Source organism: Homo sapiens, chromosome 14 (genome assembly GCF_000001405.40).
Source record: "Homo sapiens chromosome 14, GRCh38.p14 Primary Assembly".
Lineage (NCBI taxonomy): Eukaryota > Metazoa > Chordata > Mammalia > Primates > Hominidae > Homo > Homo sapiens.
Window position 1 is genome coordinate 38,162,605 of NC_000014.9, and position 62,003 is coordinate 38,224,607.

At 40.1% G+C, this 62,003-nt stretch overlaps 1 protein-coding gene and 1 long non-coding RNA gene across 3 annotated transcripts, besides 10 other annotated features; one reads left to right on the forward strand and one right to left on the reverse strand.

The window, feature by feature from the left end:
- Window positions 27,122-28,111: an enhancer, noted in NCBI's record as "OCT4-NANOG-H3K27ac hESC enhancer chr14:38658931-38659920 (GRCh37/hg19 assembly coordinates)". NCBI's record gives its function as "activates a minimal SCP1, AML or CMV promoter by ChIP-STARR-seq in naive and primed H9 embryonic stem cells {active_cell/tissue: H9 hESC(naive and primed)}" and the evidence as "EXISTENCE:reporter gene assay evidence [ECO:0000049][PMID:30033119]".
- Window positions 28,112-29,101: an enhancer, noted in NCBI's record as "OCT4-NANOG-H3K27ac-H3K4me1 hESC enhancer chr14:38659921-38660910 (GRCh37/hg19 assembly coordinates)". NCBI's record gives its function as "activates a minimal SCP1, AML or CMV promoter by ChIP-STARR-seq in naive and primed H9 embryonic stem cells {active_cell/tissue: H9 hESC(naive and primed)}" and the evidence as "EXISTENCE:reporter gene assay evidence [ECO:0000049][PMID:30033119]".
- Window positions 33,060-34,048: an enhancer, noted in NCBI's record as "OCT4-NANOG-H3K27ac hESC enhancer chr14:38664869-38665857 (GRCh37/hg19 assembly coordinates)". NCBI's record gives its function as "activates a minimal SCP1, AML or CMV promoter by ChIP-STARR-seq in naive and primed H9 embryonic stem cells {active_cell/tissue: H9 hESC(naive and primed)}" and the evidence as "EXISTENCE:reporter gene assay evidence [ECO:0000049][PMID:30033119]".
- Window positions 36,223-36,723: an enhancer, noted in NCBI's record as "H3K4me1 hESC enhancer chr14:38668032-38668532 (GRCh37/hg19 assembly coordinates)". NCBI's record gives its function as "activates a minimal SCP1, AML or CMV promoter by ChIP-STARR-seq in naive and primed H9 embryonic stem cells {active_cell/tissue: H9 hESC(naive and primed)}" and the evidence as "EXISTENCE:reporter gene assay evidence [ECO:0000049][PMID:30033119]".
- Window positions 36,724-37,224: an enhancer, noted in NCBI's record as "H3K4me1 hESC enhancer chr14:38668533-38669033 (GRCh37/hg19 assembly coordinates)". NCBI's record gives its function as "activates a minimal SCP1, AML or CMV promoter by ChIP-STARR-seq in naive and primed H9 embryonic stem cells {active_cell/tissue: H9 hESC(naive and primed)}" and the evidence as "EXISTENCE:reporter gene assay evidence [ECO:0000049][PMID:30033119]".
- Window positions 40,700-40,994: a silencer, noted in NCBI's record as "tiled region #1824; K562 Repressive non-DNase unmatched - State 24:Quies". NCBI's record gives its function as "represses a minimal TATA promoter and a strong SV40 promoter by Sharpr-MPRA in K562 cells {active_cell/tissue: K562}" and the evidence as "EXISTENCE:reporter gene assay evidence [ECO:0000049][PMID:27701403]".
- On the reverse strand, window positions 44,611-46,683 carry LOC124903303 (uncharacterized). The gene is made up of 2 exons (XR_007064117.1): window positions 46,478-46,683; window positions 44,611-45,672 (listed from the first exon to the last, which is right to left on the reverse strand). It is a non-coding gene; the product is annotated as an uncharacterized LOC124903303 (long non-coding RNA).
- Window positions 45,102-45,763: an enhancer, noted in NCBI's record as "H3K4me1 hESC enhancer chr14:38676911-38677572 (GRCh37/hg19 assembly coordinates)". NCBI's record gives its function as "activates a minimal SCP1, AML or CMV promoter by ChIP-STARR-seq in naive H9 embryonic stem cells {active_cell/tissue: H9 hESC(naive)}" and the evidence as "EXISTENCE:reporter gene assay evidence [ECO:0000049][PMID:30033119]".
- SSTR1 (somatostatin receptor 1) lies at window positions 45,300-50,463 on the forward strand. 2 transcript variants are annotated; one of them, NM_001049.3, is made up of 3 exons: window positions 45,300-45,500; window positions 45,839-46,005; window positions 46,442-50,463. In NM_001049.3, exon 3 carries the CDS (start codon window positions 46,786-46,788, stop codon window positions 47,959-47,961), a length of 1,176 nt encoding a protein of 391 aa, NP_001040.1. In that variant the 5' UTR covers window positions 45,300-45,500; window positions 45,839-46,005; window positions 46,442-46,785; the 3' UTR covers window positions 47,962-50,463. The 2 variants fall into 2 exon arrangements, with proteins under 2 accessions (NP_001040.1, XP_047287684.1); XM_047431728.1 differs by lacking the exon at window positions 45,300-45,500 and having other exon boundaries at window positions 46,442-46,626; window positions 46,830-50,463.
- Window positions 46,747-47,450: an enhancer, noted in NCBI's record as "H3K27ac-H3K4me1 hESC enhancer chr14:38678556-38679259 (GRCh37/hg19 assembly coordinates)". NCBI's record gives its function as "activates a minimal SCP1, AML or CMV promoter by ChIP-STARR-seq in primed H9 embryonic stem cells {active_cell/tissue: H9 hESC(primed)}" and the evidence as "EXISTENCE:reporter gene assay evidence [ECO:0000049][PMID:30033119]".
- Window positions 47,451-48,153: an enhancer, noted in NCBI's record as "H3K27ac-H3K4me1 hESC enhancer chr14:38679260-38679962 (GRCh37/hg19 assembly coordinates)". NCBI's record gives its function as "activates a minimal SCP1, AML or CMV promoter by ChIP-STARR-seq in naive and primed H9 embryonic stem cells {active_cell/tissue: H9 hESC(naive and primed)}" and the evidence as "EXISTENCE:reporter gene assay evidence [ECO:0000049][PMID:30033119]".
- Window positions 59,386-59,910: an enhancer, noted in NCBI's record as "OCT4-NANOG hESC enhancer chr14:38691195-38691719 (GRCh37/hg19 assembly coordinates)". NCBI's record gives its function as "activates a minimal SCP1, AML or CMV promoter by ChIP-STARR-seq in primed H9 embryonic stem cells {active_cell/tissue: H9 hESC(primed)}" and the evidence as "EXISTENCE:reporter gene assay evidence [ECO:0000049][PMID:30033119]".

The window sequence follows — 62,003 nt, forward strand, 5'->3', positions numbered from 1 at the left end:
TTTAATTTTCTTGTTTTTTAAAAAGATGAGATGACCTTTCAGATTTTTCCTAGCCTTACTAATAGTGATAGTAACAATAATTTCTAATAGCAGCTATTATTTATTGAGAACCTACTATATTATCTGAAATAATTCTCTCAAGCAGTAGTCATCATCCTAACAGAAGAAAAGATGGCTCAGAGCTGTCCAGTGCTTATACACAGTCCTACGTTTTACCTACAGAATATTTTCATGAGATGCAAAAAGTTAAGAGAAATGGATAACAACTATTAATTAACAATACATGAATAATTTCCACATTTACAATGTATTGCCTAATCTTATAATAAATGTTTATTTATGGGCCTATTGTATAGCAAACGATAAAGTAGTATACCATAAAGCACTAGGCTGGGAACAAGGGACCTGTCCGGGGATGCGGAGCTGGTCATTACACCCCGTGGGTCGTTTTCACCATCTCTGAACTAGACCTGTGTTTCTGAATACAGATGAAAAGTTTGGGGGTCTGTGAAACTCCTGATATTGTATATAAAATTATAAGATTTGTATACTTATGTGGATATATCCAACATTGTGGGGATAGGGCCCCAAACTTTCACTAATGTCTAGAACAATGGTTTTTAATCACTAAAATTTTAGCATCGTGATTCTGGATGATATTGAAGTAATCTTCAAGCTCTGGCTTGCATGGCTAGATATACAAAGTGAGTGTCTCCTTGCTTTGCGCTTTGCTTTCTATTTGTGAGGTTCATTCTGAGAGGCATATCTCTTTCACCACTCTTTCCATGAGTGGTCCACCTGAGCACCTAAATCCTTCCATAGAAACTCTTTAAAACGCCCCCTGAACTCTCTTAAAAGGACCTCAGATCAAAAATGTAAACAAACCAACAAACAAATTAAAATATGCATTCTACAAGGAAGAGTACATCAAAATAAAACAGCCTAGCTCTTGCTTTATAATGAGAAAATGAACCAGAAACACAGTTTTAAGAAACTGGTTATACGAATCATAATGAACCATAGTACGTACTTAACATTTTCTATTCTTTTTCTTTTTCTTTATTATTATTATTATTTTTTTTTGAGACGGAGTCTCGCTCTGTTGCCCAGGCTGGAGTGCAGTGGCCCAATCTTAGCTCACTATAGCCTCCATCTCCCGGGTTCAAAAGATTCTTGTACTCCAGCCTCCTGAGAAGCTGGTATTACAGGCGAGCACCAACACATCCAGCTAATTTTTTATATTTTTAGTAGAGATGGGGATCTTACCACGTTGCCCAGGTTGGTCGTGAACTCCTGAACTCAGGCAATCTGCCCACCTCAGCCTCCCAAAGTGCTAGGATTACAGGCATGAGCCACGGTACCTGGCCCTACTTCCATTTTCTAAAAAGACTTACTGGCTGGGTGCGGTGGCTCATGCCTGTAACCCCAGCAATTTGGGAGGCTGAGGCGGCCAGATCATCTGAGGTCAGGAGTTCAAGACAAGCCTGGCCAACATCGCGAAACCCCGTCTCTACTAAAACTACCAAAAGTAGCTGGGCTTGGTGGTGGGGGCCTGTAATCCTAGCTACTTGGGAGGCTGAGGCAGGAGAATCGCTTGAACCCAGGAGGCAGAGGTTACAGTGAGCTGAGATGGCACCACTGTACTCTAGGCTGGGCAACAGAGCGAGACTCTGCCTCAAAAAAAAAAAAAAAAAAAAAAAAAAAAGAGACTTATTGATGAGTGCAACCTCCAAAATGCAAAAGTAGCGTATCTGGCATATTTGAAAACCACAGTGAATCATTTTCAAACAAACCCTGCTCTGTATGGCAAAGTGATTTCAGTAAGAATTATGAAACAAATATTAACAATAATGGCCAGAAAAAAGTTATCTATAACAGCAAAAAGTAATTAAATATTAAGTCCTAAAAACAAAAAGGTGTTGGATTAACACTGCTTTATTATGTTAATGTCTTTTTTGAAAGAAAAGAGGGAGGCACAAAAAAAAATACTTCCAAAGGAGTGAAATCCTCAAGGATCAGATAATAATTTGCATGTAAAATGACAGAACTGAAGAAAGGCACATTCTGTTGTTTCAGCTTTATAATCCCTGTGATATTATTGATCATTTCCAATCTACTGTTTAAATGCAGAAATAAGTAGCAGCACAGGGGTTGGAAACATGAACTAAATCTGAAGCAAGTTTGAGTAATTAGATCCCTGTCAAACTTACTCTTGAATTAGAGATGTAGCTGAGTCTTGGAGGAATAGTGTATTAACTAGGAGTCTTCTAAACTAACTACTATGTAGAATACAGTTTTTGTTAAATGATAAGAAATAAAGTGTGCTCATTTGAACTTTGCAGATATATTAGTATACTTAATTTTAACTATAACAATTGTTTGAACATAAACCAAAAAATTATTTTTCCACTGCAGTTATTTTATCACTGACAATGCTTAGCATTGATGATACATGGTGAACATTAAAAAACAGACCCATTTTTAGTTGGCTTTATTATTGTTTTAAAATTCACTAGAGTCAACGCCTATCCTCTGTTAGTGTCTATACCAAGTATGGACCACTATCTGACCTTGATATGCCATTGGGGTAGGAGGAATAAATCACTTTTAATTCTTCAAAATAAATTACATTTTCCCTTAAAAAAAAAAAAAAAAAAAAAAAAGAACATATGATCAATTCTGTTACCAGACCACCTTTTTGCTGTCCAGGATGCTGGCTTTAGGAAGACTTTTCCAAAAGCATGATCTATGAAAAGCATTTTACTTGTTTCCAATGACTATATGGTGAATAACCTCTAAGATGTTAAACTGGATGATTTTTGTAGCAGATAAAAACTTCTTTCTGTTTGGGAAGGTATCAGATGTAAGTCAAGCTATGCCAATCACTATCCCTGCAGTTTCTCTAAGCTACAATATCTCTAGCGGTAGAAAGTAAATTATGCTTCTTGTCATTACCTTTTGGGAGTAAAGTTAAAGTAAAAAATGTGTCCGGTGCTGAACACTCTCTTCTGTTCCACTGAGTTGGCTCAGTACAGAAGATTAGGTGAGAAGATGAGGGAGAGGAAACAATCCAGGCAGTAGAGTTTAGAGGCAGCAGAGAACAGCTTCTTTAATGGAAACTGTACAACCTGACATTAGTTATGTTTTCATTAAGTTTGTGTTTAGTAATTTAGTATTGCTCCAGCACTTAAATCAAAATATATTACCATGATTTGTGCTAAGATAGTTTTGCCTCTGCCCACACCAATCTCTCTTACAAAACTAGAATTTCTACCATGGCATTAGACACTGGAACATAGCTCTTATTCTGATACTTTGAAAAAAGATCTTTTCAAGCTTTTCTTTGAAGTAGGTTCATAACTGAAGAAATTTGTAGGTTTGGAAAGTCTGCGATATTCAGCTGCTTACTCATTTTTGTAATGGTCACCTAGCAAAAACATACCCTAAAATATTTGGAATGTTTTAATAGTTTCAATTAATTAGACTCTGTATAATCAAGAGGGGAGTAATGCAAACAATTGACATGTGTGAATTTAAAACATAGAATGCCCCAAGCTTTCTTTGTGTGAGAAATTTTACTTTAAGATGGTCTATTTTGTCTGCAGAAAATATGAGTTACATGCAGAAAGTTTTCCAAGAGCAAAGAGTTTAGGGATTATTGAGTTTTTTAAGGCTAGCAGATTTTTCTTCCCCATCTAGTGCTACTCAAAGCCTTCAATATGCTAATCACAGCCAGGAGGGGGATATGGTATGGTGACATGTTTCCAAATTTACTACAGAATTCTTTTTTTCAGGGGGTGTCTTCTGGAACTTAGCATTCCATAGAACCTACTTAAGAAACTTTTCTATGTCTTTACTATGTCTCAGATGGAACCCATGGGAAAACTGCATGTTTCCGCCCCTAAGATCTCTGTTTCCCTTCACTGAATTCCGCATCTTGTGCTTAGAAACTTGTGTCCCACATTTTCCTGCTACCAGCAAAGGAAACAACCATAATCTTCCCAGTTGCGATGAATTGGAGAGTCTCTAAAGTGTTCCCTAAGGAAATGTGATGCTATGGGAAGTACATGAACCTGAAATAACGTTTAAATGCCTAAAATGGTGCTTACCACATTGTAGATACACAGTAAATGTCAATTTGTTCCCTTCTCCAATTATCTTTGAAAAATGAAGATTTCTTGTTAAATTTGTTTCAGAGTAGATATTGAGTACAAGCCTACAATCTCACTAAATGCTATTTGTTATTTAGTGACTGTGATATAGTGAGCATGTGATATGGAGTCCACCTTAGATGAAAAACTGTTAAAATAATTTAGTAATAAGACACTCTTATCTACAAGACAAAAATAATCAGTGGACATATGTTAGCCAGTGAGACCCATGGGATCTGTCAGCCCTAGCTAAAGAGAGTGACTTACAAGAGAGACTTTGAAATAATAATAACATTTGATTTAGATGTCAATCTCTTGCATTATATAATTATACAAAGTCATTTGGAAGCTAAGACATTATGAGAAAATCATGTTATTTAAAAATTATGAGTGACTTACCTGATTTGGTGCAAGAGCATTGTGTCTCTAGCTTCTACTCACAATCTAAGCTAAGTAGTTTGATGCACGTGGCCTTTGAATTTGTTCCAAATTTTAAGATGTATGCCATTTAATTTTAGGATAGGACAGAAGTGGGAACTGTTGGGAGGGAAGGAAGTTACATTCATTTCCTATATATGAAGAGTAGATGTGCTCTCTTGTTTAATCCTAACATCAATGCTATGGAGGGCTTATTAATATCTCACTTATACAAATAAATCTGGGTGCACGGATCAGAAGTAAAATGCCCAGGGTTACGTAGTTATTAAGTCTGGACAGAGTCGGGATTGTGAACCCAGATTATTGGGTTCCAAAGTTTACATCTTTTCCATCACTAGTGGTGTTGCAGCAACATTAGGATTTTGTTTAATATTTTTAATATTATTTTTAATAATATTTTAAAAATTTAATAGTAAGTTTTCAAGTGAATTTAAAACAAATCAGTTAGCAAAAATGTAATTTTCCATGTGATCCTGAAGTAACACTATTGATACTAGACAAGAGACTCATGCATCCTTCTTACTTGTGATGGTTATTTTATGTGTCAACTTGACTAGGCCACTGGGTGCCCAGACATTTGATCAAACATTATCTTGAGTGTGTCTGTGAGCACGTTTCTGGATGTGAGTTAACCCTTGAATCAGTAGATTGAGTAAAGCCGATTGTTCTTCCTAATGTTGGTGGCCCTCACCCAATTAACCAAAGACTTGACAGAACAAAAGCCTTAAGTAAGAAAAAATTCCTCCTGCCTCTGACCACTATGAGCTGAGGCATCCGTCTTTTGTTGCCTTTGAACTCAAACGAAAATACTGGCTCTTTTGAGTCTTGAGCCTGCCTGCTTTTGAACTGGAACATATACCATTGTCTCTTCTGGTTCTCATGTCTCTGGACTTAGACAGGAACTACAATATCAGCTTTCCTGGTCTCCAGCTTGCCAGCTGCAGATCTTGGAACTTCTCTGCCTCCATAATCACATGAGCCAATTCCTTGTCATACATCCCTTCATATATACATATATATATATATATATATATATATATATATATACACACACACACACACACACACACACACATATATAAAGTATATACACATACACATCTGACTATATATATATGTATAGACACATATATTTATATATCCTACCGGATCTGTTTCTTTGGAGAACTCTGGATAATCTGGAGAATACATTAAGTAAGGTAATTTCTGTGGGAAATAAAAATAAAAAGTATTATTTATTGTTGCCAGCAGCTTAGTATTATCACTGTGTGACTATTTAAATTATTTCCATTATAATCTGTCTTATAGAGAAGTTTCGTATTTTGTGATTTTTATTTGCTTTCCTGTCAGGGAAAATGCTTGTTTCTGGAGTGTATCCAAGCCCTGTCACTTTTTCAGATATATGGGAGCACAGAGTTCACTAAAATTTGCTTTCCCTGAAAAGGCACATCTGTCCTGTACTGGGAACTTGAAGTATCTTTAGAGTAATGGTTCTAAACTTGGGAAATCTCAGTCCTTGTTGGCACCTCTGGAACCTCTTACCACGAACACACACACACACAGACACACACACACCACACATACACACACACAGATGCACATGTGTACACTCACATAAGTTTGTATCAACTTTAGTTTTAAAACCCTTTTTCTGCTATCCCTATCAAAGTCTCTAATGTTTTCTCTGGGAAACAACTGAAAAGAATTACAGGAGTCAGAGAAAAGTGGACTCAGAAATGAGTGCTTATGGATGACAGATTAGAAAACAAAAGAGAAAAGAATGAAGACCAAGGGAAGACCTGAGATCTGCTGGGGGGCGAACATTTTCTATTAGGCACTTATTTCATTCAACACACTTATGAAACACCAAATATGTATAAGACACTTTGGAATGCATGGAGATACATCAAACATAAAATTTGCCCTCATGATTTTACAATCAACAAGAGAAAACATTACTTGTACATATGAATCTAAAAACTGGTAGGTGTTATAACAGAGGTTTGAGTACAATGATATAGGGCTGAGAGAGGATATTATCATCTGGGGTGATCCGGAAAGGCTTCCTGGAAGTGGTAGCATTGGAAGATGATGTTGAAGGATGAGCAGACCTTGGCAATTGGAGATGTGCATTATGCTCCAGGCAGAAAGAATAGGATAAACAAAGTCATGGAGGAAAGACATGTAGGGCTATGTGTGACAGCATGGCTGGACTAGAGATCAGACATGGGGTCATTGTAGGTATTGTGGGAAGCTTTGGTGAAAATAAGAAGGGTTTTTCCCTTTCATTAGTCATCTTGAACCTTAGAAAGATTTAGAGCAAAGTTACCTGAAGAGACATGTCCTTTTGCAAGAGTGATCTGACAGTGGTGTAGTCTGGATTGAAGCAATGACAGACTGGAATAGTGAAAAACCTGCAGGGAAGTTAACTTGATAACTCAAATGGAATAAAAGAGAAACAAAAGGAATGCATTGCAAAGGTTTATTTTTTCCATAATACTCTTCTAAGGCTGTTTTGAAATGAACTTGGGCTAACATTTTGATGGCAAAACCACCACTGAGGCATGTTTGCAACAGCATTGCCAGTTCATTGGGCGGATAGGGATTACGGGGACTTCTCAGTCACTAATGCCTGAAGGTGTGAAAACACACAAGATGTCCAAGTAGAAATAATGAAGTTTAGAGACATAAAACAAATTTGGACACAGAAACCCTGTCAATACTCTTTAATCAGAGGAGCTCTGGATCAGAGACTTGTAGTCTTGGGGTTAAAGGAAGTAAGTATCAACTAACCATCAGAAGTGAGATATACACACTGTATATTGTGTGGCCAGAGGTTTTAGATAATAGAATTGGGCCGCCTGTGTTCTTGTTGATTCCCTCACATTTTGAGAATGAACACACATTTTGAAAAACCAATCCACAAACACTGCCCACAGTGACTTTATTTAAGTATCCTTCCCTCTGGCTGATGTATGATTTCATTATCTCACATATTTTATGTTTTCTGATTGAAGGTGAGCGAAGTACAAGCTATTTTGTAGCTTGTTATATAAAATGCTTGTTAATGAAAAAGCACAGCAGATTTAAATTTACTTAATGTTCATTCTCACTTTTTTTTGCCTTCACATAGCATTACCCTTCCTTTTATCATATTTTTGAATCTCAGAAAAATATTTTTCTCTGAATTTAAGAACCTATTTCCAGTGATCTGAAAGTTTTATTATACAAAATAAAAAGGAGAGACAAAAATTATGTGCAAGATCCAAAAAGAATGTTTGTTTAGTGAATCAGAAACTAATTGAGGTAAATAGAAAGCATGTAAAATAAAATCAGCAGTATTTTATAGCATGTACAATGGTGTACATATTTCTGTCACTTTGAAAAATGGCTTTTAAAATTTGCTAATAGTGTTTCCAAATTGCTAAATTGATTGTAATTTAATAGGCAGATTTTAAAAAAACATTTTGTTTGCTCATTTTGCAATGCTTACTTGAAAAAGAAGTGAAAAGTTATGCAGATTAAAGCCTTCCCAGCATTAGGGGAATGGCCAAGAAAAGAACATATCATGTCTACTCTACCAGCCTGACTTGAAAAAAAAATTGGTTTACAATTTATTTGAGTAAAAACTAAAGCATGTACTCTCTTATTTATATAGAAATGCTAAGTTAAACATTTATATGTGAAGTCAGGAAATTATATAATTTTAGAGAAGAAAATATACTGTATGATTGAATTAAAATGGGAATACAATTCTAATATATATCCTTTATTCTAGCTATAAGTTTTCCATATTTAAGCATGTCTGCAGTCAAGGTTAAATATCAAAAATGTCTGAAAATGTCAGATATTGGGCTAATTTTTTACTTTTCTATGGTACTAAGGGACTAAAATTGGACAAATACATAACCTAGGCAAATAATGCAGATTCTTCATTTCAGTCAAGATTTTCAGCTCTCTCCTGCAAAATATTTCACCACAGCTAGTCAGTGGTAGCAAATTTAAGAGATGTCAGTTCTATTTTCTGCACATGTGCTTCTTCTCTGGTGAAGGTACCATTGTTTTTGAAGCTTTTCATTCCTGAAATTGTTTGTCTTCACTCTCTTGACCCACCCAAGGATCAGCTTAGACAGGATTACATCTTCAAGATCCAACTCAAGGGCTTACATAACCACTCATCTGTGACCATTAAGGACTTGGGCATTCGGCCAAGTCTTCCTCTTTGCCCCACTCACCTACACTTTTAGTGACCACGTGGATGAATCACTCTATAACCTTGCCAATGATTTTTGCTCATACTCAGCTCCAGTCACCCAAAACCATGCTGTAGATATTCCTGTTTCTAAGTCTTTTCCACTTTTCAAGAGACACCTATATTCCTAAGCACCAACATTCTTCTCTGTCGATATCCTTGAACCCTTCCATTTCTTTCATGTTCTTACTCACACTGAACCTATTTTTTTACTTCATTGACACTTCCTGCCTTTTCACTACTTCTTTTCCTCCCAGTTAATCATTTCCCTACCAGCTTCACTTATTGATTTTAAATAAAAAGACTTCACCATCCATAAACTTAGTATTTTATTTACTGCATTCTCAAATACCTTATTCCTTGTTCTTTCATTTGGTCATACTATAACCCTGGTTCAACTCAACTTTCTACTTTTTCTACTCTGATACCCAGATAGATGACTCGTAGAAAACAAGTTATACAAGAAGGTGGATTGATTTCATTAAAAATCTATAGGTTCCAACCTTAGACTGATACATAAACCTTCTTCATAACTGTGCCCCCAACCTGACTGGTTGGACTTGCAACAGCTGTGCTTAGCCTCTGACTCTCTCCTTGTGCTTGTGTCCCACCACTTCTCTTTTGATTTCAGCAGAACCTATTGTTTCCAGTTTCACATACGAAATAGTAGGCATCAATAAGCCACTGAGAGTTTGGCATTCCACTGACGAATATATACCTCCCTTCTTCTGATCTACAGATCTATATATCAACCCATCTACTAGACAGCTCTTTTGGAATGTCCTGAAAGTACTTCTTTGCTCAAAATGAAACATGCAACCATCTCTATATTGATTATTTTAATATTTCCTATAACCAGGTAACTAGCTACCTGATTGACTGGATTAATGAAATCCTGTTTCTTATAGGAAATCTAGTTTACTAGAAAACTAGAGCCTACATTTCTCTCCAGTCTTTAAACTCTTTTCATACTTAGTGTCAAAATTCTTCAATTTACAGTGACTACCATTCGATCCAAGTTTAATCATTTATTGCCCCATGTTTTCCAAATGCTTTAGATATTTAAATTCCAACTCTCCATTAAAGCACCCACCTCCTCAAATTTAGTAACAATATCTGAAATTAATTTTATTTTCTGTAGAAACCGCTGTTTAGTAAGTGCTTAATAAGCGCTTTCTTGTAAGATATAAAATGATGTAGTCATGACTCAAAGAAGACAAACAATAAACTAGGATGAAGCTAATAAATCTGTTCCTTGAACTAAAAGTCTGCCATTGAGATACCGTTTTGTAGTATATGAACCAAAGTTCACTTATTCCTTCGTTAATTTTTGTTTATTAAATAAAACAAAACAACATAACTTCAGAGCTCCGTAAGTAAGTTTTTTGAAGATGTAAAGACAAGCTCCAAAAGATTTTGGTTTACCAGAGTCCCCTCAGTGAGTGGTCATGACAAGCCAAGCCTCTTCCCTCTGGTCACATATTCTTTCCACAATACCATAAAACCAAGACAAAAGAATGTTGGTCTCGACTGCAATATACATGGATGACAAGAGAAAGAGGGAGTCAATCAATTGCTAATTTCTTATATTTGGGGTTTTAAAAAAAATGTGTACCAGCTACTTTTCCCACTATGTTCAGGAGAGAAGTTCTGTTTCCTACATCCATTTTCTTCCAGACGTTACTACAAAACTATTGTTTGATAATTTGGTAGTAAAAGAATGTAACCTACTGTGAAACACTTAAACAACAAAACTGTGGCTTCAATTTACCTTGACTGGGATGAGTATAAGGAAGATATTAGGAATATTTAATCCAACTATTAATGGGGTTGGATATAAACAACTATCTCTCCTATAATTTAAAAACTTGATATTCTTTATTATGCTCTCTTTTAATTGTGGCAAAATCTTTATTAATTTAGATATTGCTCCAAATATTTTTCCATTAGAAATTGTCTTGTTGCACTAACTTTTTGGTATTGTTTTTATTTCATAACAATTACACTTCAGCCTTTTTAGCTGCACTGATTCATTCCTTAAAGCACAAAAGTAGCATTTTCAAGACCTCAGGGTAATGAGTAGAATTTGGAGAAATGGTTTGAAAGAAATAATAAATTAAGATCTAAATAATTAAGGTCTAAAATAGTTATGACAGTCATAGATTATGATTTATCACAACACCACAATCATCCTTACAAGATGCCTTATTATTTTATTGGTAATAAAAAATCTTAATGATTTACTCTAAATGTTACATATTTGTAGTAGCAATAAGCGCTTAATCATAATCACTTGTAGATTATAAACTCATTGAAGATAAAGGTTGCTTTATTTACATTTATTTTTACTATAGTACCTACTCTCAATTCTGTACTCCTCCAGCATTGAGTGTTTGGCTCTTAGATCACTTATTATAATCTTCCTTTTGATGGCTAATTGGTTAATGGTCAATCTTTTCTAGATTATAAGCAGGAATTGGTCAGTCACTTCCAGCTAAGCAGAAAGAGCTGAGCTGACAAAGAAAACAACACAGCCATGAAAAAATTGTGTAGCCAGAGTAGTGAGGCACTTTGGAGAAAATGATCAATATCTAGATAGGACTTCTGTAAATGAGACCCTTTAGCATACTGTGTAAACTTCCTGGGTATAAGAATAGCTAATAGAAAGACACATTCTGATTCGGAGCTTCTGCAGTACAATATATCTATGGAGACCCAAGACTAATGAAGGCTCTGTATACTTGCCTGTTTACATGCCTGTATTTCCTCCAGACTGTAAGCTCCTTCTAGGTAGTAACTGTGTCTTTTCATCTATACATCCTCCATACCTACTCCAAGTTTCTGGCACCCTGTGCCTTTTCTTTTTTTTTTTTTTTTTTTTGAGACGGAGTCTCGCTCTGTCGCCCAGGCTGGAGTGCAGTGGCGCGATCTCGGCTCATTGCAAGCTCCGCCTCCCGGGTTCACGCCATTCTCCTGCCTCAGCCTCCCAAGTAGCTGGGACTACAGGCGCCCACCACTACGCCCGGCTAATTTTTTGTATTTTAGTAGAGACGGGGTTTCACCGTTTTTAGCCGGGATGGTCTCGATCTCCTGACCTCGTGATCCGCCCGCCTCGGCCTCCCAAAGTGCCGGGATTACAGGCGTGAGCCACCGCGCCCGGCCCACCCTGTGCCTTTTCAAAAGTGTTATTTGAGACTGAGTAAATTCTTAGAATGCCTGGCCATTTACATGGAATATTTCTCCATAAAAGCCAGGTCATATATTCATAGCTATGCTGATATGAGCATGTTCATGTGTGAGCAAGTACAACAATCTGAAAACTTCTACTGAAATGCCAAAAATGTAGACAAGCCTCTAAACTTACTAGAAACTACAGTCCCTTGATTCTCCTACCTGCTCACTCTCCTTCACCCTCTTCATGGCCTTTGTCCCTCCTTTCCCCGATTCCATGGTCAATCATTAAAATCGCATTCTTTCAAACCTCCTGAATTCCATTGCCTCCTCTTTGTTTTACTTGCTTGACTAAACCACAAGTCTGGTTAAATTCATCTCCCTGCCCACTCCATGTCTCTGCCTATACCATTAAATATAATTGGAGTAAAACACAGAATTACAAAAATTAATTTATTTTAAAATTCCTAGTTGTTCATTTAATGGGGTCATTCACAGTCCCAGGCATCCATATTCTACTTGCCCATGGCATTCACTTTCACCACTCTCCTTTTCTTCTTTCCTCTAAAACTTCAAACAACTCCCCCCAGTCCTTGCTCACAACTGAAGGCTATATTATCAACTCCCTGAAAGAAACTAAAGCATTCAAGAAAGAACTTTCACAAACTCCTACACATTTATCCTCATTCACCATCTGTGACCATTTACTCTTCCTCCTTTTACAATGGATAAACTATTAATTCCCCTTGCTAAAACCCAGATTTTGCTCATTCCTTTATCACTTATTCAAAAATTTTCTGTATCCTTTATTCTCTCATTTCCTTCTTAAAGATCATTCACATCAGCATGCAAATAAGCTGTTATTTTTCTCATTTAAAAAACAACCCTCTTGATTCTACTTCCTCCAGCTATTCCCCATTTCTCTGCTCTATTTTACAAAGAAAACGTCTAGAAATATTAGTGTAAACTTGATGCCTCCAATTTAACTCTTTTCCTAGTCTCCTCAACCACACCAATCAGGTTTTTGCCTTTAACACTCCACTGCAAATAATCTTGTCAATGTCCTAGCTGACCTCCATGATATGGGTGAATTCTTAGTTTCTGTTTTTATTTGATTAATTAGCAGCATTAGACTTGAAACACATTTTTCACTTGGCTTCCAAGAACCCACACTTTCTTGGTTTTCTTCCTATGACACTAGCTACTCCTTTTGTCTCACCTTTTCTGGTTCTGCCTCATTTCTGACTCTTAACATTACTCAGTACCTTGGTGATCTTATCCAGTCTCATGGCTTTAAATATGCTGCTGACACCCAAATTCGTATCTCCAGCTCCTGCCTCTCTCCTCTGAACACCAAATGCCTATACCGATGCTCTTCAATTTATGATAGGGTTATGTCCCAATAAGCCCATCATAATTTAAAATATTCTAAGTGGAAAAAGCATTGAAACTATCTTAAGTTGTTACATCTAGCCCATGGAACATCATAGCTTAGCCTAGCCTACCTTAAACATGCTCAGAACACTTACATTTGCCCACAGTTGGGAAAAAAAAATCTACTGAATTCAGTGTCTATCTTATAATAAAGCACTGAATATCTCAAATAATTTCTTGAGTACTGTACTGAAAGCGAAAAACAAAATGATTATATGAGTACTTGAAGTATGGTCCCTACTGAATGTGTAGCACTTTCACACTGTTGTTGAGTTGAAAAATTCTAAGTTGAACCATAAGTAAGTCAGGGACCATCTGTGTACAATTCCTACTGACATCTAAATTTGTCTAATAAACATCACAAAACAACCTGTCCAACATAATTTATGATTCTCCCTCTAACCAAAACTACACAACCTGCAGCCTTTTCCATGTCATGCAACAGAGACCGTTTTTTCCAATTTCTCTGGCACAAGATGTTGAAATAATTCCAACTCTTCTCTTTTTGTCATATTGTGTTTCCAATTTGTCAGCAAATTCTGTCAACTATGCCTTCAAAACATATCCAGAAAATGACCACTTTTTGCTATCTCCCCTCCTACCACTGTGGTCCAAAGAGCCATAATGATGGATTGCTTGGATTATGGAAATAGCCTCCTAACTATTCTTTCTGCTGCCATTCATTCTCTTCTTCAGAAAATTTTCAGCACAGCAGCCAAAATGATTCTTTAAAATGTTGTGGCTTCCGATGTCCCGGAATGAACGCCACAGCTGTTATAATGGCCTACAGGGCTCTATACCATCTACTCCATTTCTTACCCCTAATAGACCTCATATGCTACCTTCTTTCATGTTCACATCACTCCAGCCACAGTAACCTCCGTGCTCTTCCTAGGACACAACAGACTTTTCTGTCTCAGGACCTACACTCGTGGAGTTCCTACTTCTAAGAATTTTCTTCTCCATGTAGCTCTGCACAGCTTAGTCTTTCATTCCTTTCAGGTCTTCTTCTCATTGAGATCTTACCTGGCTTCCTTAGATGAATTGCAATCTCCATTCTCTCTACTCCTCTTCCCTGTATATTATTTATCACCATCTAGTAAATATTTCACATAATTTTCTTATTCATTTTGTTTTTGTCTCTTCTATCCTAAAATATAAGCTTCATGAGGGCAAGAGATTGTGTGTCTTTAACAGTGACAGGCTTCTAGTAGGTGATTAGCAGATATCTGTTGCAAAAAAATGAAAAAGATGGCAAGCAACAGCAATGACAGAGAAAAACTGACTGATTTTCTAAATACTGAAAAATATAATAACAGGGTGAAAAGGAAAAAAAACTTGCAGATAATTAATTTTAACCAGCAGGAAGTTCATTCTGGTTGGAGAAGTAAAAAGCACGCAGTGTATAATTTTGCCCCTTAGAGGAAAAGTTTCAGTAAATGTCGTTAATATAAGAGAACCTAGAACTGTCCCCATAGGGCAGATCCTCATCTCTTTTACCAGTCTTTATAACTGACTTAAAGAAAGCAAAGTGACCCATATCTAGCTCATTTAGTAGATCCTCAATAGATGTTCACAGACTGAGCAAAAAGTAATGACTTATCAGTGAAAGAGTTTATTTGATATTACTTCCTGGATTCAGGGAGAAATACAGTGAGTAACTAAGATACATGTTTTACACACTGGCAAACTTCATTTTGTTTGTTTGTTTGTTTGTTTGTTTTTGAGACAGAGTCTTGCTCTGTTGCCCAGGCTGGAGGACAGTGGCGTGATCTGAGCTCACTCCAGCCTCTGCCTCCGGGGTTCAGGCAATTCTCCTGTCTCAGCCTCCCGAGTAGCTGGGATTGTAGGCATGTGCCACCACACCTGGCTAATTTTTGTATTTTTAGTAGAGATGGGATTTCACCACATTCGTCAGGCTGGTCTCGAACTCCTGACCTCATCTGCCTTGGCCTCCCAAAGTGCTGGGATTACAGGCATGAGACATTGCACCCAGCCTACACTGGCAAACTTCTAAGCACAACTCTACATTCTTTGATTTTTAGATTTCCTTTTAAAAACAATAAAAACACAATCACAAATGGCAGATTTTAGGGGTGTCCTCTTCTCTCCCATAGTCCTACCCTCAGACTTCATAAGAGAAATCTTTCTTTTATTCGTATTTCAACTCTCAGCCTGGAACAAAGCTATGACAAAAACAAAAACGTATTCTGAAAGCATCCATTATAAGGTTTATAAAAGTAAAATTTCAACAAAACTCAAATATTCACTGTAATGTTTCACACTAGATCAATGGACATGTTATCAAGGCCTCAATATCCTCTGATTACATAAAAGCAGAATGACTTCACAACTCATCTCAGTTCAACAACTAATATGTATGTATTAGTGAAAGATTTTCCCCTGGGTCTCCTCCTTTATGAACAAAACTTTCCCTTTAAGCATGATCTATTCATCGAAGTATTCTAGCTTTAGCAATTTTCATGAGGCCTGTGTAAAATTGTTGCTATATATGAATAAAAGGTGATATATTAGATATTGGGTATTTGGGGCATTGGGCAGACTTTTATTTAAACAATTAAATTTTTATGTTTTATCCATAAATGGTGATAATATAAAAACTTAGCCTAAGAACTCTTGAAATGGTGGTGAGGTTTCACTTTTAATTGAATCCTATATGATATTTATTCTCTTGAGATCAATGCATGTTAACCCCGATATCATACTCTATATCTAGCAAGGGAGAATAGAGGTTTTTAGAGAGCTTAGCAATAGAAAATTCAGTCCTATCAAAGAACTTCAGTTCAATTTAATATAATATATTCTATTTATATTCACTGAGCAATGATCATATGTTGAATATGTTACCAACACTCTATGGCATGGTCTCCAATGTTTTGGAACTTACAGTCTTTCTTGACCTATGTCTGCATGCATAAAAGAAAATCAGAATTCTGCCTCAGATCATGATAAGTGAATGGTACCAAATTTGCCTCCTGCCGAAAGAAACTGTAAAACTGGACATAAATATATGAGACAACTGTTTTCTGGTATTAGGCACAGACAGCTCAGAACCGCAATCATTGAGGGGAAAAAAAAAGCACAAGGTGGTCACCATTTTTGACTAGCTTCCTGTTTGGGGGCATTTTTCAGACTACTTCTAAGGGAAGTGAAGCCCAAGGAGAGGCCAGTGGTATCACTAAGCAAAGGAGAGAAATACAAGAGTTTGGAACTACAAAAGCAGCAAGAAATTCTGGGATAGAGAACTGGAGATGAGGAAGATGTGCAGAAATGGAGCCCAAAAACTCTACCCAGGAGGTTCTTGGCTGAAAGATTGGCAGCAGATATGTAGAAAGAGATACCACAAGGCCTAACAGAGGGTGGAGTTTGCGGGGCTCAGAGCTGTCCCACAAGAGAGACGCAATGGGTCTTCCAATGCTGAGAGATGTTTGGCCACTCTTCCACCCTCACTGTGTACTTCAGTCATTTAGTTTGGACTCCAGAAAGGACATGTCTAAGGAATAAGAACCACTTTAAAGTAGGAATATGCCGTAAGACTAAGGAAAAAATAGAGCAGCTCTAAAATAACAACAACAACAACAACAAAACCAAGCGTGAAATAAAAGGATTTACTACTAACAACCTAACAAAACAAAATTAAATATCTTTTTTAGTAAAAAATAGACAACATAATGAAGACAAAATAATTACCACAATGTCCAGCATAAGATTTGAAAAAATACTAAATTTGCGAGCCGCAGGAAAATGTGTACTAAAATTGAGAAAAATGCTGCCAATAGAAACAGAATTCCAAATGATTTGCAGTTTGGAATTAGCAGACAAGAACTTTGAAGGGCTATAAAAATGTACAAAGACACATAAAAAAATGTGGGCCTCAAGAACAAACAGATAAGAAATGTCTCCAGAGAAATGGAAACTCTAAAGTATTCAATTTCTAGAACGTGTTAAGCATATATCTCTGATATGGTTTGCCTGTGTCCCCACCCAAATCTCAACTTCAATTATATCTCCCAGAATTCCCATGTGTTGTGGGAGGGACCCAGGGGGAGGTAATTGAATCATAGAGGCTGGTCTTTCCCGTGCTATTCTCATGATAGTGAATAAGTCTCATGAGATTTGATGGGTTTATCAGGGGTTTCCGCTTTTGTTTCTTCCCCATTTTTCTCTTGCCACCACCATGTAAGAAGTGCCTTTTGCCTCTCGCCATGATTCTGAGGCCTCCCCAGCCATGTGGAACTATAAGTCCAATTAAACCTCTTTTATTCCCAGTTTCAGGTATGTCTTTATCAACAGCAAGAAAATGAACTAATACAATCTCAAATAAAAAATGTATTGATTGGCTTAATAGCAGATTGGAGACTGTAACAAATAGGCCAATGAACTTGATGACAGATCAATAAAAAATTATCCAGTCTGAAAAACAGCAAAAGATAATAATAATAAATAAAATAAAAATCTTACTAGAGTCTTAGGGACTTGTAGGAGCAATAGCAAGCTATCTGACCAATTTGCAACAGGAGGTCCATAAGAAAAGGATAAAGTTAATGAAGCAGAAAAAAAAAAAGAACAACAACCATCTGTTTCTAAAATCTAGTGAAAACATTAAGCTATAGATCCAAAAAATACAGGAAACTTCAAGCAGGATAAACACAAGGCTAACTACACCTAGGAACAACATAATCAAATTGCAGATAACCAAAGATAAAGAGAAAACATACATAAGTAGTCATTAAAAATACACATTATACACAAAGATACAAGTAACGGCTGAATTCTCATCAGAAAAATGCAGGCCAATATAGTTAGATAGAAAGCATAAGTTCTAGTGTTTGGCAGTATAGTAGAGAAATTATAGTTAACAATGATTTATTGTATATTTCAAAATAACTAGAAGAGAAAAATTATAATGTTCCCAACAAAAAGAAAAGATAAATGTTTGAGGTGATGGATATCCCAATTACCCTGATTTAATCATTGCACAATGTATACAGGTATTGGAATATCACGTGTACCCCAAAATATGTATAGCATATATACCAATTAAAAAATCTAAAAAATAAATTCAGAATCTAATTCAAAAATAGAAGAAAAATGCAGGCCCGAAGAATATGAAATGATGTCTTCAAAGAGCTAAAAGGAAAGAGAAAGCATTTTCCAAAATTTTATACACAGTGAAAAATATCCTCCACAATGAAGGTAAATTAAAGACATCTGCAGATTAGAGAAAACAGAAAATCCATCTCCAGCACACCTGCACAACAAGAAATACTAAGGCTAATGGAAATGATTCCATGTGGAACCATGAATCAACAAGAAGAAATGAAAAGCACCAAAAATGGTAAATATGTGGATGAATATAAATGATTATCTCTTTCCTCTTAATTTAAAAGATTACTAACTGCTTAAACTAAAAATGAAATCTTTTATTTGGTCAGATTTATAATGTATGAAGTAGCAAAACCAATGGTAACAACTGCATTAGGAATCGTGGAGTAAATAGAATTGCACCCTTGTAAGAGTCTCACATATTACACCAGGTGGGACAATAGTAGTTCTAGGAACACAATAATGAATTAAGAATGCATAGCTCCTAGAGAAATGACTAAAAGTCAATAATACTAGTGCTTCAGTAAGGATCACATCTCAGACCTAACAAAACCACCTCAAGATTGTCTTGAAGACACACTCTGGCAGGTTAAGTGAGATGGCTTCACTGAATGATCAAGTTGAAACAAGTGCCATCATTGTAGTACTTTTTCAAGAAATAGTTGATGTGGGTTTCTGGCCACAAATTGTGTGGCCTACTCCCATTAAAAAAAAAGAATGTTGCAGTATTCTTAATTATCTCCACTAATTGCCCTTCTATTTGCTTCCTGAGAGTTAAAACCATGTCCAAAACAAGTTAGAATGAGAGCCAAATGAGCCTTTTCTTTGGAGAAAAAAAAAAACATTGACAAACTATTTGTTTAATCTTTATACCAAGGTCTCAGGGACGAAGACTAAAACAATGACTTTATATAGACTGAGTAATAGACTGAATAGTATGTTGTAGGTGGCCATATAGATTTAACACTATTTTTAGAGGAATTAGGGTAATGGTGAGCATTTCTCCTTCAATAATGTTTTTTTCTAAAAGCTTGAAATATTGCATACTTTGATTGCATAATGGTTATATTCTTTAGTTATTTTTTTTCTTTTTTTTTTTGAGTCAGAGTCTTGCTCTGTTGCTCAGGCTGGAGTGCAGTGGCACAATCTCAGCTCACTGCAACCTCCGCCTCCTGGGTTCAAGCAATTCTCCTGCCTCAGCCTCCTGAGTAGCTGGGATTACAGGCACATGCCACTATGCCTGGATAATTTTTTGTATTTTTAGTAAAGACGAGGATTCACCATGCTAGCCAGGATGGTCTCGATCTCCTGACCTCGTGATCTGCTTGCCTCAGCCTCCCGAAGTGCTGTGATTACAGACGTGAGCCACCACGCCTGGCCCTATTCTTTAGCTATTTTTAATAACAGCAAGATTCACCTTCTGAAGTGCTGTGCTTATTGACATAATTCAAGCCTGGGGACTTGTAACATCAAAAGAAGTTCTGATATTTCTATTTAATTCTGGCCTTTTATTCACATTCTTTCATTTTTCCATTTTCAGCTAGTCTCTCATTTTTGCAGTGGTAATGAGAGAGATGAGTAGTTAGAATAAGTCTGTTCGTCAGACAAATAAGATGGCATTTGTCTTTGAGAGCACTTTTAATTTTCCTTTGTGCTGAGGTAAATCAGAAGCCTGTTAAGCCATGAAATGTTTTACAGTTCAATATATATAACAATATACATTGTTTTAGGCAAGAAGCCCTAGCTTTAGAGACCTGTGTCTTTCTGCAGTCTAATAAACCCTCAAATGCATTTGTCACCTGTGTGAGTCCATTTTGCATTGCTATAAAGGAATGCCCGAGACTGGGTAATTTATAAAGAAATGAAGTTTATTTGGCTTGCAGTTCTGCAGGCTGTACAAGCACAGCAGCAACATCTGCTCAGCTTTTGGAGATGCCTCAGGAAGCTTACAGTCGTTGTAGAAGGTGATGGCAGAGCAGGCATGTCACATGTTGAGAAAGGAAGCAAGAGAGAGAGGAGGAGGTGCCAGGCTGCTCTAAACAACCAGCTCTTTCATAAATTAACAGAGCAAGAGCTCACTCATTACCATTGGGAAGACATCAAGCCATTCTTGAGGGATCTGCCCCCATGACCCAAACACATCCCACCAACCTGCACCTCCAACACTGAGCATCACATTTCAACATGAGATTTGGAGGGGACAAAACATCCAAACTATATCATTACAGAAGGCATCGAAGAGGAATTCTTCAGAGCAATATTTTTCTAGTAACTTTCCCACTGATAAAATAAAAACCTTTGCTTATTGTAGAAACAATAGAAGTTGAGAGACTCGTTTATGTTCCTCAAGAAAGAACAAGTAAAACCCCATTTCCCAGACCAAGGCTTTTGAAGCTACTATATTGTGCAAAACCACACCAAGCAGATTCATTTACCATTTTGCCCATCCAGTATGCAGACATTGCATGTTGCATGGACTCTGACCTCAAGGATCTCACCATCACTGTAGGAGATGCACACATGAACAGATACTTACAATGCAATGTGAAAAGTCAATCATCATTACAATCCCCTATGTACTAAAAAATGTAGCCTTGCCTAAGGAAAGAGAGAGCTGGCTTCTGCCCTTGGCTTCTGGAGGCAGTCTGTAAACCCTTGGAATGTCATGCCTGATAGGGTTGTCTTTGTTTGCCTGCTGGCCTTGGATAAGACAGATAAATAACCATGTGATTTAGAGAGGGGGTTTTGGGTCACATAGTGTAAGCTAGATCTCTTGAGGGGCTGGAAATGGAGATCTAACATGTGGGCAATCAATTGTGCTTACGTGATGGAACTCCAACGAAAACTCTGAACACCAAGACACCTATGAGTTTCCTGGCTGGCAATACTCAGCATATCACCAGACATCAATCCTGGGAAAGTAATGCCATTCATGATTCAATAGGTGAAGGACAACTAGAAGCTCTGGGTTTGGCACTTTCCTAGACTTTGCCCTGGGTACTTCTTTTCTTGGCTAATTTTAATCTGTATTCTTTTGCTAGAATACAAACTAGAGTAACAAACAATGACTGTGATTATACAGCTTTTAGTAAGTTCTATGTACACTTCTAGTGAATTATTGAAACTGAGTGTGTTTGGGGGAACTCCCCAAACTTGCATTTGGTTTCAGAAGTGAGAATGGTCTTGTGGACTGTGCTCCCTCATACATCACATCACCTGTATCTTCAATGTCTTCTAACTATGACTTAATCCTGGCTTTTTCCTAAAAACACTTCTTCCCTGGGAGCCCTCTCAAATAGTGACTGTTTCTTTCCCACATTCCTCAGGCCTCTGGATGCAGAGGTGGGTTAAGTGTTCTCCATTTTCCTCATTTCCATTCTGGACCATTCTCTTAGCTGTTTTAAGAAAATCTTCCATTTCTAATCTCATGCTATCACTTTCCACCACCCACTACCTTTCATTGTTGCAATCATCTGCGTCCCCAAGCTTTAGATCACCTTCACTCCTCAAAGTTACCACCTGGCCTGGTAACTAATTGCCTTACCTGTCTCATGGATATGTAACTTTTGTTAGAAAAGTGCCATCCTGAAGAAAAGCCCAGAACTCAATCTGTACCAATCTAGACCCCTATCCAATCCAGGATCCCTCTGTCCTGAGCTGATCCTTCTATAGCCCTAAAGCCTATTTTCTCTAATAATATTTTTATGGAATTCTTTAAGGTTACTTGACTGCATAACACACCAAAGTTTCAGTTTTATTCCCTGCATTATTTTTGGCTTCTTAATCAGTTTGTGGGATATACCAGGGTCATAGGACCTCTCCTGGGAAAACTTTTGTGATCCATTCATTTTGATGGTTATATTTTAACATAGTTTCAAATTAAACCCTGCTATGTGCACAGAGAGGTGCTTGTTGCTTGGAATTCAAAGATAGAAAGACATCATTCCTATCCTCAGTTAGATCACTGTCCAATTGGGGGGATGGAACAGAAACTTAAGTATGTGTTGGAGCACAATATGATACAAACTAGACGAAGGCTTTGAAGGCACAAAGGACGAAGTATTGATGGAACCTTTCATTGATGTCTGGCAGTGGAACAGACAAAATCCTGCAAGAAGTCACTAAGAAAAATGGAGGAAAGATAAGTGTGTGACCTTCAGCTTTAACACAATATTTAGTCCCACTAATTGGAGCACAGCCAGAGGAGAGGAACCTGAAAGTGAAGGAAATAAATGAAATCATGTTAGCCAAAGGAAATGGAGCCTTAAGTCTGAGAAGAAGAAGACATGGATGGACATGATAGCTGGATTCAAGTGTGAGAATTGGTATCATTCAAGAAGACAAATGTAGTTCTTAGTAGCCTCAGATTGCAGCATTCAGAAGTTATCAAAAGTACTGGATTCAAGTCAGCTGTAGAATTTTCCTCTCAAGTAGAGTACCTAAAATGCAATGTCTGCTTCAGGAGGTAATGAGTCCTTTGTCACTAGAGAGGCTCAGGGAGAGTTTGGACACATATTTCCAGGGATGTTGTAGAGAAGATAAAATAATCATTTGGTGACAGGACTAAATGGTTTAAAACAGCTCTCTTTCTAAGGTTCTATACTTCTGTGCCTCTCCTGGTTCCCTGTCATCTGGCAAAGCCTAGAAAATAAATGAGCGTGAGAAATACTGCCTTTCCAGAGGTGACACACTTGGTTTGTTTGGCCTTTCCTGTTTATCTTTCCTCTGTGACATTTCTTCTCTAATCTACACAGAGCATATGCAATCAGTGAATTTAAGATGTAGAGTTATTTTAGTACAGTGGAAGAAAATGTCAGCATAAGTAAGATAGAGTAGGTAGATTTTAAGCTCATAGTCTAACATTATTTAATTAGCATGGCAAGAATTTAAAGAATTAAACAGCCTCTTGCAGACTCTCCCTTCTCACCCTCCCCTATTCACTTGGTACATTTTCTGTATTGCCAGTTCTGAGTGTGGACAACAGAATACACTCTGGCTAGTCTAAGGAGAAAGTGGATTTTTAAAAAATGGCATAAGCAGGTATTTTATATAAAATAGAGAAAAATGCAATTTTTTTAAAAAACAAACAAAACAAAAAACCTCACCCTCATCACAAGGATGCAATATGTTTCCATAATGTTCTTACTTGTATTAGTTTTCTATGACTGCTATAAAAAAAAAAATACCACAAGCAACATGGTTAAAAACCACAGAAATTTCTTCGTTCACAGTCTGGAAGCCAGAAGTCTGAGCTCAAGGTGTTTCAGGGCCATTCTCTTTCTGAAGGCTTCTTTGCCTCTTCCAGCCTCTGCTGGGTGGCTCCTGGTAGCCCTTGATTTGTGACAGTGTAATTCCAATCTCTGCCCCTATCTTCACATGGTCTTCTGGGCTGCATGTCTCCCTGTGTCCTCTCCTTTTCCTCTGAGTATACTAGTCATTGGACTTAGAGTCCTCCCTAAATTCTGGTGGATTTTGTCTTGAGATCCTTAGCTAATTAAATCTCCAACGACCATATTTTCAAATAAGGTCACATTCTGAGGTTCTGGATATACATGAATTTCTGGGGGACAGTGTTCATCCCATTCCCCTTGTCATAACTGAAATGTGGCTCCATGCTGAGGACCCTGCATCTCTCTCAAGCACATCTCATTCTTTCAGGGCTCCTCCAGCTGCTACTCTTACCTCTTTATTCCTCCATCTTTATGGGAAAACACATCCTCTTTTAAGATTTTTATCCTCGATATCTCATCTTCTCCTCTTCCTCATATGATAAAAGACAAAGACTTCCAGACTAGATTTAAAATACCAATGACAAAATTCACTACATGTTATTTATGACAGGGTGGTGGTTTCATACTGTGTCAATTTAATAAGCCGGGACACTTTCTGTATGTTCTCAGGCTAAAGTGTGTGGAAGTGAAGTAGCAGCCATTATTTTCTGAAGATTCTGGAGGCTAGACACAGGGAGAAATGAGGCAAGAGCTGTCCCTACACATTTCTACCAGCTCCCCTTACATTCCCACTCTGGCAGCTGGATAGGCTATTTTAGGAGGCCTGCTTTTTAACTTTTCTCTGAACCTCCAGCTTCCTCTTTCTGACCTGGATATTCTCAGCTTCTCCCACAATTGTGTAAGGTATTATTCCTGCAATAAATTTTTTGTCCATTGTATTTATAAAGGTTCTATTTCTCTAACTAAACCCTGACTAATAGAAATAGACAACATTTCCCACTAGAATGTAAATTCCATAAGGCAGATTTTTTTTTTTGGGTCTTTTTCATTCACTGCTTTGATCCTAGAACACTGTCTGATATATACTAAATAATCAATATTAATTGAATAAATTAATAGTTAATAAGAAGCAGATTTGAGAAGAATATGGTGATGCCGTCTTCAAAATGTTGAACTGGGGTTAATTTACATCATCTAAGTGTAGGCATCCTGTATGCAGCTGGTACTCAGGAGAGGCCTGGGACAGGAACATGAGTCATCAGCCTAAAGGTAGAGCCGCACCTATGATAATGCATGAGATTTCACCTGGAGAGGGGCCAAAGTGAGGGTTGACCTCTGGGGCATTAACACTGAGGGGTAAGAGGAAAATTAGGTAAGAGAATGTCAAGGAAACAACAGTAGATAAGATCATTAAGAAGGAGAGAGAGAGTGTATCAACATTTAAAATGATAATTAAAAGTAGATAATATAAGTTCTGAAATGCTTTCACTGTATGTGGCAACAAAGGGAACAGAATGCCCTTAGCAGGAGTAGTTTTATGATTAAAAACTGAGATAGTAAGTGTTAACCGATCTTTCCAGACAATTGGCCCTGAATGGCAAGAAGGAAATATGGTGGTAAATAAAGAACACATAGGATCAATAAAGAGTTTTTTAAAAAGATGAAAAGGAAAACATTGAAAAAGTCATACACACACACACACTTGTGTGTGTTAGTATGTAATTGTACATTGCACCTAATGAAACCTAGACAAGTGAACTGAAATCTGGCATTTACTAGCTGTGAGATCTTGGTCAAGTTAACAACAACAACAACAACAATAAATCTTTCTATAATCGTTTCTTTGTCTGCCAAATGGGTATAGTAGTGGTTCTGCATCATATTCTTTTAAAAAGTAAAGAAGATGATATAAAGTTCTCACTATTGTGCCAAATAGATAAGATCAGTAACTGAAAACTCATGAGTTACTTGCTGTTGCTAAGAAGAGAGAATGAGTGGAAAGGGAAAGTCAGGCCATCGCAGCAGCTCACGCCTGTATTCCTAGCACTTTGGGAGGCTGAGGCAGGCAGATCACTAGAGGTCAGGAGTTTGACACCAGCCTGGCAAACATGGTGAAACACTGTTTCTACTAAAAATTAAAAAATTTAGCTGGGCATAGTGGCGCACACCTGTAATCCCAGCTACTTGGGAGGCTGAGGTAGGAGAATCACTTGTACCCAGGAGGCAGAGTTTGCATTGAGCCAAGATGGTGCCACTGCACTCCAGCCTGGGTGACAGAGTGAGAGTCTGTCTTAAAAAAAAAAAAAAAAAAATAGAAAATAGGAAAAAAAAAAAAAAAAAAGGAAAGGGAAAGTCAATTGCAGAGAAAGTAAAAGGAAGGGCCTTTGGGAACAAAGTCCCCTGAGAAGTTTGGAAGTTAACAGATTCAAGGCAAAGTATGAGACAATTCACCTTAAAAAGGAATAGTTTTCTATAAAGATGAGAGGGAAGATGGGAAAGAGTTAGGATCCTAAAAAATTTAAGGAGTACAGGGAATCAAAATGAGGAAATTTCTGCTTCATCAATGAACTCTATTTTTTCTGCGAAGCAAGATCAGATGCCTGACCACTGTGAGTTAAGGAAAGAGCTGGAATGAAGTAGGGTACTTGAAAAGAGTAGCACTCATTTGAAGGAGCAGTTGTGGGGAATAAAGATAACTGTGTAGGGACAGATCAAAGGCTGGTCAGACAAGGTCGTGGACCCAATTTAAGATGAGGAACAATGACTTGCAGGAGCAGCAATCCCATGCAGTTGTGGACTTTCTCTAGCTGCCATTCAGCAGCTTGGGTTTACAAATGGAGAATGTGGTGGTGGATTGGTTTGTTATGGGGATTTTGCTGCACAAGGAAGTGAGGAAGCTGAGGGCACTAGCAAGAAAGTATCCGAAGCCATGAATCCTAGGCATAGTCAGCAGAGGGAATGCTGAAGTCATGAAGGGGCTGAGGTTTGAGAATCCTGGGGCCAGAAGAACAAGTGTGGTAGAATATGGAGCTATTTGGAAGAACTGATGCTTGCATTGAAGGTATGAATTTTCTGAAGTTAGGGAGAAATTCTCTCCTAGGGCTCCATTTTCTCCAGAGTTGTTTTCTCCAATCTTCAAGGGTATTTATTTCTTGCCCAGTACTAAAGTGTCTAGAGACTCTTCTGGACATTGGTTATTTGTCTGCATTTATTACAGCTGTATCATCTATATGACAGCTGTCATGGACCGCCTCTCTGCTGGTTTCCACCAAGAGACTGGGTACTCTCAGCCTAAAATCAAGGCTACCTGGCCATTAATTTCAATATTCTTCCATATTCTAAGAGTTCTGGCAGGGAAAAAATGCACAGATGCCCTCTCTCCTTGGGACCCCCAACTTCTCCCTTGCCCCAATCCCATAATATCTCCAGGGATTTCTTTTCATTCTGAGTTAAATATTTCTTTTCAAACCATACTCTCTCAGTGGGCTTAGGCTTATAACCCAAAAATAAAATTCTAAGGTCCCCCAATCATCTGAATGGACCCCTTCTCTCAGCCAAGAGCATTCCAAAGTTAACCTGAAAAACTAGTTCAGGACATAATGGGAAGTGGAGAGTTGAACATGCCTCATTATACCTTTCTCCCTTTTGGAATTCTGGAAAAACCAACCAGCATTAACATAAATACAGGCCTTAAGTCTGATAAGAAACATTTACAATCCATTCTCTTGGAAGCCTGCTACCTGGGGGTTTCATCTACATAATAAAACCATGGTATCAACAGCCCCTTTATTGTAACTCAGACATTCCTTTCTATTGATAACAACCCTTTCAACCAATTGCCAATCAGAAATTTTTTAAATCTACCTATGACCTGGGAGCCCCCTGCTTCAAATTGTCCCACTCTTCCAGATTGAACCAATGTAAATGTTACATGTATTGATTGATGTATTATGTCTTCCTAAAATGTATAAAAGAAAGCTGTACCCTGACTACAACCTTGGACATATGTTGCCAGGACCTCCTGAGGCTGTCTTGGGCAAAATAAACTTTGTAAGTTAACTGAGATCTGTCTCAGATACTTTTGGGTTCACAGCCTATACACAAAAAAAGCCAGGAAGTCAACCGCACACCTCACAGAGGCAAGGAATAATCAGTTGTCTACATGAGCAAGGGAGGAAGAAAGGGGAAAACAAAAGAAGGAAAAATTAGTTTGAATCTCAAAAAAAAACTGTCAGGCCTCTGAGCCCAAGCCAAGCCATCGCATCCCCTGTGACTTGCACGTATACGCCCAGATGGCCTGAAGTAACTGAAGAATCACAAAAGAAGTGAATATGCCCTGCCCCACCTTAACTGATGACATTCCACCACAAAAGAAGTGTAAATGGCCGGTCCTTGCCTTAACTGATGACATTACCTTGTGAAAGTCCTTTTCCTGGCCCATCCTGGCTCAAAAAGCACCCCCACTGAGCACCTTGCGACCCCCACTCCTGCCTGCCAGAGAACAAACCCCTTTGACTGTAATTTTCCTTTACCTACCCAAATCCTATAAAACGGCCCCACCCTTATCTCCCTTCACTGACACTTTTCGGACTCAGCCTGCCTGCACCCAGGTGATTAAAAGCTTTATTGCTCACACAAAGCCTGTTTGGTGGTCTCTTCACATGGATGCGCATGAAATTTGGTGCGGTGACTCGGATCGGGGGACCTCCCTTGGGAGATCAATCCCCTGTCCTCCTGTTCTTTGCTCCGTGAGAAAGAGCCACCTACGACCTCAGGTCCTCAGACCAACCAGGCCAAGAAACATCTCACCAATTTCAAATCCGGTAAGCGGCCTCTTTTTACTCTCTTCTCCAACCTCCCTCACTATCCCTCAACCTCTTTCTCCTTTCAATCTTGGCGCCACACTTCAATCTCTCCCTTCTCTTAATTTCAATTCCTTTCATCTTCTGGTAGAGACAAAGGAGACATGTTTTATCCGTGGACCCAAAACTCCCACGCCCGTCATGGACTGGGAAGGCAGCCTTCCCTTGGTGTTTAATCCTTGCAGGGATGCCTTTCTGATTATTCACCCATGTTTCAAAGGTGTCAGACCACGCAGGGACGCCTGCCTTTGTCCTTCACCCTTAGCGGCAAGTCCCACTTTTCTGGGGAAGGCGCAAGTACCCCAACCCCTTCTCTCCCTGTCTCTACCCCTTCTCTGCTTTTCTGGGGAAGGGGCAAGTACCCCTCAACCCCTTCTCTTTCACCCTGAGTGGCAAGTCCCGCTTTTCTACGGGGCAAGAACCCCCAATCCCTTATTTCCACGCCCCAACCTCTTATCTCTGTGCCCCAATCCCTTATTTCCGTGTCCCAACCTCTTATCTCTGCACCCCAATCCCTTATTTCCACGCCCCAACCTTGTATCTCTGTGCCCCAATCCCTTATTTCCACGCCCCAACCTCTTATATCTCTGCACCCCAATCCCTTATTTCCATGCCCTGACCTCTTATTTCTGCGCCCCATCCCTTATTTCTGCACCCTGACCTCTTATCTCTGCGCCCCAACCCCTTTCCCACTTTTCTGGAAGGTAAGAACCCCTGAACCCCTTCCCTCCATTTCTCTACTCTTTCTTTTCTCTAGGCTTGCTTCCTTCACTATGGGCAATCTTCCACCCTCCATTCCTCCTTCTACTCCCTTGGCCTGTGTTCTCAAAAACTTAAAACCTCTTCAATTCACACCTGACCTAAAACCTAAATGCCTTATTTTCTTCTGCAATGCCGCTTGACCCCAATACAAACTCGACAGTAGTTCCAAATAGCCAGAAAATGGCACTTTGAATTTTTCCATCCTGCAAGATCTAAATAATTCTTGTCGTAAAATAGGCAAACAGTCTTAGGTGCCTGACGTCCAGGCATTCTTTTACATATCAGTCCCTTCCTAGTCTCTGTGCCCAGTGCAACTCGTCCCAAATCTTCCTTCTTTCCCTCCCACCTGTCCCCTCAGTACCAACGCCAAGCGTTGCTGAGTCTTTCTAATCTTCCTTTTCTATAGACCCATATGACCTCTCCCTTCCTCCCCAGGCTGCTCCTCGCCAGGCCGAGCTAGTTCCCAATTCTTCCTCAGCCTCTCCTCCTCCACCCTATAATCTTTTTATCACCTCCCCTCCTCACACCTGGTCCGGCTTACAGTTTCGTTCCGTGACTAGCCCTCCCCCTCCTGCCCAGCAACTTACTCTTAAAAATGTGGCTGGAGCCAAAGGCATAGTCAAGGTTAATGCTCCTTTTTCTTTATCCCAAATCGGATAGCGTTTAGGCTCTTTTTCATCAAATATAAAAATCCAGCCCAGTTCATGACTTGTTTGGCAGCAACCCTGAGACGCTTTACAGCCCTAGACCCTAAAAGGTCAAAAGGCCGTCTTATTCTCAAAATACATTTTATTACCCAATCTGCTCCCGATATTAAATAAAACTCCAAAAATTAAATTCCGGCCCTCAAACCCTACAACAGGATTTAATTAACCTCGCCTTCAAGGTGTACAATAATAGAAAAAAGTTGCAATTCCTTGCCTTCACTGTGAGACAAACCCCAGCCATGTCTCCAGCACACAAGAACTTCCAAACGCCTGAACCGCAGCGGCCAGGCGTTCCTCCAGAACCTCCTCCCCCAGGAGCTTGCTACACTTGCCGGAAATCTGGCCACTGGGCCAAGGAATGCCCGCAGCCCGGGATTCCTCCTAAGCCACGTCCTATCTGTGTGGGACCCCACTGAAAATCAGACTGTTCAACTCACCTGGCAGCCACTCCCAGAGCCCCTGGAACTCTGGCCCAAGGCTCTCTGACTGACTCCTTCCCAGATCTTCTCGGCTTAGCGGCTGAAGACTGACACTGCTCAATCACCTTGGAAGCCCCCTAGACCATCACGGACGCCGAGCTTCAGGTAACTCTCACAGTGGAAAGTAAGCCCATCCCCTTCTTAATCAATACAGAGGCTCCCCACTCCACATTACCTTCTTTTCAAGGGCCTGTTTCCCTTGCCTCCATAACTGTTGTAGGTATTGACGACCAGGCTTCTAAACCTCTTAAAACTCCCCAACTCTGGTGCCAACTTAGACAATACTCTTTTAAGCACTCCTTTTTAGTTATCCCCACCTGCCCAGTTCCCTTATTAGGCTGAGACACTTTAACTAAATTATCTGCTTCCCTGATTATTCCTGGACTACAGCTATATCTCATTGCCGCCCTTCTTCCCAATCCAAAGCCTCCTTTGCGTCCTCCTCTTGTATCCCCCCACCTTAACCCACAAGTATAAGATACCTCTACTCCCTCCTTGGCGACCCATCATGCACCCCTTACCATCTCATTAAAACCTAATCACCCTTACCCCACTCAATGCCAATATCCCATCCCACAGCACACTTTAAAAAGATTAAAGCCTGTTATCACTCACCTGCTACAGCATGGCCTTTTAAAGCCTATAAACTCTCCTTACAATTCCCCCATTTTACCTGTCCTAAAACCAGACAAGCCTTACAAGTTAGTTCAGGATCTGCGCCTTATCAACCAAATTGTTTTGCCTATCCACCCCGTGGTGCCAAACCCATATACTCTCCTATCCTCAATACCTGCCTCTACAACCCATTATTCTGTTCTAGATCTCAAACATGCTTTCTTTACTATTCCTTTGCACCCTTAATCCCAGCCTCTCTTCACTTTCACTTGGCCTGACCCTGACACCCATCAAGCTCAGCAAATTACCTAGGCTGTACTGCCGCAAAGCTTCACAGACAGCCCCCATTACTTCAATCAAGCCCAAATTTCTTCCTCATCTGTTACCTATCTCGGCATAATTCTCATAAAAAAACACGTGCTCTCCCTGCCAATCGTGTCCGACTGATCTCTCAAACCCCAACACCTTCTACAAAACAACTCCTTTCCTTCCTAGGCATGGTTAGTGCGGTCAGAATTCTTACAGAAGAGCCAGGACCGCACCCTGTAGCCTTTCTGTCCAAACAACTTGACCTTACTGTTTTAGCCTAGCCCTCATGTCTGCGTGCAGCAGCTGCCGCTGCTTTAATACTTTTAGAGGCCCTCAAAATCACAAAGTATGCTCAACTCACTCTCTACAGTTCTCATAACTTCCAAAATCTATCTTCTTCCTCATACCTGACGCATATACTTTCTGCTTCCCGGCTCCTTCAGCTATACTCACTCTTTATTGAGTCTCCCACAATTACCGTTGTTCCTGGCCTGGACTTCAATCCGGCCTCCCACATTATTCCTGATACCACACCTGACCCCCATGACTGTATCTCTCTGATCCACCTGACATTCACACCATTTCCCCAAATTTCCTTCTTTCCTGTTCCTCACCCTGATCACGCTGGATTTATTGATGGCCTAATCGCCACAAACCAGCAAAGGCAGGTTATGCTATAGTACAAGCCACTAGCCCGCCTCTTAGAACCTCTCATTTCCTTTCCATCGTGGAATTCTATCCTCAAGGAAATAACTTCTCAGTGTTCCATCTGCTATTCTACTCCTCAGGGATTATTCAGGCCCCCTCCCTTCCCTACACATCAAGCTTGAGGATTTGCCCCACCCAGGACTGGCAAATTAGCTTTACTCAACATGCCCTGAGTCAGATAACTAAAATACCTCTTAGTCTAGGTAGATACTTTCACTGGATAGGTAGAGGCCTTTCCTACAGGGTCTGAGAAGGCCACCGCAGTCATTTCTTCCCTTCTGTCAGACATAATTCCTCAGTTTAGCCTTCCCACCTCAATACAGTCTGATAACAGACGAGCCTTTATTAGTCAAATGAGCCAAGCAGTTTTTCAGGCTCTTGGTATTCAGTGAAACCTTTATATCCCTTACGGTCCTCCGTCTTCAAGAAAAGTAGAATGGACTAAAGGTCTTTTAAAAACACACCTCACCAAGCTCAGCCACCAACTTAAAAAGGACTGGACAATACTTTTACCACTTTCCCTTCTCAGAATCCAGGCCTGTCCTCGGAATGCTACAGGGTACAGCCCATTTAAGCTCCTGTATAGACACTCCTTTTTATTAGGCCCCAGTCTCATTCCAGACACCAGACCAACTTAGACTGTGCCCCCAAAAAACTTGTCATCCCTGCTATCTTCTGTCTAGTCATACTCCTATTCACCGTTCTCAACTACTCATACATGCCCTGCTCTTGTTTACACTGCCGGTTTACACTGTTTTTCCAAGCCATCACAGCTGATATCTCCTGGTGTTATCCCCAAACTGCCACTCTTAACTCTTGAAATAAATAAATAATCTTTGCTGGCAGGACTATGCCGAATCTCCTTAGGCACTCTCTAATCAGATATCCTGAGTCGTCCCAATTCTTAGACCTTTTATACCTGTTTTTCTCCTTCTGTTATTCCATTTAGTTTCCCAATTCATCCAAAACCGTATCCAGGCCATCACCAATCATTCTATATGACAAATGTTTCTTATAACATCCCCACAATATCACCCCTTACCACAATACCTCCCTTCACCTTAATCTCTCCCACTCTAGGTTCCCACGCCGCCCCTAATCCCGCTTGAAGCAGCCCTGAGAAACATCGCCCATTCTCTCTCCATACCACCCCCCCAAAAATTTTTGCCGCCCCAACACTTCAATGCTATTTTGTTTTATTTTTCTTATTAATATAAGAAGGCAGGAATGTCAGGCCTCTGAGCCCAAGCCAAGCCATCGCATCCCCTGTGACTTGCACGTATACGTCCAGATGGCCTGAAGTAATTGAAGAATCACAAAAGAAGTGAATATGCCCTGCCCCACCTTAACTGATGACATTCCACCACAAAAGAAGTGTAAATGGCTGGTCCTTGCCTTAAGTGATGACATTACCTTGTGAAAGTCCTTTTCCTGGCTCATCCTGGCTCAAAAAGCACCCCCACTGAGCACCTTGCGACCGCCACTCCTGCCCGCCAGAGAACAAACCCCCATTGACTATAATTTTCCTTTACCTACCCAAATCCTATAAAATGGCCCCACCCTTATCTCCCTTCGCTGACTCTCTTTTCGGACTCAGCCTGCCTGCACCCAGGTGATTAACAGCTTTATTGCTCACACAAAGCCTGTTTGGTGGTCTCTTCACACGGACGCGCATTAAAAAAACATCCTTACATAATATGTTAAAGGATGCTATACAATATGGGGAAAATGATATAAGTATATGACCCAAGAGGATGAAAAAATTCACTTATTGGCAGAAAGGACAACATCATTTGTATGTAGAAAATCACCTCTCAAAATAGTAAGTTGCTGAAAGGGGAGTGGTTGCGCTAGAATCAGCACCAATGACTCTTTTATCCTATTTCTCAGTTTTAGGGGAAAAGACTCTACAAAACTACAGGTGTTTTGCTGACAGTAGAAAAAAACCTTCCCTTGTTAACATGTTAGTCAAGCTTTGGAAAAGACATCACATGTCAAATCCTATCACAGGATGCTTTATAGAGATTATCTATTTTAAATTTTATTGGAATTTCGATGACATCAAGTTGTTATTGCTTGGACCACAGTGGTGGTGGTTATCTGAAGATTTCTGCAAAAGTGCCATGCCTCCTCAAATAAGGCAAGTCATCTAAAAAATATCCCTTATATATATTTTTCATTTCTTTCATCATGTTACAGAGAATTTCAGTGGTATTCTAAGACTCAGCCTCCCCAAGGAACCAAATCAAGCTTTTATGCATCAGTGGAAACCAGAAATTACTAACAGTATACACAGTGGCAATGGCCAGAGATTACTCTTTCATCTGGTTCAACCCCTAGAGACACAAGGTCTCATCCTGTTCACACCCAAATCCCCCTCCTTCCCCAAACACACAGCCTCCACATGCATTCTCTGACAAGCCTGAGTAATATTTCATCAGTTCTCCCTAGCCACTCAGTCCAGGTTTTAATATAGCTGGAATATCTTGGGTAGCTTTATCAAGATGTAAACCTTATAATCAAGGCTTAGTTCAAAATTTAAGTTTTTCCAGCTGTCAACTGACATACAACTGTATAAAATCTGAAACTTTCCCTATCAAAGTTCTCAATGTTAAAATCTCCCCCTAGTGGATTTTCAGAGCATGTGTTTTCACAAGTAAAACTGAATAGAATTTTCAAAAAAAAAAAAAAAATGCTAAAAATTTCATATGTGTGAAAAATAAGACCTATTAATCTCAAAGTTCAGAGGGGAAAAAATGCAATTTCATTTAAAAGCTTGCCATCAAAAAAATTCTAAAACTAAAGTAGAATAGTTTTGGTTTACTCTAGTCTTATGTGCAAGTGTGAATATTGAGTTTTACAAGTTTTTCTTGTGTGTCATTATCCTCTATTAAGTTAAGGCATTTTAATGGACTAAACATGGTAATTTCTTACTTAATTGTTTAGTGAAGAGAGGCATAATGTTTCAATTAGGAAAGAATGATCCCCCACATGAGTGAATCTGCCATCTGTGTATTCTCATCTGTTAAAACTGTTAGTCAAATCAACAAAAGTCCAAGTGCAAAGTCCCTAAACCAGTTGAAATGGGCACACACTTGCTCTAGGGAAGGGGAAATTTTATTTTAATTGATTTTGTTCCAGCAGCAATCCCTCTTCCTTTCCTGGGAATACATTTTGGCTGGGATTTTGTGGCATCAATACAAATCACTTCAAAGCAGCTATTGCTCATTTATCCTCTACCTAGCGGCTCTGCTGACCCACCACTTGGATATCCATTTTCCTGAGGTGGGGCAAAGATGAGGCATGACAAGACCACAGGAATGGTGTAGGAAAAAACTACAGAGAAATACTCATACAGAAGACAGCACAAAGCTGCCTGCAGTACTGATCGTCACATGTTTAGAACTGGGAAATGGTGGTCAGTTGTTAACAGAAAATGCATTTTCTTTGGTACCAAAATACCAATGGCTCATCAATCTTAATACTTTTATAATAACATTTTTTAAGGTTAAATTCTTTCAAAACATGTCACTCCAAATTTCTGATGAGGTCTAGTTACTTTTAAATAATTAGGCAACATGAATAGAGGAGAAGACTGAGGCAATTATTGGATTCATTGAGGAATGCATAAAACATAAAAATGACTTAAATTTGCTATTTATGTAATTTCGTGGTCTCAAAACCACACTTTAATTGAATCGAGTTTAGTAAGAGATAAGACCACAGCAGTGTGGCATGATGTTTAAGAACACAGGCCTTAGGGTAGATTGTTAGAGTCAAATTCGAGCTCTGACTGTGTGACTTTGAGCCAGTTATTTAACCTCTCTGTGCCTTGGTTTCTTCATCTGCAAAATGAGAGTAGTAAATAGAAGCTTCCTCATAGTGTAGTTGGAAGGGTTAAATATGCTGAAACCGTAAATGGAAAGTACTTAGTACACACAGATCCCACAGCTTTTTTTGTTCACTTTCAGACATTAACAGTCTTATTTTCAGACATTATTTTAAAAATCCTTTTTAAATTGAAACTTTCATTTCTCATTGAACTTAAATCTCTTTGTCCCTATACCAGCTCCAGCATGACCTATGCTTGGATCCTGTAGTAGGGAAGAGGGAAGCGGTTAATTCTTTATCATGTCTTTGCAGTATTTTTTTACTCTACCTCCCTCACCCCTTTCTCTGTCTTTGGTTCCTGCAGGGGAGAGGGAAAATCATTTGGGGACAGCCAACTTCTTCCTTGAGCGGTGCAGTTATAATCATGCATTGTGCCCTCTGTGAGTGCTTCTTTCTCCTTTGAAATTCTTCAGTGGGTTCTTCAGCATCGCCCACTCTGTTGCTGGAGACCACCCATTGTGCCCTTGGATGGCGTGCCCAATATCCTTGGCCAGCTGGCTGCATTCCCCACTCAGCTACTGATTGTTGATTGTTGTGCTTCACGAACTTCCCGCTGAGCGTCCTCTCATCCTGGGGTGGAGAGCAGGCCCATCACGGGGCTCCCACCTGCCTGCCTGCCATACTGTCCATGCCAGTGCCTGAGAAACACCGCCTCTGCTCCACTTTCAGTGGGAACCAGCGTTTTGCACCCCCCTCCATAGCCTTTTCTCTTCACTCTACCACCTGAAGCAATTCCCACTGGGCCGCTTCTTCACCTTTAAGTTTTCCAGGTAAGAATCAGACATCAGTCTCTGTGTCTTGTCAAATGTTCAGGGATACTACCAAGCTCTTTAAGTGGTCTTATAGAAGCCTCCACAGTTTACAGATGGGGTAAGCACCCACTTTCCATCTTTTGTGGGAAGAAAAATGCACAGCACTCTGAGAACTGTCTCTAAGGAATTAATCACTATCAACTTCCTTTCTACTCTCATATATGGAGGTAGGCAATGGGCTAAGGGGGTGGACTAGCACCTCTCTTTAGAAAGTGGATACATTTCCCAATTGCAGTCATCAGGTTGGGAGCCTGGGGCCTCACTGGAAATTGAGACAAAATAAAAGTTAAGTTCAACTTAGACTGTGCATATGTAACATTCAAACATTTGGGTTATTTGAGTCAGTGAGTTCAGTGATTAGTATGAATCCTTACCATGTGGTAGACTAGATTGACTTCAGTATGACGTAGATAGGTGTGATTAATAACTTAGAGTTATTTTAGCTGAGGGTGTGTCATGTACCAAAAACTGGTGAATGGAACATAGTTCACAGTGTTGGAATTATGGGACTCAACTGGATAGGCAGGAGGAAAAAGAAAGGGTAAGTATCATACACATAGAAACTGTCAGTATTTTTTAGACTGCAGAAGTGAATGTCAGACCTACTGTATTAAGCTCTTAAGCAAGGGACAAAACTGGATTTTTCAAGTCTGGGGCTAATTCAAAAACAGTGTTACATTGTAACCCATACCTCAGAAATTATTTTATAATAGCTAAATATTTACATAGTGCTTACTATATGCCAGACACTGTTTTAAACACTTTTAATGTATTTAATCCTTTTAACAATTTTACAAGATAGATGCACTGTTACTTCCTTTTACAAATGAGGAAAATGAAGCACAGAGGGATCAAACAACCAGCACAAGGTTAAAGTCATGGAAAATATGAGATGTAAGCCCTGATGTTTGGTATTAGACTACACTTTGCTTTCACAAACATTATCTTGTGATTTATGTCACAAATAAATCACATTATATAGCAATGATAAAGCAATTCCAAAAGATAGGCATATCAGACTCAAGCATACTCAATGAATCACTTAGCTATGGGATGATAGGGGCTGCCTAGAAAATAATAGACTGTTGTAGCTCCTGTTCCAGTTCCTTCTACCACCTTCTGACGGGTATGTTTTGTTTGCCATTTAACTTACATCACAACATGTTAATTTCAAGAATAAATTTATTAGTGTTTTTCTAAAAGTAAAAATAATTGAGGAGAAAATAAATCAGCAAATGTTATATTAAATAGAACAGACACTTACGGCCTGGAGTCTTTTCATTTTTAAGGTATAAAAAGCTTTTATTGCTTTTATCTTACTTAAAAAGCAATGCGTGCTTATGACTGAAGAATTAGAAAATCTCTGCAAAAGGGAGAAGAAAGCATTCACAACCCAACTACCTGATGATAACCACTGTTAATATCTTAGTAACTGTCCTTTCAAGCCTATGCATATATATGTTCATTTAATGTGTGTGTGTGTATTTACATCATTATTTATATAACATTTTTATTTTTGACTGGGGGAAGAGCAAAATTTTATTTTGGAATGAAAAAGGCCAACGGGGTAGTCAGAAAAGAATAAAGTGAGTGGTGTGGCATCCTCTCTCCATCTTCTTGGTGGCTTGGGTTATACATCTGTGCTTCAAGTTCTTCCAAAGGCCCAACTGTTTTGTTTGGTGTGCATGTTTGCTTACCTTGAAAGTTATCAATCAAGCTCAGAGTCCGTTAAATAAAATATAGCCTATCATCTATCTTCATTATGACCTGGAAAGACAGAGTCCAATTTAGACTCCTAGCCCTCTTCACAAGCTCTACCCTGGAACTTGCCCCCACCAGTAGCCTGTCCTACTTCAACTTCCATTCCTGGCTTTGTCCTGCCCAGTGAATAGGCTCATGTACATTAGGACAGATACCTGAACCCCTATGGCCAAGCTCATTACTCATCTGCCACATCCTCTCCTAGTCACCTCTGAGCCTCTTCTTGGCCATGTATTTGGCTCACACTTCCCTGGAAGTGGGTTTGGAGCCTCTGGGCAGGGAGTCATGGAGTCTAGAAGATTGTGATCTAGCGTATGGGCTAGATGTGGCTTGCGGGCTCAGACTGGGCACTTGTTGGCTGCAGGAACTCCTTCCCTTGCCGGGAAGGATGTGGCTAGAAGCGGGAAAGAACAGGATCTTCATGTATTCTCTATATGAGGTGCTGATCAAAATAAATAATTATTTACACCTAGAGATGTTCTCTAAATTATGACTGTAGAAAGTAGGTAAGTAAGTTAAAATTGGGAATGTGTAGCTTTAGCATGCCAACACCTACATCTGCAGAATCCCCATGGTTTATGTGCGCTGTTGCCTTTGACTGGAACAACCTTCATCAGACATGTGCCCTTTTACTTTCACCTTATTCATAACTGCTCAAACATCTTCTTTCCTTCCCTTTCCATCTAATCTATACCAAGTGCACCCACCCCTCCAGCACTCTGTATCCTCTCACCCCCACTTATCTTCTTAGAACTTATCACGAAATGAAATTACAGTACCTGTACTTGTTTACTGTCTTTCTGCCCTACTAGAATTCCACAGAAAATTAATCTAATTTGTCATTATATCTATTGTGCCTAGAACAGTGCCTGCCACCCAGTGGGCATTCCCTAAGTATTTGCTAAATTACTAAGTTACAATTAAAAACACACATTACTCATACATAGTGGAATTCTGATATTAATTTCCACTTCCTTTTAACTAAGAAATGGGGCAAATAACTGGAAATAAATCTTTTCTACTGCAGTCTGAATTTTACTTCCATAAAATAAAACACATACAAATAATTTTTTAAAATTAGGATATAATATCAGAAACCACTGCATTGGCTAATGGCATAAGCAGCGAAATCTTGGCTCAACCAAACAGTCAACAAAGAAGGAGTGTAGGCCAGGTGTCCCCACCTAGGCTATGCTATCTTCTTACTTCCTTCTTCTGGCAGGAAAGGAGATGTCAGGCTGTAGGAAAGTAGTAGCACGGGCTACTTCCTCAAGGACTAAGTAAAGTAGCATTCCATGCTGTGGGCAAAAGGAGACAGGGGCAGGGCCAGGTGCTGGTGAGGAGAGGCAGTCCACTCTCAAGAGGGGACAGTGAGGTGAGGATCCAGGACCTCTTTCCGGACCACTCCTGGTAGTTCTGAGTTCCAGTCTGACAGCTCACAGACACAGCCCCCCATTTTGCCTCCAGCAGGAGAAGACAAGGAGATGGAGAGACTGTCAACCTAGAACCAGTAATGACCAGTTCCAACTTAATTACAGAAAGGGAGAAAAGATCAATCATTTAAGTTGCTTCATCGTCTAAATAAAAGTGTTTTGGCTGTTGAAACATGAACCTAGACTCCTGCCTCAACATATTTAAAATGAGAACAAAGTGGCAGTATCATGGTGGTGGGCGTTTAGATGCTTACATTGTTTTCATCTACAAAACAGGCTTTCCTTTCACACCCTAGCTCTTTGCTGGGCTGGTGGAGCTGATTGACAGATATAGCCCGCTCCAAAGGAACAGCCCTTTCTCAAGGAATGAATGATTTGCTCTAAGTATTTAAATCCTCTGCTCAAAATCAAACATAAATTGAAGTATCAAAATAAACAAAAATATGGTTTGTGGTTTTGAAAGCATTTCTTTGTGATTTTTGCTAAAAAGAGAAATGCCAAAAAAATTTTTTTAAAGATTTTGAGACAATTATCTGGCGCAGTGGCTCACGCCTGTAATCCCAGCACTTTGGGAGGCTGAGGCAGGCAGATCATGAGGTCAGGAGATCAAGACCATCCTGGCCAACATGTTGAAACCCCATCTCTACTAAAAATATAAAAATTAGCTGGGCATGATGGGCGCCTGTAATCCCAGCTACTCAGGAGGCAGAGGCAAGATAATCACTTGAATCCAGGAGGTGGGGGTTGCAATGAGCCAAGATCATGCCACTGCACTCCAACCTGGGCAACAGAGTAAGATTCGTTCTCAAAAAAAAAAAAAAAAAAAGAAAAGAAAAAAGATTTCGAGACAATAGTTTTAAACTAATGCATCCATCTTAAAATCCTTAACTAACAGACTTTATTACAGAAAAATGTATTACTGATAAGGACTATTCAAAATAATACAGATAACATGAATGTGCTCCTGTTCTGCTTTTATGTTTCCATTATTTGTAATGAATACTTTCCTGTATGTGCTGAATTCTTGTTTTTAGAAATATTATTTTGTAGTAGAGAAAACATAGGGAAGAATAGGAGTTGTTACACCATATGGGTCTTTGCTAAAAGCACAAAAAAAGACTCTGTCATGCTGTTCACAGAAGAGGCAATAGGAAAATCAGTGGGCCAGGGTGAGTTTGCTGAGGTTGGTGATGAACTAAACCACAGGCTACCAAGGCTGCTGTGATTGGGTATTCCTGAGAAATGAAGTCCAGGATTGTTTCTTAGCCCTATAGCCACATTTGTGCTCTGGTAACTTTCTCGTTAGACTGACATCATGTTAACTGCTTAGTGGCAGATGGTCCTTAAGTGACACAACCTTTGCTGTAGGCCATATTGCTGAGTGGTGTTAGCCCCTTATACTCAATTTGGTCCCATCTGTCCAGACAGGTGTTTGTAAACCTGACACTGATTCTGCTGCTGCAGACAATGTTCCAGGAAGTGTACCCTTTAATCCCTGGCTCCAGCCAGCCCTTTATCATTGGTATGAATTAGAGATGCTCATTTAAGGATCAACACAGGCTCTGATTGGAAAAACCACATTAGTAATGATTTTGACATAAGCAGAAGTTGAGGTGCTGATAATTACTATTCCACCAAACGAACTGAGGCTCAAAACTGCTATTAAAAGGAAATGATCTTCCATGTATGATGACTTTCACACTGCATGACACTATTAAATAACCATCATTAGCTACTAATGCATGTACTACCCATTTTCCAGAGCCCTTTCTCTGCTGAGAAATTTAAGACCAAGAATGATCAATGAATGAGTCATCAGTATGACAATTGTTGATATAGGACATGCAAATTGAAATTATTTAGAATAATTTAAGTGTATAAGGAATTAATACACATGATGATATTCCTCAGCTAGTAAAGCTCTACTTATAAGGAGCTCACAGTTTATTTCTTTGCATCTACATTTTATAATCTAGAAAAGAGGAAAGTACTATCCATGGGATGCCTTGACAAAATAAAACAAGGTGATTTGGGGCAATTTTGTAGGTACTGCACTAGATGCTGGGGATAGAAAAATAAATAAAATGCAAGCCCCTGGTCTCCACAAGCTTACAAATTTATAAGAGGGTACAGACAAGTACACAAAAAGCCACAGTACAGTGTGATAAATATAATAATCAAAGTGTGCACCTGGTACATGATAGCACAGGAGAGTATAGCTTGTAGGAGAAAGTTACAGTGAGGGAAGAAAATCAGTCTGCTCAAGAATCTGCAACTTCCTAAATTGGAACATTTCATTTTCCCCTTTCTGGAAAACATCTCCTTCTTTTCTATCTATAAATGTTCATATCACAGAGGCATAGGAAAGATGGTAACCAAAGAGGGCTGGAGGACAGGTAACTTGTAGGGAGAAAACAAGCTCTTCCTAATCTTTTCAAGGTTTTAGACATGTGAACCTAAAAAGTTTTTAACAAGACAAGAAGATTGTTGAGTCCTGACTATTCACTGGCTGCGTTTTTTGCAAATTAAAGTGATCTCATGCCCATATCAGTTTTCCTTTTTCTTTGGAAATATTTACATTAAATTGAGATCTGAGGGGAAGATAGCGCTCTAACTGGGATCCTGCTTTTAATATAATTTGAAAATAGCTGCAACCCCAATCCACCTTCCTGGTGGCCCAGAAATGCCACCCTTTTTGTTTGTTTGTTTGTTTTTGTTGTTCATAGATTAGTTCACAAATACAATAATTAGAAATACATGACTGGGCTGAGCACGGTGGCTCACACGGGTAATACCAGCACTTTGTGAGGCTGAGACAGGAAAATTGCTTGAGCTAGGAATTCCACACCAGTCTGTGCAAGATAGGAAGACCCCATCTCTACAAAAACCTTAAAAATTAGCCAGGCATCGTGGGGCACACCTGTAGTCCCCAGCTACTCCAGAGGCTAAGGTGGGAGGATCACTTGAGCCTGAGACATCAAGGCTACAGTGAGCTGTGATTGTGCCACTACACTCCAGCCTGGGTGATAGAGCAAAACCCTGTCTCAAAATAATAATAATAATAATAATAATAATAATAATAATAATAATTTAAAAATAAATACATAACTGAAAAGATTTAATAATGCTGCATAGCTTATATCCATCTCAATCCCTCTCTTTGTCTTTCTCTCATGCTTTTTAAAATTGAAGTAAAACTCCCATAATATAAAATTTATAATTTTAGTCATTTTTGAAGTGTACAATTCAGGGATTTTTAGCATATTCACAATGTTATGCAATCATCACCACTATCTAATTCCAGAACATTTTCACCACTCAAAAAAGAAAGCTCATACCCATTAAGCAGTCCTTCCTCTTTCCCCTCTGCCCCCAGCCCCTGGCAACCACTAACGTACCTTGTCTGTATGTATTGCCTGCCCTGGGCATGTCATATAAATGGAATCATGCCACACGTGGCCTTTTGTGTCTGGCTTCTTTCCCTTTGCATAGTGTTTTCAAGCTTCGTCTACGCTGAAGCAGGTATTAGTACTTCATTTCTTTTTATGGTTGAATACTATTCCATTGTATGGATATACCACAATTTATTAATTCAGCAATTGATGGATATTTGGATTGTTTCTAATTTTTGGCTATTATGAATAGTGCTGCTATGAATGTTCATGCACAAGTTTTTGATTAAACACCTGTTTTCAATTTTGAGGAGTAAATAGAAGTGGAATTGCTGGCTCATATGGTCATTCTTTTAAACTTTTAAACTTTTTAAGCAATTGCCAAAATTTTTTTCTGAAGTTGCTGCATCATTTTTTATTCCCACCAGCAATGTATGAGTGTTCTAATTTCTCCACATTCTCACTAACGTTTATTTTTTGTTTTTAAAAATGTTCTTATAGCCATCCTAGTGGGTGAAAAGTGGCATCTCAAAAAAATAAAAATAAAAAGCATTCTCACGTCAGGTCTTAAGTTTTCTTCTTTTGTATATGAGGCCACAAAATTGAGAGAAATTTTCCCTAAGATGAGCTGAAAGTGAATTTAATGAAATTCTGAACAACAGAGCTGTTTTTCACTGACTCCCATCACACACTTCCCAAAGAGCAACCATGATCAAAGCCAAGGCATCTAAATAATGACTGTTGAAATCCAAGCTCCCAGAGGTACAGATAGTCAGGTGTCTTTAGTCAGTGATTGGCAGAGGCATCTAAGGCATTATATGAGGCTTGGCTAGTAAAATGCTCTTCTGGGATTCTGGGACAATACCCACTCTCTTTTCTTTTAACTTAATGAACATTTATTTTCTCTCCATATGTGCTGTATTTGTAAAGGAAAAATAAATATAACTAAACACCAATTGTACATTCCACTTTAAAGAAGGCAATTTGTTCAGGTAAAATAATGGGTTAAAACAGTTTCAGCCGTATGAAATTTCAAATTCCATCCTAGCACATTCCTCATTAATAATTGCACACATTCCTATGAAAGTCTGTCATTTATTTTAGTCTTTGATTGCTATCATCAACACACTACAGAAGTTATTCTTTCCTGTTCAAGACAATTAGTTTTGGGAACTAAAACACATGCAGTATATGTAAGTGATTACCTGGATAAAGCAACAGGGCATTAGGAAATATACTTTTTTGTTTTTAATTTCTGCATCCATTTCTTCATTCTGGACCGGTACAGATAGCCTCCATGAGGAGTTTAGCCTCTCCTTGGAGTAAACTCTACTGAGAGGAGGAAAACTGAGACTTACAGTACAGCGGGCACAGCCTGGTTGAGGAGAAGGAGAAACTAAGGAAAAACTGGAGACAGCAAAGCTTGAAGGAGGCAGAGCACTAAGCTGCTGCGGGTCACTCTTCCTGTGAACAGGCTAGTTTCAAATAAAGGCTTGCAGGGATCTTACCGAGCAAAGCAACGTTTATGAAAAGGAACAGGGAAGTTGCATGGAGTGTGATTCTTCCTTCCACAGGAACAGTTGGAAAGCCAAAGAGACCCTAGAGTAAGAATGGTGGTAAGTCCCAGGGTTCGTTTAAAATCCTGATAACGGAACATACATTCTTTCTTACGGGAAAACCGTTTTGATTCTTAAATGAAGTCAGTGAGCTTCAGGCTTGCCTACATTGATATCTCCTAATGGTTTGGGCACGTGACCCAGAGCCAGCTCACAAATCAAGCCTCAGAAAGAGCTGACATCCTAGCTCTTCCCGGAAAAACTCGAATGTCGCCCTGCCGTTCCTGGGGTTGGTGACAGGTCTGGTCATCGCACGGCGGCAGCTCCTCACCTGGATTTAGAAGAGCTGGCGTCCCCGCCCGCCCAAGCCTTTAAACTCTCGTCTGCCAGAACCCGCCAACTCTCCAGGGTACAAAGTACAGCAGGGACGCGGGTGGAGCCCTTCCAAGCGGCGCAGCCTTATCTTTCCCGAGTGAACACCTAGGTGGATTCCCAACACCGCGCCTGGCACGTTTCTGGAGGGAGTCTCAAGCTCCTCCAGAGCTCCCAGCTGCGCGTCCTCGTTTCTGCAGTCGATATTCCTGTGGGAGACACGGGGGGCTCTGAGCGCTACGAGCTTTATTAAGAGATTTGCGAATGGTTCACTCAGGTCCCTGAACACTCCCAATAGCCTAAGCTGCCTGCTGTGTTATAGCGCAGAAGCCCCTAACGCACGGTGGTTGTCCTTTCTTCTCATAACGCTCGCAGCTTAGGGCCAGTTTCCGCGATTCTAAGAGTAATTGCGTGGGCACCTGTGCTGGGGCCAGGCGCAAAGAAGGGAGTTGGTCTGCGCGAAGATCGTCAACCTGCTAACAGACCGCACATGCACTTTGCACCGACCATCTACGTCTCAGTCTGGAGGTTGCGCACTTTGGGTAAGGAGGGCCCGGAACTTCCCTGGCGGGTCTGAGCTGCAAGGCAAGCGAGGGTGGGAAGAGGGAATTTAGGGTTCTGGACTGCGGGACGGGAGAGAAGCTGGGGTCTCCAGAGAAAAGGGCAGCAATGGAGGGAAACTGAGATGAACTCCAGACATCCATGTTCATGGATCCGTTTGAGTCTTTGCTTTGGGTAGGAGAGGAGTGGAATGAGACAGAATCTATACCTTTGGTTCCCACCCGCCCTCCAGTAAGGCCGAGGAACTCTCTTGGTTCCTCTGAGAGCAAGAGGCAGATGGTGCTGCGAGGGAACCCCGGAAGGAGCCACTAAAGTTGAGCAGAGTGCAGGACTGGGAAGGAAAAAAATGGGGGGCGGGGGGGACAAGCCACCTATGTGCTCTCCTCCCTTTCTCCACCCCACCCCCTTTTTTCGTAGCTGCTGACGCGCTGGTGGTGCCTATTAATCATTTACCAGTCCAGAGCCGCGCCAGTTAATGGCTGTGCCGTGCGGTGCTCCCACATCCTGGCCTCTCCTCTCCACGGTCGCCTGTGCCCGGGCACCCCGGAGCTGCAAACTGCAGAGCCCAGGCAACCGCTGGGCTGTGCGCCCCGCCGGCGCCGGTAGGAGCCGCGCTCCCCGCAGCGGTTGCGCTCTACCCGGAGGCGCTGGGCGGCTGTGGGCTGCAGGCAAGCGGTCGGGTGGGGAGGGAGGGCGCAGGCGGCGGGTGCGCGAGGAGAAAGCCCCAGCCCTGGCAGCCCCACTGGCCCCCCTCAGCTGGGATGTTCCCCAATGGCACCGCCTCCTCTCCTTCCTCCTCTCCTAGCCCCAGCCCGGGCAGCTGCGGCGAAGGCGGCGGCAGCAGGGGCCCCGGGGCCGGCGCTGCGGACGGCATGGAGGAGCCAGGGCGAAATGCGTCCCAGAACGGGACCTTGAGCGAGGGCCAGGGCAGCGCCATCCTGATCTCTTTCATCTACTCCGTGGTGTGCCTGGTGGGGCTGTGTGGGAACTCTATGGTCATCTACGTGATCCTGCGCTATGCCAAGATGAAGACGGCCACCAACATCTACATCCTAAATCTGGCCATTGCTGATGAGCTGCTCATGCTCAGCGTGCCCTTCCTAGTCACCTCCACGTTGTTGCGCCACTGGCCCTTCGGTGCGCTGCTCTGCCGCCTCGTGCTCAGCGTGGACGCGGTCAACATGTTCACCAGCATCTACTGTCTGACTGTGCTCAGCGTGGACCGCTACGTGGCCGTGGTGCATCCCATCAAGGCGGCCCGCTACCGCCGGCCCACCGTGGCCAAGGTAGTAAACCTGGGCGTGTGGGTGCTATCGCTGCTCGTCATCCTGCCCATCGTGGTCTTCTCTCGCACCGCGGCCAACAGCGACGGCACGGTGGCTTGCAACATGCTCATGCCAGAGCCCGCTCAACGCTGGCTGGTGGGCTTCGTGTTGTACACATTTCTCATGGGCTTCCTGCTGCCCGTGGGGGCTATCTGCCTGTGCTACGTGCTCATCATTGCTAAGATGCGCATGGTGGCCCTCAAGGCCGGCTGGCAGCAGCGCAAGCGCTCGGAGCGCAAGATCACCTTAATGGTGATGATGGTGGTGATGGTGTTTGTCATCTGCTGGATGCCTTTCTACGTGGTGCAGCTGGTCAACGTGTTTGCTGAGCAGGACGACGCCACGGTGAGTCAGCTGTCGGTCATCCTCGGCTATGCCAACAGCTGCGCCAACCCCATCCTCTATGGCTTTCTCTCAGACAACTTCAAGCGCTCTTTCCAACGCATCCTATGCCTCAGCTGGATGGACAACGCCGCGGAGGAGCCGGTTGACTATTACGCCACCGCGCTCAAGAGCCGTGCCTACAGTGTGGAAGACTTCCAACCTGAGAACCTGGAGTCCGGCGGCGTCTTCCGTAATGGCACCTGCACGTCCCGGATCACGACGCTCTGAGCCCGGGCCACGCAGGGGCTCTGAGCCCGGGCCACGCAGGGGCCCTGAGCCAAAAGAGGGGGAGAATGAGAAGGGAAGGCCGGGTGCGAAAGGGACGGTATCCAGGGCGCCAGGGTGCTGTCGGGATAACGTGGGGCTAGGACACTGACAGCCTTTGATGGAGGAACCCAAGAAAGGCGCGCGACAATGGTAGAAGTGAGAGCTTTGCTTATAAACTGGGAAGGCTTTCAGGCTACCTTTTTCTGGGTCTCCCACTTTCTGTTCCTTCCTCCACTGCGCTTACTCCTCTGACCCTCCTTCTATTTTCCCTACCCTGCAACTTCTATCCTTTCTTCCGCACCGTCCCGCCAGTGCAGATCACGAACTCATTAACAACTCATTCTGATCCTCAGCCCCTCCAGTCGTTATTTCTGTTTGTTTAAGCTGAGCCACGGATACCGCCACGGGTTTCCCTCGGCGTTAGTCCCTAGCCGCGCGGGGCCGCTGTCCAGGTTCTGTCTGGTGCCCCTACTGGAGTCCCGGGAATGACCGCTCTCCCTTTGCGCAGCCCTACCTTAAGGAAAGTTGGACTTGAGAAAGATCTAAGCAGCTGGTCTTTTCTCCTACTCTTGGGTGAAGGTGCATCTTTCCCTGCCCTCCCCTGTCCCCCTCTCGCCGCCCGCCCGCCACCACCACTCTCACTCCACCCAGAGTAGAGCCAGGTGCTTAGTAAAATAGGTCCCGCGCTTCGAACTCCAGGCTTTCTGGAGTTCCCACCCAAGCCCTCCTTTGGAGCAAAGAAGGAGCTGAGAACAAGCCGAATGAGGAGTTTTTATAAGATTGCGGGGTCGGAGTGTGGGCGCGTAATAGGAATCACCCTCCTACTGCGCGTTTTCAAAGACCAAGCGCTGGGCGCTCCCGGGCCGCGCGTCTGCGTTAGGCAGGGCAGGGTAGTGCAGGGCACACCTTCCCCGGGGTTCGGGGTTCGGGGTTCGGTTGCAGGGCTGCAGCCCGCCTTGGCTTTCTCCCTCACCCAAGTTTCCGGAGGAGCCGACCTAAAAGTAACAATAGATAAGGTTTCCTGCTCCAGTGTATCTCAAAAGACCGGGCGCCAGGGGCGGGGGACCTAGGGCGACGTCTTCAGAGTCCGCCAGTGTTGGCGGTGTCGCCGCAACCTGCAGGCTCCCGAGTGGGGCCTGCCTGGTCTCTAGAGGGTTGCTGCCTTTCAAGCGGTGCCTAAGAAGTTATTTTCTTGTTTAACATATATATTTATTAATTTATTTGTCGTGTTGGAAAATGTGTCTCTGCTTTCCTTTTCTCTGCTTGCCTAGCCCCAGGTCTTTTCTTTGGGACCCTGGGGGCGGGCATGGAAGTGGAAGTAGGGGCAAGCTCTTGCCCCACTCCCTGGCCATCTCAACGCCTCTCCTCAATGCTGGGCCCTCTTATCTCATCCTTTCCTCTAGCTTTTCTATTTTTGATTGTGTTGAGTGAAGTTTGGAGATTTTTCATACTTTTCTTACTATAGTCTCTTGTTTGTCTTATTAGGATAATACATAAATGATAATGTGGGTTATCCTCCTCTCCATGCACAGTGGAAAGTCCTGAACTCCTGGCTTTCCAGGAGACATATATAGGGGAACATCACCCTATATATAATTTGAGTGTATATATATTTATATATATGATGTGGACATATGTATACTTATCTTGCTCCATTGTCATGAGTCCATGAGTCTAAGTATAGCCACTGATGGTGACAGGTGTGAGTCTGGCTGGAACACTTTCAGTTTCAGGAGTGCAAGCAGCACTCAAACCTGGAGCTGAGGAATCTAATTCAGACAGAGACTTTAATCACTGCTGAAGATGCCCCTGCTCCCTCTGGGTTCCAGCAGAGGTGATTCTTACATATGATCCAGTTAACATCATCACTTTTTTTGAGGACATTGAAAGTGAAATAATTTGTGTCTGTGTTTAATATTACCAACTACATTGGAAGCCTGAGCAGGGCGAGGACCAATAATTTTAATTATTTATATTTCCTGTATTGCTTTAGTATGCTGGCTTGTACATAGTAGGCACTAAATACATGTTTGTTGGTTGATTGTTTAAGCCAGAGTGTATTACAACAATCTGGAGATACTAAATCTGGGGTTCTCAGGTTCACTCATTGACATGATATACAATGGTTAAAATCACTATTGAAAAATACGTTTTGTGTATATTTGCTTCAACAACTTTGTGCTTTCCTGAAAGCAGTAACCAAGAGTTAAGATATCCCTAATGTTTTGCTTAAACTAATGAACAAATATGCTTTGGGTCATAAATCAGAAAGTTTAGATCTGTCCCTTAATAAAAATATATATTACTACTCCTTTGGAAAATAGATTTTTAATGGTTAAGAACTGTGAAATTTACAAATCAAAATCTTAATCATTATCCTTCTAAGAGGATACAAATTTAGTGCTCTTAACTTGTTACCATTGTAATATTAACTAAATAAACAGATGTATTATGCTGTTGCAAGTTGTTTTTGCTATTTGAATTTTATTGTTTCAATGGATTACTTGGTAACACACACACACACACACACACACACACACACACTAGCTTAGTTGACTTACTTGTCACTTAGGTTTTAAGAAGAATGTTTTCAGATTACTTTTGGGAATTTTACCAAGTTTGTGGTTATACCCTGAATTATTTTGTTAAAAAGAAAAGTCGGCTAGTTCAGAAAGGGAGAGAGAGGTAGACAGAGAGAAAGAAGAAAAAGTTGAGCCAGGATGAACAGGAAGCAATGCACTCAGTTGCACTCTGTTGTCACCAAACTAAGTGGATGATATCTTAATCTCTCGCAGATAAAATTACTGTCTACCCCCATTTATAACCTCAGACTTTTTTTTGGGAACTAAGTAATTGCTGATTTACAACCTGAGGAAAGACAACGGAAGGGGAAAACTATCTCCTAAAGATGTCCCAGAAGACAGTGGCAAAATAAATAGAAAAATCAGATTTTGACATAGGAGATGGACGTATTTTCTGCCTTGTTCAGTGATGGCCATATCAATCTCTGGAGAATGTAAGAAATCATTAGGGAAGTTTGTTTGTTTTTAACAGACTTGATCTTTTTAGAGCAGTTTTATTTTCATATCAAAATGAGCAAAAAGGACTATTTTCCAAGCAGGTAATAGCAGTGATTCCAGAAGCAGAGTTGGGGATGGAGAGTTCAAATGCCTTCAAATGCCCTGTGACTCTATGCTTTATATGGTTCTATACATCATCACAATATGATTAAGGATAACTGGACTTTCATCATTTCTATTATTTTTTTCTCTCACTATGCAAGTCTCTTTTATTATTTTTAAAAGCTGCAGCAAGGTGGCAAATTAAACTCATAACTTAGACGTGCAGAGAAAACCTATTTTGTCATTTGGTTTCAACTAATCTGAACAAAATTCCAAGCTCCTTCCAATGCATTAGCTGGGGAAAAAAATTAAACAAATAGTCAAACATCCAGTTGAGCTGATAATTTAAATAGCCATTAAAAAATTAAAAATTTCATTTGAATAAGTTTGGACAGCCTCTCAGCTAGCCTCCTCTTTCTCTTTTGACATCCCTAAAATGGCTTTAGAATGAATATGAGGAGGAGGTTTTATGCATGCTACTGGAGGAAGGGATAAGGTCAAGTCCTTGGGATAGGGGCCCTCTCTTCCTTTTGCTCTCTGGGGCCAGGTCCTTTGTGTACCTTTCTGCTTCCTGGCTGAAGTTTGTTGAAGTCTGCAGCTGTCAGAGCCTGTGAATCAACCTCTCAGCTTGGGGAGGCCTGCACTTCAGTTCCTGTGGGCTGCAGCTTTCTCTGAGTCTTCTATGGCCCCAGTATAGTCCACTAGCCCAGTGGTCTCCCCCAGCCTCTGCTGAGAAGTTATCTCACCCTGCCACAGAGGCCACATGGTAAAATTCTTGGCTCAGTGAATACAGGGGACCTCAGTGGCTGTAGACTGGCAACCCTTAGAATCTACTCGACCTGACTATGCCTGTCTTCTTTTCTGTGGCTTTCAGGTCTTCTTTATCCCTCTTTACTTTTGTCAACATTACTTATTAAAACATTCCACTCTCCCCACCTCACCTTTACACTAGAGAAAAAAGATAGTAGTTGAGTCCTTCAGTCTTACCCCTTGATGTGCTGTAGCAGGAAAAGTATTTAGTAATCTCTCCTGCCCCTCCCCTAAACACACACCTACCTGATTTCCAAGCATGTTTGCATTACCTATAAAGAAGGTGGAGTCAAGCCCTCTCCTTTCCTAATGTAATGAGCCTGTCCTCAGGGAGAGAGACTAAAATGAAACATGATTTATAGAAATTAAAACATATTAGTTTAATGTCTGTGAATTATTATCTTTTTTATAAGTGGCCTTTGTGTTCCCAGAGTAGCATTTCCCAGGTCATCTTCTTACATAGTACCCACAGAAAAGGATCACACTTGAAAACCTTTGACTCCTCATCCATTTTAATTCCGACCATTGTACAAAAATGTTGAATGTGTAATTTTGGCCTGAGAAAAAAGACAAGAATTTCACCTGGAGAATAGTAGGGATGATTCATTTTTAAAATGGCAATATATTTCCAGTCTATTTTAAACAAATAATAGAGATGTCATATTTGTATTGATCTGAAAAAACACTTTAACAATGGGATTCTGTTTTGAAAATCTTGTTCATTCCCTTTTTTATTCCAACGTACAACATCAGAGTGAAGTATTAACTGAAATAATTAATAGATGTTCATATAACTTTGCCTGTAGCACACATAACTGTGGTGGGTACTTACAAAATACAGTATTGCAAAGTCTTTGTTTCTCTCTCGTTGCACCACACAACTTTGAGCTAAGGAGAACCTCTTACACATATGCAGATGGATATCTTGCTTTTTATTCAATAAATTTCAGTTTGTTGGCTTTAAAAGAAGACAGTTTCCACATTGTTGAAATGACATGGTTTCCCAAGGAGAAGGCAGGTACAGAGATAATGTTGTAAGTGATCACTTATTATTTTGCTAAATATCTGGAGACAAGGTATTAGAGTGAGCATACTTGTAAAATGACTGTGTTAGGAATGATCAAATACAGCCCAGCTTCTGATATCAACTAGAAAAGAAGGGGTTCTGCAAGTATGACAAAGTTGAGGAGGCCTATGAACTGAATAAGCCAGTTAAAAGTAAAATATCAAAATGCCTCCTTGTCATACTGTTGGGGAGAGAGGAGCATCATCTAAAGAAAAAGATATAATTTTAAATAAAATTATTAAAACTTCGGTAGAATGTTCACTTTTATAATAAACATAATTATTGTCAAAACATACCTTAAAATCGATTGGATTAGCCAAAAACTAGAAACATTTAAGACCTAGACTACAGGCATGTTACCAGAACTCTTAGGAGTAATGAGGAACTTAAAACTTTAAAAATAAATGCCTCTTTAAGCCAGGTTGATCTAAGTCTTCAATTTTGAGTGGACAAGAAGTATGAAAGAAAATGAGAAGTGGGAAATGCTATCAGTTAGCATATTAACTTGTCACTGAATAACTCTAGCCCACCCTCAGTGCCTACATGCTTGGAAATGTTAACAACAAGACTTCAAGTATTCCCAGCTTTAAGAATTTAAGAATACAAAAACTATATGCTAGATTCCACTTAAAGGAAGACATGTTATACAGAGGAGGTCACAGTAGAATATTATGTACAAAAACAGTTCTGACTTTCAACAAATAATACCTATCTCAAAAGGCAACTGATACTTCCCATAAATTTAAAGAGAGAGAGAGAAAAAAAACAAACCAAGACATGATAGGCAAGCAGGACAATATTTTACAATAGCACACATGACTTCCATAACTATTCTGTGAAAGAATGTCCAAATATTGATGAATAATAACTCTCACTCTGTTCTTTCTGTCTCTACAACACTTGAACAACTATTAATCTAGCTAATCTTATTAACAGTGGCAAAATGTCTATTCAAAGTCAATAATTAAGTTAAACATTCTCCTTTATGTCCAATGAGCCACTGTAACTAGCAAACCAAAATGTCTGTATGTCTTTTTCAAAAGATTTTCAAGTCTTCCTATGTATAAACTCTGGCACCTGAAATTAACATACACACACATTCACACACACACACACACACACACACACACACACACAATTATTAATTAAACAAAAAGGAACTTCTTAGGCAATAATTGGTGAAATAGAACTTCAAGACTGTCTTTTTTCCCTTTTCCCTTTTTAGCTCCCATTTCTACCCCTCCTTCCCCCAGCTCAGGACCTCATGTTTTCTGATTTTCCCCACTTCTCCCAATAAAGTTCTTCTCAGAAAAGGATTTACATTGATTTATAATTTACATAACTGACAAAGCTTCAAGTATTATTCCTCCAGAAGCAGGACTTTTTAATAAGGGCACAGTATCAGAAAATCAGGCAGCAGAATCCCTAAAATCGCATGTTCCTGTAAGGCAAATGTTTCTCAACAAGTGATCCATAATTCCAGCATTAGAATCACCTGAGAACTTATAAAAAATTCATGGCCTCTATGTCTTACCCACAGATATTTTGATTAATTAGTTCTGAGGTAGATTTCAATTCTCAATGATTCTAAAGTACAATAAAGTTTGAGTACTAATAATTTAAGTGTTAAGAGCATGGAGTTTGCCATCAGCAGATGTGGCTCTGCTTTCTTTGTTGTGTAATACTGGGCAACTTAATCTTTGTGAATCACATTTCATTCGTCTATAAGGTCAAGATAATGACATCTCTTCCATAGGGCTGTTGTGGTGAGACAAGGCATGTCAAATGCTAAATCAGTCAACTTTTTTAGTATGAAAACTCAATTAGCTCACATGTGTGAAAAGTCTTGAGAAGATCTGGCTTCAGGGTGCACTTGACCCAAAACTCACTAGAATCTTTTTTCAGTCTCCATTGCTCATCCCTGATTTGTGCCATGTTGGCTTCATACTCAGCCTGGCTATTCTTTTGTGGTAAGACAGATGCAGAAAGTAAAACATGTCTTCTTTCCAGGTTCAAATTTCAAACGAAAGAGAAAATGTTATTTTCTCTTTTGGGCTGTCTGAGAACATTTATCTGTTGGGAGGCACTCCTCTCTTGGTTTCTTATACATTTTGCTGAGTATGCCAAGAATGTGAGGCCCTGACTGCTGACTGTTCTGTACCTGGATTATTTCTCAAGGTTGTGTTTGCAGCAAGCAATCTTGAGCAATCAGTTAACGTCTCTTTCAAGGTCAGAAAGAAGGCTTGGTCCCTGCTTGCTATAAAGTGGTGGTTTATCCAAGATCAGTGTCCTTCAAATGTGACAAAAACCCACTGCTACACAGCATCCATCTGGGCTCATAGTGCATCACCCATATGAGAATGGGAGGCAAAGAGAACTAATGCAAATCATGCTTGCTGGCTGTGCCATAAGCAATAAAGTCCTCTGCCTGACCCAGGAATCTTGTATCTTCTGCCAACCTCTATTAAACAGCAACAGACTAACTTATTAGCTTGTAAGGAAGGTGAGTAAAATTCCAGAATGTGACAGCGTCTGCCACTGAATTCATTAGCAAAGTCTGAGGAATATGGCTGGCTGGCCTGGATGATATAATCTACCCTTGGAGATAGCAGTGTCAACTTTACCCAGAAATGGGAGGGTAGCAGGGTCGATTTCAAGAGGAATAAATTGAGATAAAATTACCCAAAGTATGTAATGAATGGTAGTTGCATGGCAACAAACAAACAGCAACAACAACAAAATCAAGCACCATCTACAACTGCCAGGCATATTAAGAGCTCAGTAAATTGAAGATACTATTATTATTATTATTAATCATTATTGGTGTTCTACAAGAGAAAGTGGAGAATTGAGGTGATTCAGGTTTTAAAATGCTTCTACATGATCTAGCCATATAAAATTACTTAGACAGTGTTAGATTTACTTTAAACAAACAACACTTTGTTTCATTTCTTTGCATGTAAGTACCACTGAAAGCTGAGCGAAATATATTTGTATTTATGCATTTTTTTCTATGATAAAGGACACTAGTGATGTTATTTATTTGGGAAATTCAAAATATCTCATAAATGTTAAAAGGATTTTGATCTAGAAATTAACAGATTCCATATGGCCTCAAGAAAATTAATCAGTCTTTACATTAGATTCTACAGCTTTAAAATCAGATTAGATATTAATCCAGGTTAGTAACATTTTGTTACATTTTCATAAGATTAATAATATTATTTAAATATGTTTAAAAATAACTTGATAAAATCATTTTAATGTTACACATAGCATAATGTTAAGCATATTGAAGATGGCACTGAAGTTAGCAGCATATAGGAATAAAACACAAAGTGATATGCAAAGGTTTGGCAGGGCTAGATGTGAAACCACACTTTATCATCAACAATTGTGGGAAAGTTTGCTTTAAACATAATTTTAAGTAACATAAATAAGGTAGCCCACCACAACCAGAGATGGGTACCAATGATTAGTAAAATAGTATCCAAATAAGCTTCCTTCATTTTTCCTGTGGCTTACACATATAGCTATGCCATACATTTGGGACCCTAAAACACCATTGTGAAGATAACCAGTTCCCATGAATTAGACTGACAGTTCAGTTCCCTTCAGATTTCATAGCAGTTACATAAAACTGTCAGTAACCAGAGTTTAAAATACAGCAGCGGGGCAGGCAGAGAAGGAACATTTACTCAGTATCTACTTTGTAAGTGACACATTTTGCTAAGTGCTTTACATTTTATCCCATTTAGTTTTCCCCAAGATTCCTGTGAATTAGAAATCTTCATTTCTTATACAAGGAAGGTTGTGTGTGTGTGTGTGTGTGAGAGAGAGAGAGAGAGAGAGAGAGAGAGAGAGAGAGAGAGAGAGAGAACTTGCCCAGCACATAAAAGCTGATAGGTGATAGAAACAGAACCAGGAGTACTGGAAACCAGATCAATTTGACTCCAAGAACAATGATCCTCTATCAATTGAAGTCCTTTTAAATGGCACATAAATGTCATTCTGCAAACTATCTAAAATTGGGAAAATTTTGACTGTTGTTTCAGGATTCCCCCATTACAGTGACCAACAACAAAATGTACCACCCTACTCATGATCTCTACCTAAAGTATAATAAGCTAAATAATCGGTAAATACTAAAACAGCTATATTTCCCACAGAAATGAGTCAGATTGCTTAGGAGAAAAACTAGTTTCACTGCTAAGTCAAATGTGCCCATTTCAAGAACTCCATATGATACACATAAGGCCACACCATACATGCCCCTCCTTCTAATTAGGGAAGCAGTGCCACAGTGCAGTGATTAAGTAGGTGGGATCAAGAATCAGAATGCATTGTTTAGAATCTTGGCTTTGGAAAATCACTGGTTATTGTTTACAGAAAAATCTTAGACAAATTATGTTTAACAGAGTTTAATTGAGCACAGAATGATTCACAAATTGGGCAGCCCCCAAATGACAATAGGTTCAGAGAGATTCCAGTGTAGCCACATGGTGAAAAATTTATGGACAGAGAAAGAAAGCAGGCTACAGAAAATGGAAGTGAGGTACAGATTGGCTACAGCCCAGTGTTTGCCTTATTTGAACATGGTTTGAATGGTTGACTACATTTGATTAGCCAAAACTCAGTGACTGGCACAACAGTAGGTTACAGTCTGTTTGCACATCCACTAAGGTTACAGTTCACTATGTACAGAGAAACTTTGAGGCCAAACTTAGAATATATAAGGAGGCAGCTTTGGGCTAAACAATTCCTCCCTTTTGGTCATCACTCAATATTGAGAGATTGACCAAAACTTTAGGCTTCAATGTCACTCTGTCACCATTTAAAAGTGTACTTATTTGGTCTTAAATTTTACTGGAAAATAGTAGGAAATTAGGTTTGTAAGATGGAAACAAGGACTTCAGGTTATTTTTTCTTTAGCAATTTCCCTCTTTCAGTCAGTTTCTCACTTAGGTGAGAGTGTGACCAAAACATAGTACCTTCATGCCACACTCAGTTACCATCCTTTTGAGTTTCCAGTCTCACCACATCATTCACAAGTTATGGTGCCCACATTTTTCTTCTGAGCTTTTATCACCACAGTTGAAGAGAGCATTTGACATCCTTGACATGGCTGCATGCAAACATTTAAAACTTTTGAGAGAATACAGTGCACCAGGGAGACTATTATGTCTATCAGGAGGATAATACCAAGAGTTTAGGGTGTGCTCCTTAGCCAGGTCCCAGTGAAACAAACCAGCTAAAATAAATAGATCAAAGAATGGGCTAGATAAAACATCTACCATTTTCAACCAAGCAGCCTGCTCATTAATCTCCTATTACTGAATCTCTGTAACACCCAATGTATGCCTCTATGTGCAACTACAAGTATCAGCAACAGCAAAGATACTTCTCTGTTTAGCCAGTAAGTCATCTAGAGCAATTCTGTTATTTAGCATAACTTTAACAAGATAATTTTAAATCTGTTGTGAAACCATAGCCTTTGCAGTAGAATCTGTTAAAGAGCCCAGCGTGAGGGATAAATTTCTAACTATTGCCTCATTTACTCCAAACCATGGGAAAAGAGACCTAAAAAATGATGCCCATCCAGAAGAGCAAACGCCTCCTGGCAATGTACTCTTTAACTTATGCAGACAATGTTCTCTTTAATCTATGACGTAGTTTAAAGAGTGGACTGATGTTTTGTTTCTGATCAGTTATGAAGCAACAAAGGTGCCATTGATTCTGCCTTGTAGCCTCTGGTCTAGGTGTTGAGAACATATCTCTAGGCCTCACCATGACCATCTATCCAGACCCCTGAATCTAGAGGCTCAAAACTAAAAACATACATAAACTCACAGTCACATCAAGCAATTATTGAATTATATTTCACCAACAATTTTGAAGCCATTCCTATTTTACCAACAACTTAAAAACTAGCTTTATTTACCAAACATTATCATCAACAAATAACACATACAGACATAGAGACATAGAGACACATAGACAGAAGCAGATTTACAGCTTTCATAAAGTGTTCTCATTTGCTGGCTTTCAGATTTTTCCCCCCATTCAGACTATCACTCTTTCAATTGCCCCGTTTCATTGCCCTAAGCAATTGTTAGCTAGGCAACTCTAAATTTGCATTTCTAAAGGAACAGCTCAGGTGAAACAAGAAATTGTATATTTCAAAAACACATAGCTAAGATTTTAGGCCTAAATATAATAGCATCATTTGTTCAAACAAAGGAAAACCTGATGAAAGGATTCCCTATTTAATAAATGCTGCTGGGAAAACTGGCTAGCCATATGCAGAAAGCTGAAACTGGATCCCTTCCTTACACCTTATACAAAAATTAATTCAAGATGGATTAAAGACTTAAATGTTAGACCTAAAACCATAAAAACCCTAGAAGAAAACCTAGGCATTACCATTCAGGACATAGGCATGGGCAAGGACTTCATGTCTAAAACACCAAAAGCAATGGCAACAAAAGACAAAATTGACAAATGGGATCTAATTAAACTAAAGAGCTTCTGAACAGTAAATGAAAGTTCAATTAAGAGGAAATGGCCAGAAAAGCACCTTAAAGAAAGTATGACTTGTTATGTAAATTTAAAACAATAGCAAGCGTTTCTAATGAACACAGACAGATACCCTTATATATGGAGGTTTCCTTTATAGATGTAAATTTCTTTTACCAAAAGGTTTCAAGATAGCCAGTTAAATACCAGAAAAGTGCATTTTGGAGATCAATTTAGTTCAATAGGTAGCCTTTTAAGCTGCTATTTCTTAGATAAAAATTACTGAGTTCAAGGTGTAGCCCATTAAAAAAAATAGGGCAAAGACAGCTTTTTGGGTTTTTTTTTTTTAGTCAGAGTCTCATTGTGTTGCCCAGGCTGGAGTGCAATGGCACGATATCAGCTCACTGCAACCTCCACCTCCCGGGTTCAAGCAATTCGTCTGCCTCAGCCTCCTAAGTAGCTGAAATTACAGGCGCCCGCCATCACGCCCGGCTAATTTTTGTATTTTTAGTAGAGACGAGGTTTCACCACATTGGCCAGGCTGGTCCCTTGGTCAGGCTGGTCGTGAACTCCTGACCTCATGATCCGCCCGCCTCGGCCTCCCAAAGTGCTGGGATTACAGGTGTGAGCCACCGCGTTGGGCCCATCATTTTCTGTACCTTGAGTTAGCATGAATAGATCTGAAAAAGAGAAGATAAGCCTACTTTGCCTGAAGGCCTACTTTTTTTTTTTTTTTTTTTGACATTTACATGGTGTGGGGAAGGCTGGTTGGCCCACCTTAATCTTTTTATTTTTTATTTATTTTTATACTTTAATTTCTGGGGTACATGTGCGGAACGTGCAGTTTTGTTACATAGGTATACACGTGCTGTGGTGGTTTGCTGCACCTATCAACCTGTCACCTACATTAGGTATTTCTCCTAATGTTATCCCTCCCCTAGTCCCCGAGCCCCCAACAGGCCCCAGTGTGTGATGTTCCCCTCCCTATGTCCATGTGTTCTCATTGTTCAACTCCTACTTATGAGTGAGAACATGCGGTGTTTGGTTTTCTGTTCTTGTGTTAGTTTGCTGAGAATGATGGTTTCCCGCTTCATCCATGTCCCTGCAAAGGACATAAACTTATCCTTTTTTATAGCTGCATAGTATTTCATGGTGTATATGTGCCACATTTTCTTTATCTAGTCTATTATTGATAGACATTTGGGTTGGTTCTAAGTCTTTGCTATTGTGACTAGTGCCACAATAAACATACGTGTGCATGTGTCTTTATGGTAGAATGATTTATAATCCTTTGGGTATATACCCAGTAATGGGATTGCTGGGTCAAATGGTATTTCTAGTTCCAGATCCTTGAGGAATTGCCACACTGTCTTCCACAATAGTTGAACTAATTTGCACTCCCAACAGCCTAAAAGTGTTCCTATTTCTCCACATCCTCTCCAGCATCAAAACCACAATGAGATACAGTCTCACAACAGTTAGAATGGCGAACATTAAAAGGCCTACCTTTTATAAACACTTTATTCAAGATAGCTTTCTTTTCAACTTCGGGGTGGGATAGTAACTAAGCCAAAAGGTCAGCAGACTTAATTTTTCTTATCAATTAGTTGCTTACATTTTTTATTGATCTTTTATAGAGTCTTTTTTTAAAAGCAATAAAAATACTGAAATCTTCTTAGAAGCTTTTGCACATCAAGAGGCATCCCTAAATGAGACTAGGAAGCCCTCATTTTCAAATGCACTCTTCAAGTGCAGTGTTGTTCATTTGGAACATTCCACTGTAATTTTAAATTATCTTTAGTAAGATTTTGCCATTTCTATAAGCATTTGCTGCTTCTGGGGTCTAGTACTTATACCTAAAAATGTGGGCATAGCTGGAAGGTAGAGAACTCGGTTCTTTAGAAATTAAGGATCTCGCCTGTAATCCCAGCACTTTGGGAGGCCGAGGCGGGTGGATCACTAGGTCAGGAGATTGAGACCATCCTGGCTAACACGGTGAAACCCTGTCTCTACTAAAAATACAAAACATTAGCCAGGCGTGGTGGCGGGCGCCTGTAGTCCCAGCTACTGGGGAGGCTGAGGCAGGAGAATGGCGTGAACCCGGGAGGCGGAGCTTGCAGTGAGCCGAGATTGCACCACTGCACTCCAGCCTGGGCGACAGAGCGAGACTCCGTCTCAAAAAAAAAAAAAAAAAAAAAAAAAAAAATTAAGAATCTCATTTTTACCTTGAATACTGGCTTTGTCTCTCAGATCTCCTTGATCAAATTAGCCAATGATCTTTCCCTACCTAAGCACACAAGTAAAAGAAACAAGGGGGACAGACACAAAAGTCTCTGCAAATTTCTGAAAGCTGCAGTTTGCACACTCTGCATTATTACCATTTACTATCAGTTTCTGTCTGACTCAGTCAGACATCTGAGGCCTCTAACTGGATCCAAACCAGTTAATTATTGGATCCAATTCAATTCTGGACTTGATTCAGTTTCTCT

Excerpts from the sequence above, each read along its gene's own strand:
- SSTR1 (NM_001049.3), top strand. The coding sequence starts at position 46,786 with ATGTTCCCCAATGGCACCGCCTCCTCTCCTTCCTCCTCTCCTAGCCCC.